The sequence below is a fragment of the Malania oleifera genome, chromosome 7 (assembly GCF_029873635.1).
Source record: "Malania oleifera isolate guangnan ecotype guangnan chromosome 7, ASM2987363v1, whole genome shotgun sequence".
NCBI lineage: Eukaryota > Viridiplantae > Streptophyta > Magnoliopsida > Santalales > Ximeniaceae > Malania > Malania oleifera.
In genome coordinates, this window is record NC_080423.1 from 18,962,693 (window position 1) to 19,034,781 (window position 72,089).

Below are 72,089 nucleotides of genomic sequence, written 5' to 3' on the forward strand. Positions count from 1 at the left end.
AAGGAGATCGACACCTCCAACCATACAAAGCCTCGAATGGTGTCATACCAATACTAACCTAGAAGCTGTTGTTATAGGCAAACTCCACTAGGGGCAGAAATTGGATCCAACTACCACCGAAGTCTAATACACAAGCCCATAACATATCCTCCAAGATTTGTATCGTCCTCTCCGACTATCCATCATTATGGGGATGGAATGCTGTACTAAACGTTAGTTTCATCTCCAATGCTTCCTGCAAGCTCTTCCATAATCGAGAAGTAAACCTTGGATCTCGATCTGAAACAGTGGACACTGGTACTCCGTGCATTCTCACTTTCCCATGCACATACAGGTCCGCTAGCCTACTCAAAGAGTAGCTAACCTTCCTCGGTACAAAGTGAGTAGATTTCGTCAACCTGTCCACGATTACCCAAATAGCATTTTTCCCATGAAGCGCTGGCGGCAATCCGGTGACAAAGTCCATGGAAATGTGCTCTCATTTCCACACCAGAATAGGCAAAGGCTGCAACGGCCCTGCCAGCCTCTTACGTTCAGCTTTCACCTGCTAACACGTCATACACTGCTCCACGGACCGGGCAATATCCTTCTTCATACCCCTCCACCATTCGAACTCGCGCAAATCCTGATACATCTTCATACGACCTGGATGTACCGTATACAAAGAATGATGTGTGCTTCCTCCAAAATCGTCCTTCTGATCTCGTCATCATTTTGAACACACAGCCTAGTCCCAAACCTCAACACATCTCAGTCAAAGATGTTAAAATCCACAGCCAATTCCTGCTGTACTTTCTCCATAATCTCAGCTAACTCCGTATCATTAGCCTGCGTGGTTTTAATATGCTCAAACAAAGTCGGTTGGATCACCAAACTAGCAATGAAAGCCTGATAATCACCAACCACCAACTCCACGCCAAGGCTACCCATATCTCGTCTAATATAATGTTGAGCTACAACTGTAGATACTGCTGCATGCTCTGACTTCCGACTCAACGCGTCAACTACCACATTAGCCTTCCCCATGTGATAACTGATCATGCAATTGTAGTCCTTCATCAACTCTAGCCACCGCTTCTACCTCATATTCAACTCCTTCTGCGTGAAAAAGTACCTGAGGCTTTTGTGGTCAGTGAAAATCTCACACTAAACACCGTATAGGTAGTGTCGCCAGATCTTCAGGGCATAAACAACCGCAGCTAACTCGAGATCGTGTGTAGGGTAATTCTTCTCATACTCCTTAAGTTGCCGAGAAGCATAGGCTACTACCTTACCCAGTTACATAAGCACACATCCCAAACCCTTCAAGGAAGCGTCGCTATATATCACAAAACCGCCATCCCCCGAAGGAATGGTCAATACAGGAGCGGTAACCAGCCGATGCTTCAACTCAAGAAAGCACTGCTTGCAACCTCTAGTCCAATCAAACTTCACCTCCTTCCTAGTCAATCGTGTCAGAGGTCCAGACAATTTAGAGAAACCCTCTACAAACCGACAATAGTAACCCGCCAGTCTTAGAAAACTTCAAACCTCTTGCACACTCTTCGGTCTTGTCCAGTCGACCACAACTTCAATCTTGCTTGGATCAACTGAGATACCACCCTTAGACACCACATGGCTTAAGAACGTGACCTGATTCAACCAGAACTCATACTTCTTCAGCTTAGCATACAACTTCCTCCCTTGTAGAATCCGAAGTACCAACCTTTGATGGTTTTCATGCTTTTCCAAACTCCTCGAGTATACCAGAATGTCATGGATAAACACCACTACAAACTGGTCTAGGTACCAATGGAAAACCCTGTTCATCATATCCATGAACACTGTCAGTGCATTGGTAAAACCAAACGGCATAACCAAGAACTCATAGCGGTTGTATCTGGTTCGAAAAGCTGTTTTCGCTACATCCTCAGATCTAACGTAACAACCCGAATAATAATATTATTTGAATAATAAAGAGGAAGAGAATTTTCAGGGGCCTCGTCAACGAACACAGGGGATTCGTCAACGAAGGCATAACAGGAGCTCGTCGACGAGGACAGAATTCATCGATGAGAAAATACCGAGAGAGGTCTTGGGGTAGTCTTGTAACGACCCAGAAAAATATTGATATTCAAATATTAAAGAGAGAGGAAAATAGATACATAAACAGAAGGAGGCCCGCGTTGGTCGACGACATTGCATTTTGGAGATAATATTAAATAAAAATAATTTCAGAAAAATTGCCAAGGTCTTCAGAATTTTGTCGACGAACATAGGCCTTCGTCGACGAGAAAATACCGAGAGGGGTTCTGAGGCAGCCTGAATTTCGTCGATGAATACAGGGCTTCTTCAACGAAATTTGTGAAGGACTCGTCGACGAATACAGGGTCTCGTCGACGAAATCCCCTATTCTATAAATAGTTGAAATCCGGGATTTTTATCATTTCCTCCGAGCTCTCTCTCTCTCCACTCTCTATCTATGACTCTCTTTCCCTTCTCTTTTCATTTGTGGCCCCACCAATCACCGGATCGACGATCTGAGGCTACCACGACGCTCCTAGTGGAATTCCCCACAAGTTTGCCAGAGTAGATCGTCGAGAAAACGAAGTTGGATTTCATCCCAAATTCTGGGTAAGGTCTTTTATTGAGTTTTTGACTTCCTGACAGTTCTAGGAAATGATTTAGACTAGGAAATACTGATGTTTTGTTCTGAGGGATTGCGTTTTCAAGATGTCGGATTAGGAATCCTGCGGGTATATAGCCAGATTTTTATAAGGGCTTTTCAAAGTTGAGGTAAGGGAAATATGTTATGCTAGGAGTTTTGTAATGATAATAGAGATTTTATAGGTGCATAACTACACCATTTTACTATACAGAATTTTTAGAATATGAGTTTGAAACAATATTTGTTTTAGAACATGAGTTTAAATGCTTGTGTGGCCTAAGTAGATTTTTATAAGATGAAGAAATTTATATAGTTATTATAATAAATCATACTATACTGAATTGAGGGACGGCGATACGTAACGCCTCAATCTCAGTGAGAGATTATACAGATTATACAGATAAGGTTATACATATATATAGAGAAATTTACATACATATACCGTTTTTATACGAGTAGTTTCATGAACAGATATTTATATATATGTACATATACATGTATGCATATTTATTCAGTTCAGTATGTGTACCACAGCTTTATACAGAATTTAGTATGCCATGTTTCCTATTATCGTAATATATAGACAGAGATACAAAGGCAGTATACAGCTTTACAGTATATATATATATATAGTACATAAAGATAGTTTTACGGTAATTTTAGAAACATGATGAAAACAGTAAAAAAGTATATATGTATATAGTAACAGATCCCTGAGGAAAGGTACACAAACAAATGCAGATTACAGAGCACGGTACCGTTGCTAGATACAAATAGAGTGCAACAACATAACTCAGATAGTATGTGGATACCGTCAGCCGTGCTCGAAGAGTATGCAGCTCCCCAGTACACTGCGTTGAGGGGGCCGGTTTGACGAGGTAGTAGCCAGTCCCGAGCTTAGGAGAGGATGCAGTTTGGCCGGGCTGAGGTAGTGTAGAGTATGATGACTTATCTAGAGGACCGACTAGATAGAGTCCCGCCTACGGGCTGCACAACCCTGTCATGAGGGGTCAAATCATAACGTACAAAGTCCTAGGGATAAAAGCACAGTTATACATATATGTTTACAATTTTACAGTATAGTATTATATTACATGTATGAAAAGTAGAAAACAGATGATACAATTTGTTTTAAATAAAGAAAGAAAGATATGCTTGAAAGATATGATTTATAGATGATTTATTGCATTACAGTTCAGCCATTATTTTAAAAGTATTCTTAACTTAGTTGCCACACACTAATAATAGCATATTTCCACTTATTGAGTGTCGAATCACCCCTTTATTCTAACGTTTTTCAGGTGAGCTAGATAGGCGAGCAAATCAGGCTCGCGAATAGAGAAAGTGTTTGGTCACCCTCGTTATAGGGTGAGTTTTTGGCAGAATTGCGTATGTTTTTGGGATAGATGATACTGGAGTGACATTTTTGTATGGTCTGTTTATTCTAGAATCTAGTATTGTACAGTTTATGTATAAATGGTTTCATGATATATGTTTCTGCTATGTAGGAATGTTTACTGTGTATATATAAATGATAAGAATTTTGAGGACGTTACAAGTCTGAAATTCATCGATGAGGGAGGAAGTTCGTCGACGAACCTAGGGCTATAAATTGTCAAAACCTGGATTTTTCAGCAATTATTTGGTGAAATTCTTCCTTCTTTCTCTCTCTACACCCCTACCTCCTTCTCTCTTCGATTCCGGATCCATTTTTTGCCGGATCAAAGATCTGAGGCTACCATGACGCTCCCAGCGAAGTTCTTTGCAAGTCTACCAGAGCTGATCGTTGGAAAAGTTGGTTTGGATTTCATCCCAATCTCAGGGTAAGACATTTTATTTAGTATTTGTCTTTCCCTCAGTTATGAGAAATGTTGTAGGTAAGAAAATACTGATATTTTGTTCTTGGAAATTTTGTTTTCAGGATGTTGATCTAGGAACCCTGCGGGTATAGAGCCAAAATTTTATAGGGGCTTTTCAGAGTTAAGGTAAGGAAAATATGTTATGTTAGGAATTGTTATAATGTTAACAGAGATTTTACACATATGTATATACTAGCTTATTGCCTAGTTTTACAGAATATGAGTTTTGAAATTAAGAATAGCTTCCCAAGAGGGGGGGTGAATTGGCTTTTAAAATTTTCTTTTAATTCCTTTTGAGATACCTTAAACTTCCTTTATTTCTTTTAACCAATTCTTGACTTATTTGTTTAATTCTTTAATCAATCAAGAACTTAGTTCTTTAATCCAATCAATAACACAATTAAACAACCAATTAATTAAATAATATCTTCAAGTCAAATAATCAATTTACTTGCCAAGTACAAGTTAAACAACAAACAACCACACCAAGATATAAGATATTCAGCACTTTGGTAATATAACAACTCAAGATGGTTGTTTGTTTATATTTTCCAAATTTGAATCAATCCCTGTAGTGAATGAGAATTTATGCTTGTTGATGTAAAGCCCTATATAGATGAATCAAATCACTCTTTCCAAATATTTAGAACTCAAATAAACTCTTGGTAAATTTATCTTTTGGATGTTAACCAAGTAACGTACTCCCGTAAGGTTTCCGCAAGATATGGTGTAACCAACATACTCCCTTTCGGTTTTCACAACCCAAACCAAAATTAAACCTTAAGTTTAATTGATTTCCAAATATATGTAGTTTATATGATTTTCAAATTTAAAACCATCCACACAATTTAAATATGCTAAAAATAAAGAGTAAGGGAAAGAGAGAATGAGACGGAGATTTTTACGAGGTTCGGCTTATACCCAGCCTACGTCCTCGCCTTTGGCAAACCACCAAAGGATCCACTAGTTCAGTTCCGTTGACGGGTGGAACAATACCGATTACAACACTCCTTGTTAAGGCTAGAGCCCACCTTCTCCAAACGATATTCCCTCGTTCGGTCACTCCTTACATAGGCTAGAGCACGCCTCTCTAAGCAATGTCCCCTTGCTTAGCCAACGATCCAAACGACCCTTGGAACGTCAAAGAACTATAAGAAACACAAGATAAGATTTGCATACAAGTATACTCTCTCAAAGAGCAAGTTAGTACAATTTTTACCACTATATACTTGTTTGTTAGCATCAAAACAAGATAACAAGGTTTTAAGCCTTGTAAGGCCAACAAGTTTTAAATGCTTGTGTGGCCTGAGTGGATATTTATGTGATGAAGAACTTATATGGTTTTTAAAGTATATCATACTATATTGAATACACAGTTATAGACAGTATATACAGTTTATATAGTTTTTCCAGTATATGGAGTTACACAGAATATACAGATATAGCCACATATTCACAGAGATTATATAGAAAGATATACATACATATATAACTTTTATTTGAATAGTTTCATAAAACAGATATATATATATATATATACATACATACATACATACATATACATGTATACAGTTTTACTCAGATCAGTATATTACAGCTTTATTCAGAACAGTATAAATAGTGTTTATAGTATGCCATATTTCCTATTACCATAATGTACAGAGTATATAGACAAATATACAAAGATAGCATCAAGATGTTATAGATACAGTATATAGAGATTACAATATTTATAGTACAGAAAGATAGCGCTATGGTAATCTTGGAAACATGATGAAAACAGTAAAAGAATATATATGTATATATATAGTATCAGATCCCTGAGGAAAGAATACGGACAGATACAGATAAAGAATACAGAGCACGGTACCGTTGCTATATACAGATAGAGTGCAACCATATATCTCAGATCGTGTGTGGGCACCGTCAACCGTGCTCGAAGAGTATGTAGCTCCCCAGTTCACTAGGTGGAGGGAGCTGGTTTGGCGAGGTAGCAGCCAGTCCCAAGCCTAGAAGTGGATGCAATTTGGCTGGGCTAAGGTAATGTAGAGAGTATTGACTTATCTGGAGGGCCGACCAGATGAAGTCTCGCCTACGGACCGCACAACCCTGTCACGAGGTGTCAAATCATGACATACAAAGTATAGTATGATATTAGCAGTATGAAAGTAGAAAACACTGATGATACAGTTATATTTTAAATTGTGAAAAAAAAGAAGATATGCTTTATAGATTTATTATTGTACTACAATTCAGTTGATATTTAAACAGTATTTTTAACTTAGTTGTCACACACTAGTAATAGCATATTTTCGCTTACGCAGCATCGAATCACCCCATTACACTACCATTTTTCAGGTGAGACAGCTGGGCGAGCATATCAGGCTCGCGAATAGAGAGTATTTTGATTACCCTGGTTCAGAGGGTAAGTTTTGTGTAGGGATTTGTATTTTTGGGTAGTTGACACTAGAGAGAGAAATATATTATATAGTTATAGCTGAAAATATTGAATTCTGGTATTGTATATACAAGTATATGTGGTTATGTGATTTATGTTTTCCGCTCCATAGGAATGCCCATGACATGCAGGTATTAGAGTAATTTATCTATATAACAAAGAAATATAAGAATTTTGAGGATGTTACATCTAACCCTCACCTGATGATACCCTAACCGTATGTCGATCTTCGAAAAGACTTATGTTCCCTGCAACTGGTCAAAGACATCATCAATACGAGGTAACGGGTAACGATTCTTCACAGTCACCTTATTAATCTCATGGTAATCAATGCATGTACGCATCAACCCATTCTTCTTCTTCACGAACAAAACTGGAGCTCCCCAGGGCGAAACACATGGTTGAATAAAACCCTGGTCTAGTAGTTCCTGCAACTGCTCCTTCAACTTTCAAAGTTCTACTGGAGCCATTTAGCACAGAGCTTTAGAGATCGGTGCCTTTCCATGCAGCAACTCTATCACAAACTCCACCCCACGATCCAGAGGTAAACCGGGTAAATCATCAAGAAACAAATTCAGAAACTCGTTGACTACCCGAATATCCTTGAGTCTCAACTCATCTCGTGGTGGTTCCGTCACACAAGCTAGGTACACCTGACACCCGTCAAAAGTAGCCTACTCGCCTGTAATGCCGATAGAACTGTGGTGTCAAATTCACACACGATCCTACGAACTCGTTCTCCTGCTCTCTAGGAGGTTTGAACACTACTACCTTCATACGACAATCAATCATCGCAAAACTGGAGAATAGCCAATCCATCCTCAGTATGACATCAAAACCAGACATGTCGTATACTACAAGATTCGCTAGTAGCAGTCTCCCCTGAATTACAGCTGGGCAATTACCTAACATCTTACTACAGATCGTTACACTCCCAGTCGGCGTAGCCACAGACAATCTCTCATCCATAGCTCGGGTTTCAACCCCACATAACTTCACAAAACTAGCAGATATAAACGAATGGGTTGCTCTCAAATCAAATAAAACAACAACTCTATTCGAAAGCAGTAACATGGTACCTATCACCACATTCTCGGCATGTTCTGCATCTGCTGGAGTAAGTGAATATACCCTCACAGGAGCCGTGGTTGCTTGGTAGTTCCCCCGAGGCATTTGATTACTTCCACGGTTGTGGCTCTGTGCAGGCATATCTCTCCTCAGTGCCTGAAAGCTCCGTGACATGTGGCCCGGCTTGCCACAGTTGTAGCAGTTACCCCAAAATGGCTGACACTCCCCATCGTGCCTTTTACGGCACTTGGCGCACAGGGCGGAGGATGGATCCCCCTGATAACTCTAAAACTCGGGAGACTGTTGATAACCTGAACTATAGTTCTTCTTCTTCTTCCACTATTCCTGCTGAGGACTAGTCTGAGAACCAGAAGAAATTGGCCTCTTCCTCTGTTCCTGCACCACCTCATCACCCAAAAGGTCGGTCTCAACTATGGTAGCTTTTTCCACTAAAATAAAGAACTCACGGATCTGCAGCATCCTCACAAGACGGCAGATATCTTTCTTTAGACCCCTCTCAAACCTCTGAGCCTTCTCGTGCTCGTTTGGAACCAAGTACGGTGGAAACTGAGATAACTCGATAAATCTGGCGGCATACCTCTGTACCGTCAGAGTTCCCTGCGTCAGGCCCGAGAACTCATCGACCTTCGCATCCCGAGTGGAGACCGGGAAGTATCTCTCGAAAAATACCTCCTTGAAGTGGCCCCACGTCATACTAGATGGACCAACTCTTTGCCTCTCAAGCAGACTCACCGTTGTTCACCAACGCCTTGCCTCCCCAGTCAGCTAGAAGGTAGCGTACAGGACCTTCTGCCTCTCAGTGCAGTGGAGGACTTCCAAAATCCTCTCGGTCTTCTCGGCCCAGTCCTCTGCCACAATCGGATCGGATCCTCCCGTAAATTTTGGAGGGTGCATGAGTGTGAACCTCTTGATGATACACCCCGCATCAGTAGGAGAGCTCTTATGTCTCCTAACACTTCGCCCGATCTCTCGCATAACCTGCCTCGTCAACCCATGAGGCATAGAAAGAGTCTCATCACTCACAGTTCCCTCAGAACTGCATTCTAAGTTATTATCCTTGGGCTCTAATCTGAAAATAGAATAGGAATCGGTTAGAATTCCTATATCATACACAGATACCATAATCAATCACCTAATCATGTTTACTACCAATCCCACAGGTCTAGGACTGTCCCGTCACATTGACACGAATCCATCAATGGTTTGCCGTGATCTTTCTGAAATCGTCATTCCAGGAAGGACACAGAAAACCACCAATTAGTCCTTGTCTAGTAACAACACAATCCTCGACCTATACTATCCATTTCCTACATCCTATACTCTGGTATGTACACATAAACACACCTAACCAAGTCTGCAAGACCTAACAACCTGGTTGGCTCTGATACCAAGCTGTCATGCCCCGAACTCGCTGATGGGTCCCAGGTGTGAATATAGTAACCTAATGTACAATATATACGCAATGGAAAACATAAACATAATCTCCATATAACATAATACCAGAGTTTACTAATTCTAACTATAATCTATAATAAATCATCCATCACCTGCATTTCCATAAATCTACATAACTCCCAAAACAATTCAGTATTTTCACAATCATTCCTTACTCAATAGCCTTAAAACATAAAGACATAAAACATAAATATTTACATTCCCAAAAATTAACATAGAAATATACCATTTTCTTTATACAATCCTCAAAAGGCTAAAAACCCTCGAGCTCTCAAAGCTCGACCTCGAGGATGTCCTGAAAAAAAATACATTTATATTTTGGTGAGACACATCTCAGTAAGGGAAGAAACAATATATTAAACTCAGCGTGTGGCTATCATGAGATTATACATATCATTTTATAATATTTGCAAATCATTAACATAATATTGAAAGTCATTTTCTGAACCTAACAATCACATGCAAATGTTTACCCACGAGATTACCCAAGGATAGGGGTGATTACCCGCCTATACAAGTAGCACCCCTCTGCTCTGATACTTAAGTGACCCGAAGGTCACTACTGAAGCATACCTGAGCACTCACCTTACTCAGTAACCCCTCAAGTGTTACTTGATCTCGTACTCACTTATTCAATAACAATTTACCGGCAAAGGCCCTAAGGATAGGGAATTCTACTCGCCCAAAAAAGTAAGTTCCCTCTACTCTAGTGTGTTATGCAGCTATTGCCACATCTGAAGCTACTAGTGCACTCGCCTTACTCAGCAAGCCCTCAAGCGAAGAGTGTGCCCCGCCCAAACATAACATGTTCTACATACATAAATACTTCTAGTGTCATAATACATCATTCTTTCCATCATTATTCAATCATTCACATTCTTTCATGTTCATAACTTAATATTTCCTTGTATTTCACTTTAAGTGACTCTTTCCCATTTGTATCATTCACATTTCATATTTCACTTTTCATTTCATTGCATTGTCATTCCTTGTCATTTCATTTCATAACATTTTCATTTCATTCCTTTGTACTACAGCCGCTCTTTAGCTGTCATTAGTTAGTCTACATAGAAATGCGCTAGAATTTGCTACAATTAGTCCACATTGAAATGCGCTAGAATTTGCTACAGTTAGTCCACATAGAAATGCGCTATAATCTGCTAACTCGACTTTCAGCTGTCGTACCTTTACATGATTGCATTTAACATACACAGGCAACATTGTCCATATCATATTTTATTCTCATTGCTTTACTTACTTAGCCTGCATCTTATACATTTAACATATAATTTGCACAGATTCTCATGCCACACATCTAACAGTAAAATCCATACATATTTCTCATAAAATAAGTCAACCCACATTTAACATATATATACTCAAAATACACTTCATTTCTTACATAATTCCTTAGAAAAATCTTTTCACTTTCGTTCGTTTACTTTCACACATACATAACTATATAAACAACCCTAGGCTCAGAAAACATGAATTTCATGGTTGGCATTTTAAACCCACATAAAAACATATATACATAACTAACACATGATTTTTTTTTTAATTCATGAAAAACCTAATTTAATATATAAATTTCCCCTTTACCTGATTTCTTGAGCTACGCCGATAAGGACTCCAAAAAAAATACCTGCGGCGCTCACCCGGATCCTGAATCAAAAACCCTAATTCCATTTAAATTATTCCTAAATAAAATACTATTTAAATATTTTCTAGGGTCATAATTTTCAAATTAATAGTTATACCCGCAAATTTAACTAATTTTCCAAATTTCTCAAATCTCACTCTCGCTTTAGAGTGAGGCCTAAAAACCCCAAATTGAAAAATTACCCACGCCAAAATGACGACGATGATGACTAAGACCCCATAGTGGTGTCCGATCGTCGATTTAACCGCATATTTACAAAGAAATTAGGAATATAGGGAAAAATTACCTTTCCCCAATAGCAGTGTCTAAGTCGTTCCCAAGACAAATCTACTCCAGTAGAAATGTTGGCAGCGAAGCCAGGAATCCAACAACACCTTCTGTTTCCCGATCCGACGCAAACCTGTCGAGAAATTGAGAGAAGGAGAGAGACGAAGACGGAGGTGGAGCGCGCTGCATGCAGGAAAGTTTCAGGGGCTTCTGTTCAGAAAAGTTAACTTCTTCTTCTTCTTCAGGTAACTTTATATATATATATATATATATATATATATCTTATTTCAATTAGTTTTTTTTTTAAATCCAATGCCAAAATATTTAATTTAATAACTAATTATTTAATTTATCTTAATTTAATTTTAATTTTTTTTCTTCTTTTTCCCACGCCATTCCTTTTATTTATTTATCTATTATTTTATTTATTATTATTTTTCCAAATTATTTTAATCTTTTTAAATTTTCGGGTCTTTACACCAAACCTGTCTCTGTATCAAATAAAACATACATGATACAATACCAAAAGAGGGTTCGACCCCGTGGGGCACACGGATGCCCTTACAATCATAACATATACATCCATACTTATCAGATACATAGCGGAATACGGTCTTTCTATACATGTATAGTACCATATCAGAGTCTATACAAAGTTAGGACATACATTCCCATAATTACAAAACATACCCCGAGTGTCTACAAAAACCATCACGACAACCCTGTTACAAAAACTCGTACCTAAACAGGCACTAACAACAGCTAATGACACCCCCGCTTCCAAATGCTAGGATGCTAATTACGCCTCCCTGAAGGACCTAAAAAACATTTGTACGTACATTCGGGGCGAGACACCTCTTAGTAAGGAAGAAAGCAGGTTATATCAGTGTATGACATACCAGTGTTATTTTACACAAAACATAACACCATACAATATGATACAGTTCGAAAACATTTCCATACAGTTCTAGTATTTTCACAAATCCATTCCAGTACATACGATACCCAAACATACGGTTAGTGTCGTCACACTAATACGCAACTACTCTATGAAACCCGAAGCTTCACAGCGATTACGTTGCCAATACGGTGTAGTTCACACTAATACGCAGCTACTCTATGAAACCCGAAACTTCACAGCGATTACGTTGCCAATACAGTGTAGCTCATACCCCTCGGTGACCAGCTAGAACACACAGGTGATATTTCACACCCTCGGATATAGAGTCGGACACTCTCACCCATGGTTTTGACATCGGTACATGGCGCAGCGTACGATAATTAGCCGCCACATAGTTGTTTTGGCGTATGGTAATTAGCCGCCCCTAGCCGATTTCACAAAACGTGTAATCATTTTGAAACTCATGTTTCTATACTCATCAGCGTACGGTAATTAGCCGCCACATAGCTGTTTGAAAAAATACCTGGAACAATTACATACAACCACACATTCCACACTTATTTGGTTTACGGAAAATCATATCGTTTTCCAATTCAAGTATACAGCTTTATACAAATATGGATAACAATCATTTCAATAATAGAGTTTAAATAAAACAAATAGTTTTCCAAACAAAGCAGAGATGATACCCGAAATCTCCAAATTTTACCGAAAGTTATAACCCAAAAATCCCGTATTTTACCCGATAGATTTTCCCAAATAAGTTATCAAAACATACATACGATCGTAACCTACAAGCTTACCGCTCCCAATTTCAAAAAGTAACTGATATAAACTGAATCCCCTTACCTTAACCCGAATTCCAACTACGAACTCTACGGTCCCCAAAACTTTGCATCGAGACTCCAAAACCTATATACCACAGTACAATATATGCTTACAACTCATACTACTACACATATTTCAAATTAGAAAGGAAAACTTAGTCTTACCTCGATTTTGGCCCGAAACTTGAAACTGCTCGAAATGAGATTCCAATCCGCTAGAGAGAGAGGGAGAGATCTACAAGTTCTAGAGAGAGAGGGAGAGGATATTTGATATTACTTAACTCCAAAGCAACCCATTTGGATATTTATAGCCTTTAACTCGGCCGACCTTGTCGACGAATTGATGTCCTCGTCGACGAGTCCGTCATTACCTTCGTCGACAAAACGGTGTCCTCGTCGACGAGCCCGAGGTTCCAGATTTTCCAAAATCTCTCGGGATCTCCTTGTCGACGAGACACTGAATTTCGTCGCCGAGAACAAAAGGGACTTCGTCAACAAACTCTGGCTTCGTCGACGAAGCTTGTCCAAATTACTTCTTACCCTTTTTTGAATACTTAATCCACATATTATGGTTCAGGTTCTTACAGAGGGGAATGTGTTGGAAGGTATTATACTGATATTTGTTTTTTTAGTGGGGAAATGTAAATTTCAGGGTGTTGAATTAGGAACACACAGGAGTAGGTTTGGTTAGATTTGTGGGCTTCTCAGTAAGCAAGGTAAAGGGATAAATTAAGTTAGCATTTTCCTAAAATTAATTATTAATATACAACATTTATTTTCAGAAATTACGTATGTTATAACATAGTGTTTTAGAATACTGCTATTGAACAGAAAAATAGATTTAATACATTTTATCAGAGCATATGATTTCAGATAATATTTTATGTTTAGAGTATGACTTACATTTGTGTGACATGAGTATAAATTTCCATGAAAATGATGTTATATCAGAACAATATGATTTTTCCAGAATAAGTGTAACGCCTCATACCCGCCGAGTGGGGCCAGGAGGTCACGTGTAAGATTCACCTGCTTCTGATACCATTCACCACAATTAAGCAGCGGAATAAAAATATCTAACATCAAACTCAAATACTAGAGTCAACCTATATACATATATGTACCCCATAAGCATTTGCCACCATTCGTTTATATTACATACCGGTATTTAAAAAAAAAAACACAAACTTACATAAACTGTTTTTATAGACTTCCCAGATTTACCAAAAATATTACCCTGCTAGAGCCCTAAGCCCGATCTCCTGATGGACTAGAAAACATAATCATCCACTAGGATAAGACACATCTCAATAAGGAAGAAAAAATCATATCAGTGTGTGGCAAAGTGATTAAATATTACAAAATATACTATCGTTTGCCAATCATCCCCAACCCCTCCTGAGAAATCACATCATTAATATCAACATAAATCTCTAAATTCATACTCACATTTAATATGCATAAGTTCTGATCTCTGATTCCATACTCACATTCATAATTATTTTTAATAATAAAACCTGAGAATAGGGAAGATTACCCGACTATACAAGTAGCTTCCCCCTGCTCTAATACCAGTATCAGGACACTCACCTTACTCGGTAAGCTCTCGGGCCATGTATATAGACAAAGTCTCCAAGAATAGGGAAGGTTACCCGCCCATACAAGTAGCTTCCCTTTTCTCTAGCGTCAAACTGAAAATAGTAGGGCACTCGCCTTTCTCAGCAAGCTCTTGGCAGAAAGTTTTACCTTGTCATATATATATATATATATATATATATATAAAATTTAATTATTATATCATTCATCTTATCAGATCACATTCCACATAAACATACTGTCCACACAGGACTCTCATCCATACAAAACAAATATCAACACATGGTCTACATAGGACTAGTCCACACAAGACAAAATCATCACATAGTCCACACAGGACAATCATCATCACATGGTCCACACAGGATTGGTCCATATAGGACAATCATCATCACATGGTCCACACAGGATTGGTCCACATAGGACAATCATCATCACATGGTCCACACATGACTATCATCATCACAGATCACATCGTGGCCCACACAGGCACCACTAACCACGAGTACAAATCCCCATGACCTATCCGTAGTATATGAGTAGAACAACCTCCTCAGGTCTACCAATGCTCCACCCCAATATATAATGAAAATATACGAACTCCTCAAACCTGCCAACGTATATCGTGATTACATCTAGGTACTATAACGAACTCCTCGGGCCTGCCAACGTTATATTGTGATATACACGAATAACCACACAAAAATCCATACACACAAATCACATTATTTATCACGCAATAATCTTAAGTAGCCAGTATTCACAACAATCAATATTCACCATAAACTGTACTCACAGCTAACTAGTAGTTCACAAATCAACAGTAAATTCATCATTTTGTACTCACATCAGCCAATTAAAATTATGAAAATTGTATTCTTGCCACACAATTTCTTTTCCATATATATATATATATATATATTTTATATTCTCAAATTAACCAGTTTAAACTTTAATAAAAATCCTACTATAATTAGTTCCCCTTACCTATTTTTCTAAATTATGCCTGCAAAACCCCAAAACGACGCTGGCGGTACTCACCCGGTGGTCCCTAATTCAAAAACCTGAATTTATCAACCCAAACTTCAACAAAAATGTTATTTTATCACTCCCTAGGCCCTATATACTCCATATTAACAATATAACTTAAAATATCCTTCTTACCCTGATTTTGGGATGATTCTCAAACTGCTCAAACTGAAATTCTGTTCCAGCTAAGTTGTAGAGAATCTTCCCAAGATCAAGATGGTAGCTTCTGATCATCGAACCAAGGAAAAATGAAACCAAAAACTTAGAGAGAAGGTGGGAGGGCCGTTTTCTAGAGAAATAAAATGAGAAAAATGAAAGAATTCTCGCTGAAATCTCGATTTTCGGCTATATATAGGTGACTTGCCACGTGGCCTAGCCGACGAGACACGTGGATTCATCGACGAGCCCAAGAAGACCGTTCGTCGACGAGGGTGAGAGGTCATTTGATGAAATTCAGAATATCTGAAACCTCTCTCGGCATCTCTTCGTCGATGGAACATGCATACCCGTCGATGAGACTATGTAGGTCGTTCATCGACAAGTAATACTACCTCATCGACGAGTTCCTGCTTAATGCCCTTTTTTTAAAATTTTTCCTTCCCCTTTATTTTTTTCTCCCTTTTCCCTTTATTCATTTTCCTTATTATTTTAATAGTTAAAATTTTTCAGGTCTTTACAATAAGCATGTTACGACATTTTTCAGAAAAACCATAAAAACAGTACAGGAACTATGGATGAGAATATTATGTTAAACAATGCAGAAATTTCATGCTTAGTATGTTATGATATAGCAGGTGCAGATGCCATGATTTGTAGTCAGTGTAGATGCCATAATTATGTATATTATGTTAGAAATTAGAAAAATATTATCATGTGTTAGATATTACTTTGAATATGAAATAGCTATACTGTAACATACTGCCAATAAAATAAAATCTTTTTCCCTGGTTTTAAATCCAATAATTAAACTAAACAGCGAAAGGTCAATCATATAAAATAAATCCACACATAATACAACACCAAAGTGACAAATCAACCCACGATATACAATCATCACTGTCCTCTCGAAACTACACTTATTGATACCAAGGGTTTACAAAAACATGCCACTCAAAAATACTCACTCTCAAAAAATGCAGTACAACAGCCCCTCTACTTGTGAGCCTGCTCCGCTTGCCTAGCTGGTTCACCTTAAAAACAATTCAACACTAGGATGAACCAATGCCCAGTAAGACGAAACATGCTATTACTAGTGTGTAGCTACTAAGTTATATTTCTGTATTAATAATCTAATTTAGAAATAATATCATGGATAACTGAAATTGTAAATGCTGGTATAAACAACATATATTAAAACTATATAAATTTACTTTTCATAATACTACTACTATTTCTGGAAATCTACTTATTCTTATAATATCTGGAAAACTTTCCTTAAATGGTTGTATGTCATGATTCAACCCCTCATGAGAGGGTTGTGCAGCCCGAAGGTGGGACCAATCCTAGTTGGCCTACCAGGGTAAGTCAATTGAACTCTGACAGTCTGATCGGCCCCCTCAATCCATATCTAATGGAGAGCCTGTCCCGACGTGGGCACGATCGACCTCATACCACTTACTATCTGAGTAAAGTGGTTGCACTCTGAATTGAATATCTGTAGCTTCGGTACCGTGCTCTGCTGTCTGATCCATCAGGGTCTGATAGTATATAGGTAACTGATATCTATAATATATTATTTTTATTGTGGTTTCTAAAATAACCATAACCCCATAGAATTTATCTGAAATTCTCTAACTGAAAATCTGATTTCCGTATAACTGAACTGCTATCTAAATATCTGTATATCGGAGTGTTATGGTGCTGATAAACATGTTATTCTGAAATTACTGAAAATACATATTTCTGAGTATACTGTACACTGAAAAATTCGCCATTCTATAGATATGCAAATATCATGGTATTTCTGTTAATTACTATAAACATGGTATTCACAAATTCTATAAATATAGTACTGTTCTATTATCAACTCAAGCCACACAAATAAATATTAATATTATCAGGTTCTGGAAACTGTAAATATATACATAATCTGAATAATAATTTGATAAAAACATATAGTTTGTACTGAAATCGTAAAAGGGTTTCCAAGCATAGCATATTACCCTTACCTGACTACTGGAAAGCCCCTATGGTATACTAGTCCAATACACGCAGGGCTTCCTACTCAACACCTTGAAACAACATTCGCCATAACAGAATTTCATTATTTCTTCATCTCCATCATTTCCTACAACTGCCAAAAGGCCAAAAACTGCATAAAAGGCCATACCCTGATTCTAGAAAGAAATTCAACTCGATCCCACCAATGATTAGCCCCAACAAACTTGAAGAGAACTCCGCCAGTAGCATCGTGGCGGCCTCAGATTGTCGATCCGGCGAACAACGGGGCCGAAATCGAAGATAAATGGAGGAGAGACCGTAGGAGAGAGAGAGAGAGGGGAAGATTTGCGTTGATTTTTCTGTGATTAAACCAAGTTTAGGGCTATTTATATTGCGTCCTTCGTCGACGAGCCACGTCATCTCGTCGACGAGTCTAATAGGCAATTCGTCGACGAACTCTCCCCTTCGTTAATGAAATTCAGAATCGCCCAAAATATTCTCTTGGTATCTTCTCGTCGACGAAACATGCCCTCGTCGACGAGACCCTCTTGTACCTTCGTTGACAAATGCCATGTGTTCATCAACGAGGCCATGAGAAAATTCCTTGGGTTAATATATCCAAAATGCAATGTCGCGTTCGTCGATGAAGTCTGCTACCTCCTTCTGTTTCTATTCCCATTTCCCTCCCTCTTTATTATTTAAAGAACATTATTCTTTGGGTCGTTACATATGTATCAGTAATACGAAATGTACTATATGTTATCAGAATCCGGATGACTTAGTTTAGATTTTAGAGCATAGTACCATAGCTATTAGATCAAGTACAAGTTCATGTTAGTGTTACCACACATCTCCGATAGAGTGTGGGAGATGGCAGTCGATGTGGCTTATGTGTAGTTTAGATGTCCCCCTAGCAGTTCGGACCAGGTGGGGCAAGTCCATCATACTTATAGACTCATGTTTTGACTTAGCGTGGTCGGCCAGCCATTGTTAGGTCGCGCCTACGGGCGCACAACCTAGTCATGTGGGGGTATTACATGACATCAACTAACTATCCATCATGGGTATTATTTCAGTCTTGTATAGTTATTGAAGATGTTTACATGATTACATAATTTAGTACGTTATTTATTATGATATGATGAATCATGTTTTACTCATAATTTATACAACCGGTTTTATCATATATATATATATATTATGTACAGTTCATGTTTAAGCACGATAATACTCATGTTTCCACACACTGATATTAGTTTATCTCCCTTACTGAGAGGTGTCTCACCCCAGCATTACAAACATTTCAGGAAATCTAGATAGAAGGGCGGATAGAACTCCGCAGCAGTAGAGGTTTGGGTATTTGGGTTATGACCCTAGGGTACTTTTTGGTCATTTTATGGATGTTTGTATATCTATATAATAGATTCAGTAGAACTCTCGTATTGTGCCCAATGTTGTATGGCATGTATGTAATTTATATTTTCCATTGCTTAGGTATTAGAGATGACAGGTATATCCCTAGTGCCCATCGGTCCGGGTTGATCATGACTATATCAGTTTAGCAAGATATCTGAGTTATTATAAATGTTGTTATGTAGAAATTAAATTAATAAACATGAATTTATGTATAGAGTAAAAATAGGTAGGTTGTTACAGTTTGGTATCAGAGTTTAGGTTGCTAAGTTTCCTAGACTTTAGAGTGCAGCAAAAACAATACTAGAGTATAGGAAAAAGGGATTCGAGGTTTTGTTCTGCAGCATGAAAGCAGGACTTCCGTGGTGGTTTATGTGTCTTTCCTGGGGCGACGATTTCAGGAAAGTCATAGTAAACTATTGTCGAGTTGTGTTTATAAAATGTAGGACCGAATCTTGATTCAAGATAAGGATGTCAAGATAGTGGTTAGACACGAAAATTTTAAGGGTAGGGTCGTTAAGCCATGTTTATTGTCTTTTCAAGATGGACCTTGGGGGTGGTAGTGCTTATACGAGCGGTAGTGAGGGTGCAGGGCCCTCGGGTGCAGGCGGTGGTGATTCAGACGCAGTATTAGGCAATGTAGCTCAATAAGTCATGGCTGAGATTGCACGAAGCTCCAGGGAACATGGAGGTTCGTCTGCAGGCCACGGATGTACTATAATACCCCAAACCCAAAGGGTTTAGGATATTTACTTTTTTACTATTGATTTACAGCGGAAGTAAATAAATTCAAATATTATTAAATCAGAGCGCTAATCATCCATATTACAATCATTTATTTCAAAAGAAGAAAAATTACACAAGCATAAATATCTAGCATCATACTGATATTTCTAATCAATCTTTATTTTTTCTGTCCCCACCCCGCATGCTTGCTAAGCCTGATTTCCGACATGCCCTTCAGAGTTATCTGAAATAAAAATATGATTGGAGTGAGACAACGCTCAGTAAGTAAATAAGATTATTATTAGTGTGTGGCCAAAATGAGCTTTTTAAAAATTTCATAAAATAATATTTAATACTATAACTTCAAAACTGCTTCTAGAATAAAAAAAAATTTAAAACTTTCTGCATAAAACTTTTGTCATCAATTACAACAGTAGAATTTTATAATCATATACTATAACTGTTAAATTAAACTTTTAACTTTAAAACTGTAAAAATATTTAATGATAAACATACATATACTTTTTCTTATACATTTTCTTTAAATCGTCATTTAAGCACAAAAATAATCCTTTTCATGTAAACTTACACTTTTCCTTCAAATCATCAATAACTTTGTACACGTAATTAAATATGTATAAACATTATTGTAAAAACCACCCTTAGGCCTATTTGCCGTAAGTCATGTTTACCCCCATGATTGGATTGTGCGGTCCGAAGACTGGAGTTAACTGGTTGGCCGACCAAACTAAATCAACGTACGTAAACATTAAGTGAGATTTTCCTTATTAAATCCTAGTCCAGAACCAGGTGTGCACTCAGGAGAAATCCACTAACATAAATAACCACTCTGTAAACAGTGTGGGTGCACTCTGATTCGTTTAAACTTTAAGTTGTGATACCGAGCATCTGTAACTCTGAACTTTCGTTATCTAAGGGGTTTTAAAATCATCTTATTATAATTTATGCAATTTAAAATATCGTGAAAATCTCATCTTTACTCATATTTTCATAAAAAAATGCAACGTAGAAATAAACTCATGCCACACAATTTTTGTGTTAAAAATATATATAATTTTTTTTTGAATAGAAAGAAATGCTGAAAATGTACCCGAGGGGATTAGAACATTTTTTAACCCAAAAATAAATGCAAGTATATTAAAGATAAAACTAGTATAATTAAATCTACGTAAAAATAAATTCATGAAAATTTTATGGAACTAACTAATATAATTGAAATTTACTTACAAAATAAACTCGGGTATGAATTTTGAATAAAAAAAACTAACATAATCAAATTTACTTACCTCTTCTTTTATCTTGTACTACGAACACAGTAACTATCTCTAAGAAATGAGATCGAAAATAGTGGGTGAGTGTGAACTTACTCGAAAATTCTCTCTCCACCACAAATTCTTTCACTCACTAATCATTCTCTTCCTTTGAAATTTTTTGTAAAAAATGAAGGTTGAGAGCTTCCTATTTATAGGAAAATTTTGGGGAAGAAGTAGAATTTGTAAAAGTGTGGGGAGAAGGGTGAAATTATAATTTTTTAAAAATTAAAGAATGGGTAAGGGATGGACAAGGTATGGGTTGAGTATGGAATGAGGATGGAGGCCATGTGGGAGTGTTTGCCACAATTCCCATTAAATAAAATTTTAATTAATTACTTACTTAATTAATTATTTTATTATTTTTAATCATTATTATCATTGTTATTACTTTTAAACTATTTTTAGTATTTATTTATTTTTGAAAAATAATTAAATTTGAATTTCGAAAACTCATGTGGGCTCCACATAACTTCGAGACGCAAGTGGGTCCTACGTAACTCCAATAGTTCTTATACGATTTTATGAGCCCTACATAACTTTGGGACTCATGTAAATCCCACACGACTTCGGGACTCATGTGGGCCCCACATAGTTTTGTGGGCCCCATATATGATACCTATATTATTATTATCTTATTATGTATTTCTATAAATTATGCCTGTCAAAATACTATTTTATGTATATGTACTTATTTAAGTGTACAAACAATGTCTATCTTATTTATCCTATGAAATTCCATTTTAACCAAGCCGACCTCCAGGGAGCGATTGAGTCGCAATGGTCTCTGAGCACTCGCTAAGACAAGGTATTTCTTAAGCATCAAACATGGAATCATGGATCTTATAGAAAAACACTTCTGTATTGATATTAACTTAATGACCATTTTTATTATTTTATTATTATTGTGTTTTAATCGTATATGTGTTTTTGGATCATCACATGTACGATAGAGAAATCACTAAGATGAATCCTTCAGTATTTTCAAAAGGGACTGATCGTACAATTGCCGAAAACTAAATGCAGGAAATTGATAATGTATTAGTGGTGTTGTAGTGCACGGAGGAGCAGAGGGTTTTATTTGCCACTTATAAGCTGACGGGAGAGGCCGAGAGATGGTGGACTGCTGTAAAACTATTAGAGGATTAGAGGTCAGTACCTATAGTTATGACTTGGTGTCAATTTAGAGATTTTCTTTTCGATAGATATTTCCTGGCCACTACTAGAGAGGCCAAAGTAGATGAATTCTTGAATTTGAAGTAGGGACAGCAAACAGTCCAATACTACGTGGCGAGGTTCATAGAGTTGTCTCGCTTTTCCCCGTATATCATTCCCGATGAGGCAAAGAAAGCAAGATAGTTTGAAAGAGGTTTGAAGTGAGAAATAAATAAATAGGTAGCAGTGTTGAAAGTGTAGGACTTTGCTGAGTTGGTAGACAGAGCAGCAGTGGCAGAGGCCAGTGAACGGATGGGTGCAGAGGAGCATGGATAGAAGAAGAGGTCCACAACTTCAGGCTTTCAGAAGGGATCTAGTCGGGGCATGTGGAGAAGAGGTAATTATGGCAGGGGTCAGAAGCAGGAGACGAGGGGCCGTGAGGTTTAGGGTATGTATACCTACCCTATTTGTCAAACATGTGGGAGGAGACGCTTAGGGGATTATCAAGCGAAGAGAGGCGTTTGCTATTGCTGCAAAGGACCGAGACATTCAGTACGAGATTGCCTTACACCACCTGGTATCGCTCCTACTCCCAAACCTTACCGGGAAGGTTATCAGGCGTCCCATTGAGGCCAATAAAGGAATTTAGCCCCAACGAGGGTTTATGCATTGACGCCAGGAGACGCTGAGACCGCAAGCGACGTCGTGATAGGTACTCTTACTACTTTATCATATCAAGCTATTGTTTTGTTTGATTCAGGTGTCACCCATTCTTTTGTGTCTGCGAGATACGTTAAATTTTTTGGAGATGAGACACAGTTATCAGATGTTGAATTGTTAGTAGCTACACCAACAAGGTTAGTGGTGAGGTGTTGTAGGATGCTTAGAGGCTATCTAGTAGATATTTAGGGGAGAGTATTACCAACTAACGTAATTGTGCTAGGCATGCATGGATTCGATGTAATACTAGGTACGGATTGGCAAACAGCTAATTATGCTAGTATCGACTTTCATCTGAAAGAGGTGATATTCAGACCACCAGGAAAGCAAGAATTCAGATTTGTGGGGTCGCGGGTGCATTCCCTGCCTCAGTTAGTGTCAGCCATTCAGGCGAGAAGACTACTCTTGGATGGATGTTAGGGGTTTATGACCTATGTAAAGGAGGTGACAGAAAATGAATTGAAACTTGTCAGTATACCAGTGGTAAAGGAGTTTCCAGACGTTTTTCCATAGGAGCTACCTGGGTTGCCTCCCAATCGCAAGGTAGATTTTGCTATCGATTTGCTTCTAGGGATGTCATCGATCTCTAAAGTTCCTTATCGAATGGCTCCAACAGAATTAGGAGAATTAAAGGATCAGCTACAAGATTTATTGAATAAAGGGTTTATCAAACCTAGCGTATTGCTGTGGGGAGCTCCAGTTTTATTTGTGAAAAAGAAAAACTAGACTATGAGGATGTGCATAAATTACAGGGAAATAAATAAAGTAATAGTTAAGAACAGGCATCCTCTATCCCGTATGGATGATTTATTTGATCAACTTCAGGGTACACGGGTTTATTCTAAAATTGATCAACGATTTGGGTACCATCAGGTAAAAGTCAAGGTAGAGGACATCTCGGATGTGTGTTGATGCAACAGGGCAGAGTTGTAGCATCTGCCTCTAGACAATTGTTGGAATATGAAAAGAGTTATTCTATCCATAATCTAGAATTGGTTGCAGTGGTTCATGAATTGAAAATTTGGAGGCATTATCTGTACAGAGAGAGATATGAAATATTTTTAGACCATAAAAGTCTAAAGTACTTCCTCACACAGAAGGAGAGAGGTAAGTAAGTAACGTTTCTTATACAGGTTAATTAGTACCATGTATTGGTTTCTGTTTTGGTTGGTTATGGGAGAATTTTGTTCAGTTATTGTAATCTCCTAGAACCGTATATGTAACCACGGTATTCTTTTGCCATAAGTGAGGGTAAGTAATAGGATAAGTAGTGAATTTTTTCTCGGATGATGGTGTATAGTATGGATAGCAAATTTCGAGGACAAAATTTTTATAAAGAGTGGAGAATGTAGAGATCCAGAGAATTATAACAATTAAATAATAAAGGAAAATAGAGGAAAAAGATTTTACCAATGGGGGCTTAGCAGGATCTCGTCGATGAACGCAGAACATTCGTCGACGAATGGCCTTCTTGGCAATGTTGACGAGGACACGTGTCACGCCGACAAAGAGATACTGACGGTAGATTTCAAAACTTTCAGGCTCGCCGACGAATCTGTGACTTCATCGACAAACTAACTTCTTGGACTTGTCGACGAGGTGAGATGGCTCGTCGACTAGGCCACATGAACAACACTCTATAAATACGCTTAAATCACATTTCCAACAAGCAACTGCATGCAAATCCTCTTTCTCTCTAAAACTCATCTCTCTCACTTTCTCTCTTTAATTCCGGCTTTGATTCTCGTCGGTTTAACGATCGGAAGCCACCAGGTTACTCCTGGGAAAGTTCTCTACAATATTGCCGGATTAGAATTTTGATTTGGAACATTTGGGCACCATCTTAAAATCTGGGTAAGTTGGTTATTTTAATTTGTATAAATTATTGGATATTTTTGGATTGAGGGGAATGTGTTGGAAGATATTATAATGGTGTTTGGTGTTTTGTTGGGAAAATGTAAATTTCAGGGTGTTGAACTGGGACACGCAAGACTAGGTTTGGTTAGAATTGTGGCTTTCTCAGTAAGCCAAGTAAGGGGATAAATTAAGTTAGCATTTTCCTAAAAATAATTATTAATATACAACATTTATTTTTAGAAATTACGTATGTTATAGTATAGTGTTTGATAATACTGCTGTTGAACAGAAAAAATATATTTAATAGATTTTACCAGAAAATATGATTTCAGATAAGACTTTATGTTTAGAGTATTACTCACATTTGTGTGGCATGAGTATAAATTTTCATGAAAATTATGTTATATTAGAACAATATGATTTTTTTAGAATAAGCATGTTACGACAATTTAAAAAAAAAACCATAAAAACAGTACATGAACTATGGTTGAGAATATTATGTTAAACAATGCAAAAATTTCATGCTCTGTATGTTATGATATAGCCGGCGCAGATGCTGTAATTATGCATGTTATGTCATAAATCAAGAAAATATTATCATGTCAGATATTACTTTCAATATGAAACAACTATGTATCAGTAATACGAAATAAACTATATGTTATCAGAACCCGAATAACTTAGTTTAGATTTCAGAGCGCGGTGCCGTAGCTATCAAATCAAGTTGATGTTGAAGTTTATGTTAGTGCTACCACACATCTCAGATAGAGTGTGGGAGATAGCAGTCGATGTGACTTCATTGTAGTGCAGGTGTCCTGACCCTAAGCAATTCGGACCAGGTGGGGCAAGCCCATCGTACTTATTGACTTATGTTTGACTTAGCGTGGTCGGCCAACCATTGCTAGGTCCCGCCTACGGATTACACAACCCAGTTATGTGGGAGTAATACACGACATCAGCTAACTATCCACCCTAGGTATTATTTCAGTATTATATAGAAGATGTTTACAAGATTATAGAATTTAGTACATTATTTATTATGATATGATGAATCACGTTTTACTCATAATTTATATAGCCAAATTTATCTTTTATATATATATATATATATATATATTATGTACAGTTCATGTTTAAGCACGATAATACTCATGTTGCCACACACTGATATTAGTTTATCTCCCTTACTGAGAGGTGTCTCGCCCTAGCATTACAAACATTTAAGGAAATCTAGATAGAAGGGCAGATAGAGCTCTGCAGTAGTAGAGGTTGACCAAATTACCCTGTCAGAAGGGTAAGTAGTTGAGTTAGGGTCAGATTGGTATAATTGTTTGCTGAAATTAGTTTTGTGGCATTTAGAGTGTTTAGAACACTTGAGAAAAATAAACTGATTAAACTTTCACACATAAAATTTAAAATACCCAATTCACCCTCCTTCTTAAAATTACACCTTAACTTTTATTAAATATACCCTCGTATGTATCCCTTATTGACTTAATAAATTTTTTTTTTTGTCTATCAATGGCTTTATGGGACCAACAGTTACCCAAAGGGGTAATCTTAGAAATCAAAATTGACTTAATAAAAAAACTCAACGAAACAAGACTCGAAGGAAATAGTACTTAACAGAAACGACTCAATTTCAAATAACCGGGACTCAATAATAATAGGGATTTAATAACACGAACTCAATTTTATAGGGACTCGATTTCAAACACAAAAGGACTTAAGAAAAATGACTCAATTAATAGGGACTCAACTTTTAAAAATAAGGACATAATAAAAGGACTTAATTAATAGGGACTCGAACTTTTTTAAAAATAAGGACTTAATAAAAAAGACTCAATAGCAGAGACTTAATTTTACAGTAACAAGGACTTGATTTTAAACACATAAGGGCTTAATAAGATACTTCAAAGAGGTCCTTTAAATTTATAGAGTACAGAATCGACCCTTCCTTATGTAAATTACATGTTGTTATGAAGGGTCCCCTCACTGGGAGGAAAAGAGAGACTCGGTTAAAATTGGGGTTTCTACAATAAACACTGCTCATCTTTTGTTAGGATGATCTTGATTGTATGATTTGGATGTCTCACATAATGGGCGTGCCAACACTTATTCCTTTATGAGTAATGACAAGAGAATTGTTTTAAGCCACTAAAACTGAAAGGTGAGAAAAAAGAAGAAGGAAAAGACAAAAACTAGTGGAAAATCATTGAATATCATGAGTAAAAAATAGTTTGAGCGGGAGAATCGAGATACACAGGTAGTGTATGTGGTTGTTATTAGGGAGATTGAGGCGTCCCTTCTTGAGCATGAAACACCACTAAAGGTATCACCCATACTTTCTGAGTTTAAGGATGTAAAGTAAAAAAAATAAATATTGGCTTTTCAATTTTCAAACACTAAGTTGGATAAACACAAAAGTTATACTACATATTATTAATTTTTCACGTTGTGCAAAGCAACAACACTTGGTAGTACATGACATGAGAGATTTTATTTTCTATTTTTATTTTTAAATTATAAAAAAAAAAATCAAATAGTTTAAGAACATTTGGATAATTGTAGATAGTTATAAGAATATTTTGAAATAATTTTAAGTAGTTATAGTGATAAATTTAGCATAATTAGAGGGCATTTTGGGATAATTATGGGTAGTTAAAAGAGTATTTTGGAATAATTATTGATGGTTATATAGATAATTTTGATATTTTTGAAAGACGATAACAAATAAGGGAATCCTTTTTATAATAGTATATAGACTATAATTTTTCTGATACTATAAAAGAGATTCTCCCTTTGATGTCATAGTTTTAAAATGTGAAATTTATTTCTATGTCTACCTATAATTATTTTAAATATTCGTTAACTACCTACAACTATCCGAAAATACCTTTATTAATAATATCAAATTTATCCCTGTAACTACACATAATTATCTAAAAGTATCCCTATAAATTTCTACAAATATTCTAAAATGTCTTTATACTATTAAAATTTTTATTATTTCTTTTATAATTTTATAATTTTTTTCAAAAAGGTTAAGTAATTAATTAATTAAGTATTACAATTCTATTGAGAATTTGAATTTTGAATTTGTAGGCGTACCCGAGAAGCCAAGGATATCAGAGGCTCACAGGCAATCTAAATCACCGTCCACCAATCTAACGGTCCATATCAATCGATGTAAATGCCAAACCGCGCCCAAATGCGGGGGCGCCTGGTTACAACTGTCACGCTGCTATTATCTTTCTCTGCCAAAAGGAAGGGGCATAGTGGGCCCCGCACCATCACAAACCTCCGCGGCCCACAATCAGACGGTCACGATCACATCTCACATTTGGCGGGAATTATTCAATTCCGCCAAAACCCCATAGAGGGAAATTCCCCAAACCCTAATTTCCAAATTTCAAAACACTCTCCCACCCTCTCCCCATTTATCTCTTCCTGTGCATCTATATAATCTCTCGGTTGCGCCCAACCTGTTCGACGAAACTCCTAGCCGAGAAGGAGGCAAAATCGATCATTTGTTCGAAGATGTATGTGGTGAAGAGAGATGGGCGTCAGGAGTCCGTGCACTTCGACAAGATCACGGCGCGCCTCAAGAAGCTGAGCTACGGGCTGAGCATCGAGCACTGCGACCCTGTGCTTGTGGCTCAGAAGGTGTGCGCTGGAGTTTACAAGGGCGTCACCACTAGCCAACTTGATGAATTGGCCGCTGAAACTGCTGCTGCCTTGACTGCAAATCACCCCGATTACGCCTCCGTGAGTTTTGCCGCCCCTTAATGTCTAGCTCTCTCTCTATGTGTGTGTCCGGGTGCGTGAATTTTCGGTAATGGGGGGTTTTTCCTTTTGTTATGTAGTTATACAATCTTGGTTCTTTTTTACTTTTTTCGTTTTTAATATGTTTCAATTGTTCTTGTTAGCTTTTAGTTTTGGGTTTTGGAGTTTGTTTATTGGGGGTTTGGTGAATTTTTACTTTATTAGTTAAATTTCAGTATGTCTGGATCTGGGTCTGGTTTGATGAAGTGAAATGGTTATGGCAACTCTTATGACTTTTGATTTGATTTCCACTTCTCTTCCCTTGGTCCCGAGATCTGCATTTTGGTGGGGTTCAAAGTGGGAGGTAAAACAGTTTACCTCGATTTGCTCACATCTGTAAATATTTGATTGATACAGTTGGCTGCAAGAATTGTTGTCTCGAATCTGCACAAGAACACTAAGAAGTCATTTTCAGAAACGTAAGTGTTGCATTTCTGTTATTCGGTGGATACGACTGTAATTTGAAGAGAACATTTGTTTCTCACATGGATTGTTACTGCAGGATAAAAGAAATGTATAACCATTATAATGAGAGATCTAAGATGAAGGCTCCCCTGGTTGCTGATGATGTATATGAAATAATTATGAAGGTAATCTCGCTCATTGTATTTTAAAATATTGGGTTTAATGTTTGTCAATTTGAGTCAAACTCAAAATATAAAAGAAACTTCTCCATTGGATCCTTTCCTAACATCACCTCTAAGGGAAATAATAGGTAAAATTGCATGGTATATATTCATAATGGCATTTGACTTATGAACACTTCTTGTCTCGTGGCTTTGCTAGAAAAAAAAAAGTTACATTGCACTAGAATTTCAGGTTTGAGGGGGATCTGGCTGTGATTTCATAATGGTGGTTTTGAAGTGTGAATTCTGGTTTTTGTTTCAGTAACCAGAAGCTGGTAGCTAAAAGTGTGTGCTTTTTATCAATTTTCTTTTGTGCTTTTCTGTTGCTGTATTGGCATTGAGTTTTTTGTTCAATTTGTTTTGTATTTCAATAGTATTTTCTGAAAATAGAAAAAATGTTAAAGGCCCTGACAGTTTTTGTTTTATTTTTATGTGTTCTAGAATGCTGCTAGATTGGACAGTGAGATTATATATGACCGGGACTTTGACTATGATTACTTTGGTTTCAAAACCCTTGAGAGGTCCTATCTTTTGAAGATGCAAGGGAAGGTTGTAGAGAGACCACAGCACATGCTGATGAGGGTTGCTGTTGGAATTCACAAGAATGATATTGATTCTGCTTTGAAGACCTATCATTTGATGTCTCAGCGATGGTTCACTCATGCTTCTCCCACACTTTTTAATGCAGGAACACCAAGGCCCCAAGTATGTCTTGTTCTTATGAAAATTTGGATTTTGTCTCTTAATTCTGTTTCACCTTTTTATTGTTCAATTCAAAGGCTGGTTGACATTGTAAAATTAGGATTTGATTGTATGTTTGCTCAAGCATTCATGCAAGCATGATGAAAATAATATTTAATTGTATAATTCACATGCGATTATATGTTTATGTGGTTTTCTTGGTGGCTGTTGGCAGTTGAGTAGTTGCTTTCTCTTGTGCATGAAAGATGATAGCATTGAAGGGATATTTGAAACTTTGATGGAGTGTGCTGTTATCAGCAAATCAGCAGGTGGAATTGGTTTTTCTGCTCATAACATCCGTGCCACAGGCAGTTATATACGGGGAACAAATGGGACATCTAATGGCATAGTCCCAATGCTGCGGGTGTTCAATGATGCTGCACGTTATGTTGATCAAGGTGGAGGCAAGAGGAAGGGTATGTCTATCATGCCATGTTTGTTTGTTATATTACATAATGTTTGGTGGTGCTTTTTCTAAATAGACTAATTTTTCCTCTAGGTGCTTTTGCTGTGTACTTGGAGCCATGGCATGCTGATATATTCGAGTTCCTAGACCTTAAAAAAAACCATGGAAAGGTATGGCTTGATGGTTTGATGGATTTGTTTGTCATTTTCTTTACACTGTTATTCTTTTAATGTGTCCCTTTGGCTTTAATTGTTTCTATTTAGACAATGTTAACTAGTTGTTCATGGTTCCATCAAGTTCTGGCATTGTACCTGTTAGTGTTGTTGATGCATAATTTATTATTCCTGTAGGAAGAAAATCGGGCTAGAGATCTATTTTATGCCCTTTGGGTACCTGATCTCTTTATGGAGAGAGTCCAAAGTAATGGGCAGTGGTCCTTGTTTTGTCCTAATGAGGCACAGGGATTAGCTGACTGTTGGGGTGAAGAATTTGAGAATTTGTACATGCAATATGAAAGAGAGGTATGTTCCAATTCAAATTTTTCATTTTTGATTTTCTGTTTGATTGTTATATATACGTGCATGTGTTTGTGTGTGTATACAGACATTATTGGAACTTGATTATAATATAGTTTGCTTTGTGTAGGGTAAGGCAACGAAGGTTGTCCAGGCACAAAACCTCTGGTTTGAAATTTTGAAATCCCAAATAGAAACTGGGACCCCTTACATGCTGTTTAAGGTGATCAACAGAAATATGTGACTTCTTAATATGATTGTATAACCTTGTTGTTTGTCATAATTTTATGCTAAATTCCTTTTTGTTTTTGTCCAGGATACTTGCAATAGAAAAAGTAACCAGCAGAATTTGGGTACCATTAAATCTTCTAACTTGTGTACTGAAATAATTGAATATACCAGCCCAACAGAAACTGCTGTGTGCAACCTGGCATCCATTGCTCTACCTCGATTTGTTAGAGAAAAGGTCAGTTGTGCATGGGTTGAATGTATAGCAAAAAATTATGATCTTTGATTTTTTTTTATTCTTGATTTGACATTGCATTAAGTTGGTTGCTGCAGGGGGTTCCAATGGAGTCACATCCATCCAAGCTTGTTGGAAGCCGGGGTTCTAAGAATAGATACTTTGATTTTGACAAACTTGCTGAGGTTTGGTTTCTTTTAGCTTTGTAATATCCTTGCATGTGCATTTGCTATTGTTCATGCTTTTTTCTATTGCTTACATATTAATTGCACTTTTCCTGTATTTGTCTTGTTGATTAGGTTACTGCAATAGTTACCTCAAATCTTAACAAAATAATTGATGTCAATTACTACCCTGTTGAAACTGCAAGAAGGTCAAATTTAAGACATAGACCAATTGGCATAGGAGTCCAGGGTCTTGCAGATACCTTCATTTTGCTTGGCATGGCATTTGATTCAGCAGAGGTATAAGTTTTTTTCTGCCTGGCTATTTTATTGTTACAATTGGATCACTCTGTTTTGATGATAGATTTTTACAAACCTCAGGCTCAACAGCTAAACAAAGACATATTTGAGACTATATATTATCATGCTCTGAAAGCTTCTTCTGAGTTAGCTGTAAAAGAAGGACTCTATGAGACATATAGTGGAAGTCCTGTCAGCAAGGTATGCAATTCTAAGGGGGAGAAATTTTTCTGTGCCAGTTGTTGGGAGTTAGTACTCCAAACTGGCAAATATAATTTGTATCAATCAGATACAAATTACAAGTGTACATTTGTTCAAATGTTGATCATTTTCTATTAGCTGGTTGGATATTATTGTTCTGTCTGCCATAGGTTTTTTTGTTTTTGGTTTTTTTGTTTGTTTTGTTTTTTTGCCATTCTTCTGATGAACTTGCAGATAATATTAGCAAGCTGTTTAGATGACTTTTGTTTTGTGCAGGGAGTTCTTCAACCTGACATGTGGGGAGTAACACCTTCAAATCGGTGGGATTGGGATGCTCTAAGGGAAATGATAGGCAGGAATGGAGTAAGAAATTCGCTTCTTGTAGCACCAATGCCCACTGCTTCAACCAGCCAGATTCTTGGAAATAATGAGTGCTTTGAACCATATACTTCCAATATTTACAGTCGCAGGGTTCTAAGGTTGATTTTAATCCTATTCTCTTCAGCATATTACAAGACTGAATGCCCTTTATAGCCATCTAAGTTTTGACTTTTTTTTTCCCAGTGGTGAATTTGTTGTAGTGAACAAACATCTTCTCCATGACTTAACTGAGATGGGTCTTTGGTCTCCTGTAATTAAGAACAAGATAATCTATGAGAATGGTTCAGTGCAGAAGATCCCTGAGATTCCTGATGAACTGAAAGGCATTTATAAGTATGAATATGCTCTTTATTTTAGTGCTTTATTTTGCTGCTCTTTTTTTTTTTTTGCTAAAACAATTTGTCATGACCAGGACTGTTTGGGAGATTAAGCAAAAGACTATTGTTGACATGGCTGCTGATCGTGGATGTTTCATAGACCAAAGTCAGAGCCTGAACATACACATGGACCAACCCAATTTTGGAAAGCTTACTTCCTTGCATTTCTATGCATGGTCCAAGGTATTAACTTGTACTGCTCTACCTCAAATTGTTCATCTGATATTAGATAGGTGGAGTTCATACCTCATTCTGGCTTCACTGAAATATCTGCTCTGTTGGAGGATTGCTCCATAATGTTGTTTGATATTATTGTTGATTTTTGTGCACATAATTCCAACTTTTATGTCATTTGGAGTTCTATATAATCCATGAAGAGAATGGCTTTGGAATAGGTTACTTTTTGAGTTACCAGAGTTTTTGTTTTCATTATTATTGGCATGGTTTGCTTAATCTGATTCTTTGTTCTTTCTGTTGCTGGATGTCAAAGGGTCTGAAAACGGGGATGTACTATCTGCGGTCACGTGCTGCAGCTGATGCAATCAAATTCACAGTTGATACTTCCTTGATCAAAGTAACTTTTAGTGCTCTTGCTATCATAGTTCAATCAGTTATTTTTATGCTTTAGCTGATTCTTATGGACGTGAGCTTTGTCATTTCTTGGCTGTATAGGAAGAAATCAATGTGGAGGATGACAATACCAAAATGGCACAAATGGTATGTTCTTTAACAAACCGTGAAGAATGTATGGCATGTGGCAGTTAAAGAAGGCTGTATGTCACCCAAAGGTGATTGGCATTCCTTCTGCATGTGCAGATGGCAAAAGAAAGTCGGGTTTGAAAAGGATATCTTTGGAAGGGTGATGGTGGCTTTCGAAAGGTCTTATAAAATGTCTATTGTAAAGGTTAATCAACTTTTTGAGGTTTTGTATAGCTTTAAATTTGTGCTATCCTACAAACTACTACATATTTATATTCCATCAAATGGTTTCACTAATAGTAATTTATATTTGCCAGTTTGGCTAATTCTGGGTTTTTGGATCTGATTGATGTCCATTGGGTTTATTATTGTAATGTAATGACAAGCTGTTGACTTTTATGTGCATCTCTTTGTATGTGTGTATTAGAAAGTAGTTACATATTTAGCATATTCTCAATATTGTAATATTGGAGATATTTATATATTTCTTGCAATAAATAATTCAGTGATGTTGTAAGCGAGAGTTTCTCGAGGTTAGGGTAGGATACATGTCCATATATTGTATAATCCATCCGTTTAGTACTCAAACTTGTGACTTTGCCTATTTTAATATTTTTTTAAAATTATGTATATGTATATTTAGAACATTGTTTAGCTTAAAAACTTCATAATTAATGTCAACACTATCTCGTGGCGCAAGTCGTGCGATGATAAAGCATTGCTCAAGCCTTACCTTGTGTAGGCACTTGTCAATATTCATCGTTATTATAGTTCGACTGAACCTCTTCTACCTAGTCCATTAATTCATTAGTGACCCTTCTTACCTAGTTGACTATCTTGATACTTATATTGAAAAATAGATGTGTGGTTGCATTGTACCTAAATATAGCAATGGAGCCTTGTTTAAGCTTTTTTAAGGCTTTATATAACATTGAGCTTTTTAAGGCTCTCATAGTAATAAGCAGTGGTTCCAATATCATATATGCAATTTATAACAAAATGAATTAATTTGTTTCAAATTCACAAATCACTTGTATAGTTTTAGTATTTTTATAAACTCATTTATTCGTATGGTGGTATAAATCGACGCACACACTCGATTTAATCCTTTTTACATATAAAGCTTGGTATATAATCGACACCTATTTTCCATATTTTTAAATAGCAAAATGGAACTTCAATTCCCATAGTTTATATATGCATATAACAGTTTAATATATTCCATTTCATATCATTTGCCACACTTATTTGATAAAAAATATGCTATATATAGTATATAACTCAAAAAATAACATTTAAACGGAAAACTAGAGGATCAAGCATCTCCTATGTTAAGTTTAATGCAAATAAAGAAGTTTTGAAAAGTTTGGAAATCATATGTCAAAACCCTTTCTTTACCAAAACAATAAAATCGTAAAATCGACACTTTTACTCGGTGAAACTTTGCAATTAAGCAGTCAATATGTGTATATAAATATAAACTAACTTTTTAGCAGTTTAGTTTTATAAAAAGACTGATGTAAATAAATCCCTTTACCTTTTCTCGAACTTCGAAACACGAACTATGCGGCTCCCAAAACAACGAACCGAGTTCTCATAACCTATAAACCACAGAACAATACTTCAATACAATCCTATTTATTACAGATCTATCGAACCAAAAATGAACTTAGACCCTTATCTTGATTTCGGGATGAAACTTGGAAATCCTCAAAATGAAGATTTGATCCGCTATAATCGTAGAGATTTTCCCCCTGATCCATATAGTAACGTCAGATCATGGATTTGGGTGATGAACAATGAAGGATCGAAGAGAGAGAGAAAGAGATAGAGTTCGCCGGTTCTAGAGAGAGAGAGAGAGAGAGAGAGAGAGAGAGAGAGAGAGAGAGCTTTTGTGTTTCTTAACCATGAAGCCATTAAATAGATATTTATAATTTAGTTGACCCAGTCAGACTCGTCAACGAAGTGGAGTGCTCGTCGACGAGCAGAAGAAGGGCGTTCGTCGACGAAGGAGTTGGCCTCGTCGACGAGCCTGAGATTCCAAAATTCCAGAAATCTCTCGATATCCACTCATCGACGATCCTTTGAACATTGTCGACGAGCCACAGAAGAGACTTCGTCGACGAGAGAAGGAGCCTCGTTGACGAACCCTGCTGCCTTCACCTTTTTAAATTCCTTCCCCCTTTTCTTATTTGTTTAATCACATTTCTCGGGTCAAGTCCTTACATGCTTATTCTTACAAGGGTGCATTTTGATATGATTATATTAAAAAAAATGCATATTCGAAATTGAACAACTTTTGACTAGAGGTATAGTCTGCAAGGTATAATGTCCTCTAGCAAGCTTGATTGAGATCTTTGACATCCATGCTCATAATTGAAGATAGAGTTTGCAAGTTGATCGATTCAAGATAGAGGTAAAATGTCATTTAGACAAATTCCTAGTGGTTTTTAAGTCTGTTAGCCTTGGTTGCTACACTATTTTGGTTTATATGTTTTGATGATATTAACCTATTTGTGGTTCCTTGTGTTTTCGTATCTTTGAAGATTATGTTTAGTATAGGTTCAAGGGATGAATACATGAAGTATTGGTCATAAGGCAAATATCAGACCGAGATGATGTTCAAATAGGAAGATCAAATGAACACGTACTCAGAAGAATCCAAGCATGACCAAAGGAAGCTTAAATGTAGTCTTATATGTATTTGGGGAGTGTTTGAGGTAGTCTATATTGTAACTCTTGCGGTTTTGTTTCTTGCATGATTTCTGAGTAAGATGTTGACCTAATAGGTCACTCCCAGTTTTGATCATGACAAATACTCTTGGTACTAATGGTTGCACTAAGACTTGCATTCAAGTTCGCATTGCGTGCGTACTTGAATTGAAAGACATATCATGACGACGTGCAGTGTTCGTGCCAATGAATGAAGAAGTTTGTATTGTATTTGTAATTCTTTTTTACTTTCTTCATTCTAGGATTTAATATTATTATGGATTGTCCACTCCTATGGCTTGTAATAATTTGCATCATGCATGATAGGTAGGTATGCTCGACAAGACCGTAGTTTGACCATAGGGAGCCAAAGGACCTTAAGGCACGATCGACCGACGCTGGAGTTTTTGAGACTATCTCAAAATAGCCTTAGAAAAGACCTTAGGTCCCTACACATATGCACAACACAGCTCCCAACATCACTCATTATTTCAGGGGAATTAAATAAGGCAAAGTTGGACTTTAATTGAAAATCTTGAGAGAGCTCGGGTGACCGAACCTGTGGCGTTTAAAACGCCTTGGGCGACCGAACCCGGACAAAGTCAAATTATTGACTTCTTGTTCGGTAGATCGAACCAATTTGAACGTATCTTACTCGGTCACCCGAATCCATATTAGAACACTTTTCACAAACCCGAGCGCCCGAACCTTCGCGTTCAAAAAGACCTCAGGCGATCGAACTTGCTAGTTTGGTTAACCAAACTTAACTTTGGGAACCCGAACCGCAGACAGAATGCTTTTGACTTTTGTTCAGCCAACTGACCTTGGTTTCAAGCACCCAAACCTTTAAAAATTGATTTTCTGACTAAGTCTATTTGGGCACTTGAACCTCAGACCGAGCACTCGAATCTCTCGGGTTAAATTAATTTTTATCGAAAAGTAAAAGGGGTAAACTGGGTTAATTTTTCTAAACTTGTTTTAAACTTTTCTACTTATCCCCATTGAGTCCCTAACGGTAAAAAATTTCCCCTTGCCTATATATACATGTTCATTTGCTTAGATTAGTAAGGATTAGCAAATTGATTAGGGCCAAAATTCTCTTGAAATCAAAAATCCTTTTTTAGCCTATACTACTCCTAAACACTTATACACTTCATTATTCTTGATCTTTCAAGTATTGTGAGTGTTTTTAAAGTGCTTGTGCTTAATCTCACTAGCTCATACTCTCATTTGCTATATTGTTTGATTGATTTTATTTGAGAGTATAGCATTAAGTTCTTCCACATATTTCATTTGATAAATCTAGTATGGGAAAACTTTGAGGGTTGTGGTTCTTGTATTGTCATTACAAGTTTTGTAAGCCTATATTTTTGTGTGCAAAAATCATTTTCAAAGCTTGCATTCAAACACTCCTTGTGCTTAGTATGTTGAGAACATCTTATTGAGTTTGTTTAAATCAACTTGCTAGCATATTTGAAACCTTAATCTTATATTGTGATATTCAAATATTGTGTTTCAAATCTTACTTAAATATACACTATTGATCTAGATCGATTATCTATACTTATTTGAGTGTTTAGCACACATTAGAGCACTGAACATATTTATATATCATCCGTGCTTACATTATTGCTTGAACTATATTGGTGTACATATCTGCTTGAAAAGAAGCGTATTTTCGTGTACAAAAATTTCATATCATTTATTGTATTCTAGGCATGGGCCTGAAGAGGGAGACTAGCCCTGTGGAATAGTCTCAAACTGGCTTAGACTCGGTTAGGAAAGTTAGGTGCACCACCCTAGTAAGGCGTGTTGTATTAGGTGCCGACCCACCCATTTAAGTGAGCTGTAGTGGAATCCTTGTGCTGGTGTAGTCAAGGCGGGGACGTAGGCAATTTGGCCGAACCTCGATAACATATCGCATGTACTATTTACCTTTTCGCACTTTACTATTACTGCACGTGTATGTTTATTTATTGATTGCATAGACCGACCCTACATTGTGTAATACTTTTATTAAACCGATTGACCTAGGTCATAATTTTTAAATACCCAATTTACCCCCCTCTTGCGGTTGCACCAAAGCTAACATAAGAGTTGAGCAAATGCATACATACTAGGACACATGAGTTTATAGGATTGCACTAAAGCCACAAACTCAACTTTCATGGTTTTTAAAGTTAAACTTAAGAGTTTGTCAAATGAATCCTAAAACTCAAATATGTTTTTATAAGGGAGATGTTTTCAACATCTTGGTAATTTAAACATCCTCATACTTAGTCCCGGTTATGTCAAAAATGAGTCTTATGTCGTAAAGGCCCAAAGAAAGTCAAGTATATTTTAATAAAGGACATACAAGCATATAAGATATCAAATTTGTTTTTCAAATGTGTTTTTATTAACAAGATATCTTATACTCAAAGGGAAACTCATTAGGACAAGTATTAATCTTTATTAGACTTAATATATTTCATATACTTTTGTCCAAAAATATCTTAAGTGATTAAAACACTTTTTGGTTGGGTTTAAAACCTTAGTTAAGCATCGATCATCTTTCCTGAACACCCTTCGGTATTTGGGGCATAACTTTGCTAGAAGAGTCCAAAAAGCACGATCTTGGTGTCCTTGAAAATCTAAGAAAAAATCTAACAACTTTTGTAACACCTCGGCCCTTAATACGGCCCCAGAGAGCTACTATACATACATATCCTGTACAAATCCTCGGAAACCATAACTACCCACCCTAAACAGGGACATACACGTATTTCATAATGATCTGTACTCACATATATTGCGGAAAACATAAACATTCATATGGATTCTAATAGACATACCATAGTATCTAACTGTTCCTTATCTACATTCATTCGTACGTAAACACATAAATTGTATTACATTCTTGAAATTAGGAATAACTTCCCAAGAGAGGGGGTGAATTGGCTTTTAAAACTTTCTTTTAACTTCTTTTAAGAATCCTTAACTTCTTTAAACACTTAACCAATTCTTTAAGTTGTTTATTTAATTTCACCAATTACACAACAACTTAATTTCTTTAATCAACCACACAGCTTAATAAAACATTCAAACAATTAATCACAATCTCCAAACCAACACAACCACAATTTATTTATCAAATATAAGTTCACTGCGGCATTATTAGATTGATGAAATCATTCAAGATTTAGCACTCTTGGAATACAAACACTATCCAATCAATCTCAAGCTTTATACCATTCAATCACAATATATCTTTTGTTGTCAGCCCTGGATATAAAATTATAATTTATACTTTGCTGATATAGATTTGCTTCTTCAATATGTTTTAACACATTCACACTCTTCCCAAATACTTAGAATTCAAATAAACTTTCTGTTAATCTATCTTTGGGTGTTTAACCAAGTAACGTTCTCCTGTATGGTTTCCGTAAAGAATGGTTCAACCAACGTACTCCCTTTCGGTTTCCGCAACCCAAATCAAAATCAAACTTAAAGTTTACTTGATTTCCAAATATATGTTGTTTATATGATTTTCAAATTTAAACCATCCACGCAATTTAAATATGCACTGAAAATAAAGAATAGGGAAAGAGAGAGTGAGACGGGGATTTTTACGAGGTTCGGCTTATACCCAGCCTACGTCCTCGCCTTTGGCAAACTACCAAAAGATTCACTAAACCTGTTCCATTGACGGGTGGAACAAAACTTTACAACACTCTTTGGTTAAGGCTAGAGCCCGCCTTCTCCAAACGATATCCCCTCGTCTGGTCACTCCTTACATAGGCTAGAGCCCGCCTTTCTAAGTAATATCCCTTTACTTAGCCAATGATCTAAACAACCCTTGGAATCGTCAATCTACAAGAAATAAATCAAATATTTGTGTACAAGAACTTGCTTCTAAAAGAGCTGATTAGTACAACAATTCAGAACTATATACTTCAAAGTAAATAACAATATGAATATTCAAATTGAAGCTCAAGGAAGTATATCACCAATTTAATTCTTTTAATGAAGGAAGATTGAGAATTTGTAGCACAAGATTGGTGAGTAAAATCAACAAGAACTCAGTAGGCTTCGTGCAAGTTGAGAGTAAAAGAGAGCCTTGAGAATTTGAGAGCAATTTGAGAGAGTTGCTGCATTTTAATTCTTGGTTGTATTGATTCAATGATATTTGAGGCTTATTTATAGACTTTAAAAGGTAAGTAACTTGGTCCCAAAGTGTGTTAAAATATCCCTCAAGTTTCCATTAATTTCGAGCCACAAACAACCCCATTTAAAAAATTTGACCGTTATGAGAAAAATCAAAACAGCCGTGTGGTAGTCACCTGCCATGAAATTATTTAAAGGAACAGTAGGGGTAGTAGCCTGGCAGTCACCTGTCATGTCTACTCAGGCGCCTGGCATGTTCAAGCAGTCGCCTGACATGCACACATGCTGTTGTCAGCTTTGAGCACCCTTCTGTTTTTCGATAATAACTTTTTTTTTATAAATCCGAATTTCATGATCTTGGTATCAAATGAAATCTAAGAGAAAATCCTACAACTTTCATGTTGAACACATTTTAAAATAAAGAGCTTTTGATAGAGAAAAATACACCTCAATGCAGATGTAGAAAAATTAACAGCATTTAGAAAAACCTCTTTTTGGTGCTTTTCATTCCAAAAATGATTCTAACCTTTTTGAAATAATTTTTGACCTTATAAAAATATTTTACAAGTATATTGAAAGGTATCTAGGTCCAATAAATTAACCTAAGAGATTCATGTGTCCATATTGAAATTATTTGAAGTACTTACATGAAATATCCTATAAACTCTTTCAAATTTTCAATTCTTGAATTCCTTGAGCTCTTTATGCTTGCTTCATCTTTCTTTGAGCTTTCTTTATTGAAGCCTTTTCTTTAATATCAATGCTCTCATGATCTTCAAGTTTTAAACTTTAAATCCATTTTTGAATCCATGCTTTAAGTTTCATATTGAATTCATTCTTTGAAGTTCAAGCTTTCATCAATTCTTTAACGCTCTATCCTTGAGTCTTGAAAATATATCACTTAAAACAAAACATGTTAAGTTCTACTTGTTTTTTAGCATCAAAATAGGATATTAAGCCTTGTAAGGCTAACAATTCCCAAAAAGAAAACCAATTCTGGCTAAATAAACCAGAACTCATACAAAACTTATGTCAGCTAACCGGACGCTACTCTCCAAAGTCTTTCTAGAAGACTAGGATGGATTTCTTGTAACCCCTGAAACAAAGGTTGTAAGATTGAGGTAAGGCACTTCTCAATAAGGAGGAAGATATTACATCAAAGTGTGACTATATAGTTATATCCTTGTTTGAAAACAGCTACGTAGATTGCACATTCTCAATACTATAATGTATATATAGTACATATATATATTCCTGATAATGGATAACTCAGCATCATTACAAGTGAGAGTTCTCAAGGTTAGGGTAGGGTACAGGCCTATACACTATACAATCCCTCTGCCCGGTACTCAGACCTGTGACTCTGCTCAATGAATTTTTTAAATCATGTGTATGCATATTTAGAACACCGTCCAGCTCAAAACTAACATAACTACGCCAGTAACTCCCCGTGGCAAGGGTTGTGCGATAAGAAAATACTGATCGAGCCCTATACGTACAAGCATCATCAGGCATCATAACATATTGCAGTCCAACTTGGCCATCACCACCCTAATCCCTTTTGACCAGTGACCCTTCTTACCAAGCCTACTACTAGGTACCCACACTGAACAATAACTACATGTGGTTGCACAGTACCTCTGTTTTGGTAACGATACCGAGCCTACATAATATAAGCTTTTTAAGGCTTCATATACTATTGAGACAAGCTATAGTCCCAATATTATATATACAATTTACATTAAAACATAATAACTTATGCAATTCCAATATTCTCACAATCTCATTTATGCGTACTTTCATTCATACTGTGGTAAAAACTGGCTCGTAACCTCTCGATTTTACCCTTTTCTCATACTTGGCATGGTATCTAACTGGCACCTATTTTCTGCAATTTCTTATAACCCCTTGGAACCTTAGTCCCCATAGTTCATACACATGCACCTTAAATTAGTATAGAATCAATTCATATCATACGTCATACTTATTTGATCATATATATATATATATATATATATATATTTCATATAAACTGGTTTGTAAAATATCATTTCTGCTGCTATTAAGAGTTTCAAACATCTCCTACTTTAGTTTTAGTGCAAATAAAGTAGTTTAAGAAATTTGGAGATCATATGCCAAAAACCTCATTTTTATAAAAATCGTGAAAACTGTAAGCATCGACATTTATACCTAGTAAAATGTTGCAAATAAGTAGTCAATAAGCACATATAAATATAAGCTACATATCCTGTGGTTTTTTTTTCTTCTAAAAATACCGATGTAAACAAAACTCTTTACCTTTTTCCCGAAAACTAAAACACGAGCTTATTGATCCAAAACTACAACACGGGATCTTCAAAACCTAAAAGCTGAAGAACAATACTTCAATATTATTCAATCTATTACAGATCTACTGAAATGAAAACGAATTTAGATCCTTACCTCAATTTTAGGGACAATCCCGAAAATCTTCAAAACGACGATTTGATTCACTATAACTATAGAGTTTCCTCCCCTGATCCACACAGAAACTTCCAATTGTAGAAACAAATAACGAATGGTGATGGATTGTAGAGAGATAGGGAGAACTCGTTGGTTCTAGAGAGAGAAAAAAATGTGTGTTTTCTTACCCCTTAAGCAACCAAATATGATATTTATAGAGCTTTTGACCAAGTTCATTGACGAAGTGGTGCCTTTGTCGATGAACCAGCCACTCAATTCATGGACGAAGCTCTACCTTCATCGATGAACCCCATCCAGATATTTTTCTTAGTTCGCTCGGTATTTCTTCATCGACTATGCTCTGAATTTTGACGACGAAGAACTGAAGGGATTTCGTTGACGAATATACTGATTTCGTCGACGAACCCTACTGAAATTCCCTTTTACCCTTTTCTTATTTATTTTCCTTATTTATGGGTTTGGGTCTCTACAATCTCCTCTCCTTATAAGAATTTCGTCCTCAAAATTTGCTAATTGATACTACGCATATTCTACACTTATGGCTCAGTCCTACAGAAGAGTCGGCAGCCACCCGTATAGTAGCTCCGGCCCAAGTTTATTACATACCCTCATATATGGTAAAGGAATACCATGGTTATAACATGATGTTTCGGGAGATTACATGAACATACAAAACTCTCTCGAAGACCATACTATTTAATCTAGACCACCTATACTATTATACATACCTACGTACCATCAGATAATAACTGCGGGTACTTCTGGCGTATCTCTAACTCTAACTCCCATGAAGCTTCCTCCACTGCATGGTTATGCCATAATACTTTCACTAACGATATTTCCCTAGTTCGTAACTGCTGAAATTTCTAACCTAATATCTGTACTGGTACCTTCTCATATGATAAAGCATCACTGATCTCTAGAGGTTCGTAACTCAACACGTGTGATGGATCTGACACGTACTTCCTCAGCACTGACACGTGGAACACGTCATGGACTCTCGATAGTGCTGGGAGTAAAGCTACTTGATAAGCAATCGAACCTATCCTTTCTAGGATCTCGAAAGTCCCAATATACTGAGGACTTAGCTTCCCCTTATTTCTGAACCTCATCACCCCTTTCATTAGAGTGATCCTCAGGAATACCATGCTTCCTACCTCGAACTCTAGCTCTTGTCGGCGAATATCAGCATAACTCTTCTGCTGACTCTGAGCTGCCTTAATTCTCTCCCTGATCAACTCGACCTTTGCAGAGGTCTACTGAATCAATTCTGGACACAGTATCTGCCGCTTGCGTACCTGATCCCAGTACAACGAAGATCAACACCGACGACCATACAATGCCTCGTAAGGTGCCATCTCTATGCGAGCATGGTAACTGTTGTTATACGAAAACTCAACAAGTGGTAGATACCATATCCAACTATCACCAAAGTCCAGTATATAAGCCTGCAACATATCCTCTGGCGTCTGAATAGTCCTCTTAGACTGCCCATCCGTCTGCGGGTGGAAAAACGTACTGAATGTCAATTGTGATCCCAAGTCATCCTGTAGACTCATCCGGAAACGAGACGTAAAATGTGGATCTCGATTTGAAACAAGAGAAACAGGGACACCATGAAGTCGTATAATCTCCTGCACATATAACTCTACCAGCCGATTTAGAGAATAGTTGACTACTGGTTCTATCTTACTCGGATCGATAGATACTCTCTATTTGGACACTACATGCCCTAGAAACGAAATCTGTTCTAGCCAAAACTCCTACTTCTTCAGTTTAGCATATAACATCTTATCCTTGAGAACTTGCAATACCAGTCTCAGATGAACTTCATGTTTTGCAGCACTCCTAGAGTACACTAGGATGTCATCAATGAATACTACGACGAACTGATTTAAGTATTCGTGGAAAAACCTGTTCATTGGATCCATAAATGATGTAAGTGCATTTGTCAGACCGAATGGAATAACCATGAATTCATAATGGCCGTACCAAGTTTGAAAAGCTATTTTCAGAACATCCTCTATTTTCACCTTCAGCTGGTGATTCCCAGACCGAAAATCGATCTTAGAGAAGATCTGCGTGCCTTGAAGCTGTTTAAACAGATCATCAATCCTGGGTAACGGATATTTGTTCTTTATTGTCACCTTATTAAGTTCTCTGTAGTCGATGCACATCCTCATCAACTCGCCCTTCTTATTTACAAATAGCACAGGTGCTCCCAGGAAGAAACACTCGGTCGAATGTACCCCTTATCTAGCAGCTCCTGAAGCTGTTCTTTCAACTCTCTCAGTTCAGCTAGAGCCATACAATATGGAGCTTTCAATATCGGTGCCGTACTTGGAGCTAATTTTATTCAAAACTCCACTTCACAATCTGAAGGTAATCCCGGAAAGTCCTCTGGGAACACATCTGAGAACTCGCACACAATAGGAATCTCTTGCAGTTCACGTTCCCCTGTCGGTGTGTCTTTCACAAATGCCAGATACCCTTGGCATCCCTCCAAAAGTAATCTCCTAACCTGCAAAGCTAAGAGGATCCATGGTGTGGAGTGCACACACGACCCAAATAATCTGAAGTCCTGCTTCCCAGAGGTCTAAACACCACTTCTCTCTTGTTTCAATCGATACTAGCATAACTGGCAGACAACCAGTCCATACCCAAAATAATATCGAAGCCATGCATATCAAACACAATGAGACTAATTGGTAGTACTCTCTCCTGAATTTCTACTAGAAAGTCACGGATTACCCTACTACATACGACTACCGACCCTAAAGGTGTAGCCACCACCAGTTCATAATCTAATTGTTGAGTCATAATCCCACACAATTTAATAAATTCTCGGGAGATAAAGGAATGTGTTTCCCCCGAGTCAAATAGTATAAAAAATTTATTGGAAAGCATGCAAATGGTACATGTGACAACATCTCCTGCACTCTCTACGTCACTAGGAGTCAGGGAGTACACCCTAGCCTGGGCTGTCCCCCCTTGTTGACCACCCTGATGTGCCCGAACACCTCCTCCATATGACTGTTGTGGAGCTCCATTGTTCATCAACATGCGACAATATTTATTCTGATGTCCCATCCTTCCACAACGAAATCAAGCTCCAAAACCCGACAAACACTTCCTTGAGTGAGGTCTTCCACACTTGGAACAAGCCGGAGTAGTTACGGTACTCTGAGAAATACCACCACTATTCTTCTTCCAATTGCCCTGCTTTTCCCCTCCATAAGAATTGGAAGGCGTAAGTCTCTTCTTCGGAACCTGAACCTGACGGTCCTCTTACAAACTCTCCTATACTATGGTGGCTTTGTCAACTAGAGTAACAAAGTCCTGCATCTGCCAAATCGCAATCTGCTTCCTAATCTCCTTCTTCAGACCCCTCTAAAACTTCAAAGCCTTCTTTGCCTTGTCCAGAATCATGAATGGAGCAAATCGAGATAGCTCCTGAAATCTGGAAGCATACTGCTGAACTGACAGCTGCCTCTACTTCAGACTTATGAATTCCTCCATCTTGGCATTTTTGACCGTGGCTAGAAAATTCTGTTCAAAGAATAAATCTTTGAACCGAGCCCACGTCAGAACCATAGGAGTAATTCGATGCTCTTCAAGCATCTTAACTGACTTTCACCACCTCTCTGCTTCGCCCGTCAGCTTGAATGTCGCAAAGGCTACCTTCTGCTTCTTAATGCACTTCAGGACGTCTAGAATCTTCTCAATCTCCCCGATCCAATTCTCAGCCCGAATCGAATCCGCACTCCCCAAGGAGGTTTTAGTTGTGTGAACTGGTCAATGGAGCATCCCAACTCAACAAGGGGACGATCCTGACCCTTATTCGTCCGGACAATCTCAGCCATAAGCTGCTGAGCAAAGTCCAGTAGCACACTAGTAGAGTCATTGTCAGCCTCATGGCTAGCACCCTCACTACTACTACCTCCAACGTTGGCAGTAATATCCCTGGATTCCATCCTGAAAAGCAATTGAGGAAATCAATTATAAGCTTAACCAACTAATACTGCAATACTATAAACTCACTTCCCATAATAACATTCCTAGTACCGACGTACTCTAATGACTCATATTCTTATTCTAACTCGAGTTTCGCCCTTCCACTTAGAAACAAAACTTCCAATAGATTGCCTTGATTTTCTAAACCATTCAAATGATCCAAAAAAGCACAGAAGAATGTCATTGGATTTCTGTCCCCAGGTATACTAAGCTAAACTCGAAAATCATACTCATATCCTAAACTCTGGTATAGTCTAATATACAGAACCTAACAACCTACGCTCTGAGCATATCCATAACCAGGCAGTGCAATTCACATCACACTTTCGGCGGGCTATAGGCTTTGATACCAAATTGTAACACCCCAGCCCTTAATACGACCCTAGAGTGCTATTATACATACATATCCTGTACAAATCTTTAGAAACCATAACTACCCGTCCTAAACAGGGACATACGGGTATTTCATAATGATTTGTGTTAGACCAAGTAGTTAAGGGTCTTTCATTCCTACTATGTTTTGATGACAACAACCCATTAGCAGTTCTTTAAGGCTACTAACCTTTTTCTCTCAGTCATGTTCAGCTGCACAGAATGGTACCAAAACCAATAAGTTTCAAATCAATCAGAAGCAACTCATGACATGACCAAAAGTACAGCCACTCAAAGCATTCATGGACTTTACACAATATGCAAGTGGTCTAAAGGATGAGTGTGAAAGTGAGAGAGACTATTTTGTAAATCCGTTGTATATGGAGTGACTCAAAACTAAGAGCAAGAAATGGGCATATCACACACACACACAACATAAACAAGTAAAGCTATTAAAAATGTCTAGAAACCCTCAAACGGACAAGAACCTTCTTAGAACTTAAAAGAAAATTTTCTAAAGAAGTAAGAGGGGACTCGTCGATGAACACAGGGCTTCGTAACACAGACCTCGTCGATGAACACAGGGTTCTCGTTGACGAAAAGAAACCGAGAGGCACCTGAATTCAGAACTAGCATCTCGTCGACAAACACAGGGCTTCGTCGACGAATATATTGAAGAGCTCATTGACGAACATAGGATTCTCGTCGACGAAAATAAACCAAGACCTATCTGAATTCAGAACCAGCAACTCGTCGACGAACACAGGGTTTTGTCAACGAATTGACTGAAGATCTCGTTGACGAAGTACGGACCTCGTCGATGAATGTCGGGCTGCAGCGATCATTAAATGCAGCAGAATGACTAGTTTGACCCTTGTCTTACATCAATAAATGCCCAACGGCTCTCCAGCACCCTTCTCGCCCATTTGGTGTTTAAATAAGAGCTATTGCATTTACTTCTCACCAAGAAAGTTCATTTTGTGTCAAGATCATTTATTTGTGCTTTCGTTTTAGGGTTTGCTCATACACTCACTTGCCCTCCTCTTGCTGCTCTTACTCTTGTTTATACTCCATTGAAAAGAGGATATAGTGTGAGGATATTGTTGTGATACTCAGCTCAAAGGGAGCATTCAAATTCGTATTCACTTCTCATTAACTTCTTGTAAAGAAAGGCCCTTTGTGAGCCATTGTAGGGTATCTCTAAGTGAGTACCTTGTTGAAGCTCTTTGTGAGCATTTGTGTGTATTGGCTTCTCCGCCTAAAGGAGGATCATATAGTGGATTTTGGGAATCCCTGAGTTGGTCGCAAGGCGTGGATGTAGGCGGGGTGCCGAACCATGTAAACATCTCCGTGCTATATTTCTCTCCTCTTATATCTCTTTTATACTGTTATTGCGATTTGTTGCATCTTTACGCTGTGATTTTATGCACTTGTTCTTGGTAAGATTTTTGCATTTGTAGAAAATTTGCATATCCGCAAGAAACGTCTATTCACCCCCTTCTAAACGCTCAACCGGGCCAATAATCTGTATCATATATATTGCGGAAAGCATAAACATTCATATGAATTCTAATAGACATACTAGAGTATCTAATTGTTCCTTATCTACATTCATTGGTGTGTAAAACATAAATTGTATTACATTCCAAAAAAGAAAACCCATCCTGGCTAAACAACCCAGAACTCATACAAAACTTACGTCGGCTAACCAGACGCTACTCTCTAAAGTCTTTCTAAAAGACTAGGACCAATTTCTTGTAACCCCTGAAATAAAGGTTGTAAGATTAGGGTGAGAAATTTCTCAGTAAGGAGGAAGATATTACATCAGTGTGTGACTCTACGGTTATATCCTTGTTTGAAAACAATTACGTAGATTGTACATTCTCAATACCGTAATGTATATATAGTACATATATATATATATATATATATATATATATATATATATTCCTGATAATAGATAACTCAGCATCATTACAAGTGAAAGTTCCCGAGGTTAGGGTAGGGTACAGGCCCATACTCTATACAATCCCTCCACCTAGTACTCAGACCCGTGACTCTGCTCAGTAAAGCTTTTAAATCATGTATATGCATATTCAGAATACCGTCCAGTTCAAAATTATCATAACTATGCCAGTAACTCCCCGTGGAAAGGGTTGTGTGATAAGAAAACACTGATCGAGCCCTGTATATACAGGCATCGTCAAACATCATAACATATTGCAGTCTAACTTGGACATCACTACCCTGATCCCTTTTGACTAGTGACCCTTCTTACCAAGCATACTACTAGGTACCCACACTAAACAATAACTACGCGTGGTTGCACTGTACCTCTGTTTTGGCAACGGTACTGAGCCTACATAATATAAGCTTTTTAAGGCTTCATATACTATTGAGACAAGTTGTGGTCCCAATATCATATATACAATTTACCTTAAAACATAATAACCTGTGCAATTCTAGTATTTTTACAATCTCATTCATGCATACTTTCATTCATACGGTGGTAAAAACCGGCTCATAACCTCTCGGTTTTACCCTTTTCTCATACTTGGCATAGTATCTAACCAGCACCTATTTTCTACAATTTCTTATAACCACTTGGAACCTTAGTCCCCATAGTTCATATACATACACCTCAAATTAGTATAAAATCAATTCATATCATACGTCACACTAATTTGATCATATATATATATATATATATATATACACATTTTATATAAACTGGTTCGTAAAATATCATTTCTGCTGCTATTAAGAGTTTCAAGCATCTCCTAATTTAATTTTAGTGCAAATAAAGTAGTTTAAAAAATTTGGAGATCATGTGCCAAAAACCTCATTTTTGCCAAAACCGTAAAATCGTGAAAATCGTAAGAATCAGCATTTATACAGGGTAAAACTTTGCAAATAAGCAGTCTATAAGTACATATAAATATAAGCTACATATTCTGTAGTTTCTTTTTCTAAAAATACCAATGTAAACAAAGCCCCTTACCTTTTTCCCAAAAATTGAAACACGAGCTTATTGATCCAAAACTATGACACCGGATCTTCAAAACCTAAAAACTGAAGAACAATACTTCAATATTATTCAATCTACTATAGATCTACCGAAACGGAAACGAATTTAGATCCTTACCTCGATTTTAGGGACAATCCTGAAAATCTTCAAAATGACGATTTGATTTGCTATAACTGTAGAGTTTCCTCCCTTGATCCACGCAGAAACTTCCAATCGTAGAAACAGACGACGAACGGAGAATGATCGTAGAGAGAGAGAGGGAGAACTCGTTGGTTCTAGAAAGAGAGAGAGCCTTTGGGTTTTCTTACCCCTTAAGCAATCAAAGATGATATTTATAGAGCCTTTAACTGAATCAAATTCGTCAACGAAACGACACTTCGTCGATGAACTAGCCACTCAATTCATGGACGAAGCTCTACCTTTGTCGACGAACCCCATCCAGATATTTTCTTAGTTCGCTCGGTATTTCTTCGTCGACGACGCTCTGAATTTCGGCGATGAAGAATTGAAGGGACTTCGTCGACGAATATACTAGCTTCATCGATGAACCCTACTGAAATCCCCTTTTTACCCTTTTCTTATTTATTTTCCTTATTTACGGGTTTGGGTCTCTATGAATTTTATGTTGATAACTTTTTCTAATTCATGGCACTAGTCAACTAGAGTAGGGGAATGGTCGACTAGCAATTCGAGTAGCTAATTTTTCCTCACAGACCAGGTGACTAGTCGACTAGTGCAGGGAAATGGTCAACCAGTGGGTGAATGGTCGACCAAAGAAAGTGAATAGTCAACTAGTGGCCTCGTGCCTAGTGTTGTAACAGCTAGAGAATGACTAGTTTTGTTTGGGAGTTGCTCCCAACGGCTAGTTAACGACTATAAGGGCTTTTCAGCTATAAAAACAAGTCCATAGACTTGTTTAGTATGGTTTTTGATTATTGTTGATCATATTTGTGAAAAATATCTTTGAATCAAAACCTAGCACTTTGCACTTGCATTTTAGTTATTCATTCACAAAGTGCTTAATCCTTTCTTGCTCATTGATCTTGTGTGAATCATTCCTTAAGAGATAAAAGTGAGGATTTGATTGTATTTCATATGAACTCATTTGAGGAGTGTTTCTTTGTATATCATTTTCATTGTAATAGGTTCTTTGTGAACCTCTTGGTGAAGGTTCTATGTGAACCGAAGTGAAGGCTCTTTGTGAGCGTGTAGGGATTTGTTCCCTAGTACTGTAGGATTGTGTACCCAAGTTGTAAGGTTTGTTCAGTTGGGGAAGGAGCGTTTATAGTGGATTATGGAATCCTTGGCTTGGTGCTAATGCATGGACGTAGGCTTGCTGCCGAACCACGTTAAAACCCAGTGTTAGGATTTTCTCTCCCTACTTTTTATTTACTTCTCTTGTGCACGTTTTATATTTTATCTATTGTGATATAATTGCTTGCTTCTTGCTAAGACATTTATTTTTTAAAGAAATTTTAAATACGCGAAAAGAGCTATTCACCCCCCCTCTGACTCTATATTATATATCCGCTGCGGGACTCATGTATATACTCCACGGGCTACGACCGTTTAACAATGTCTGTACATGTTCCTTTCAAGTCCATCTTCTCACAAGGCAATTAAATATTTTCTTAATAGGGGCTCTTTTGAACTATTAGATCATCTCTTTTATATAAAAATATTCCATTGTTAAGGTGTAAGAACCCGAATTGTGTGAGGTGGGTTTATATGTAAAAGAGGAATGGAAATGGAATTTCACAGACTTCGTCGACGAGGCCATAATTCATCGACGAAGGTAGAAGGCTTTTCGTCGACGAAATTCAGAGGTTCGTTGACGAGGAAAAGCTGAGAGGTTCAGGAAAATTTAAATATCATAGTTCGTTGACGAAATCTCTGCCTCATCGACGAAATCTCTGAAGACTTCGTCGACGAGGACACCAATTCGTCGATGTAGCCCCTCGGGTCAAAGGTTTATAAAAGATCTTTTGGGGGGGTTGCTTAGTTGCTAAGTTTGGAAAAACTCTCCCTCTCTCTCTCTCTAAAACTCTCCTTACACTCTCTCTCTCTCTCTCTCTCTCTCTCTCTCTCTCTATTTTTGTTTGTCGATCGTCACCTGATTCACAAATCCAAAGATACTGCGAGGATCAGTGAAGGATTTTCTACGTTTCTAGCGGATCAGAAGTCCATTTCGAGCGTTTTCAGGTTTTGAGTTAAAATCGAGGTAAGGCTCGATTTTCATTTCTGATTCGGTATATGTGTAGTAGTATGGATTGTAAGTATGTATTGTACTGTGGTTTGTAGGTTTTGAAGTCTCGGTTCGTAGTTTTGAGAGCCGTAGAGTTTGTAGTTGGAATTTGGGTTAAGGTAAGGAGATTCCGTTTATATCAGTCCAGTTTTGAGAGCGTATGTATGGATGTATGTATTTGTTCTAGGTATTTGTAAAACAGCTATGTGGCGGTTAATTACCGTACGCTAAAATGTATAGGGACGTGAGTTCCAAAATGATTCTAGGTTTTGTGAAATCGGCTAGTGGCGGCTAATTATTGTACGCCTAAATAGCTATGTGGCGGCTAATTATTGTACGCTGTGCCATGGATCGGTTAACTACGGTAAGAGTGTCCGGCTCTATATCCGAGGGTGTGAAATATCACCAGTCTAATTCCGGTTGGTCACCGAAGTGGTGTGAGCTATATGCTACATCGTATGAAGCAATGGATTCACTGTGGGCCTAGGTCGTCGCAGCGTAGTTTTGCATGTGGCAATGTAATCGGGGTGAGAATAGGTGACCTTGTGTAGTTGCGTATGTAGCAATGTAATCACTATTGGGCCTGAGTTGTAGATCTTCGTAGTTGCATGTGTAGTAATGTAATCGCTGTGAGACTAGGTGACCTTGTGTAGTTGCGTATGAGGCAATGGATTCACCATTGGGTCTTGATCGTCGCAGCGTAGTTGCGTATGTAGCAATGTAATCATTGTGAGACGAGGTGACCTGGTGTAGTTGCGAACTAGTGTGACGACACTGACCGTATATATGTATGTATGTATGTATGTTGGGTATCATATGAACTGGAATGGTTTTGTGAAAATACTGGAACTGTATGAAACTGTATGAATTGTTTCAAATTGTATCTTATGTATAGTGTTATGAAGTATGTAAAATGACACTAGTATGCCATACACTAATATAAACTGTTTTCTTCCTTACTAAGAGGTGTCTCACCCCGAATGTACGTACAATATTTTTAGGGCCTTCAGGTAGCGGTAAGTAGCCTTCTAGCGTCCGAAAGCAAGGGGTGTCGTAGCTACTGCTAGTACCTTTTAGGTACGAGTTTTGGTATCCAAGTTGTCAGTATAGTTTTGTGGACACTTGGAGTATGTGTTGTAATTTTGGGAATGTATATCCTAGTTGTATAGACTCTGGTATGATACTGTTATTGTATAAAGACCGTATTCCGCTGCGTATTATGGATGAATATGGATGATTGTGTGTATGTATGTGGGCATCCGTTTAACCCACGGGGTCGGACCCCCTTTATGTATTTATCATGTATGTTTAAATTGATACAGAGACAGGTTAGGTTACTTAAACTCACACATGGGACCCACCTACGGGTTCTGGGCGTGACAACTTGGTATCAGAGCTAACCAGGTTGATAGGTCTTGTAGACTTAGTTAGGAGTATTGTTATGTACATACCAGAGTATAGGATGTAGGAAATGGGTAGTGTTGGTTGAGGGTTGTTCTGTTGCTAAATCAAGATGTGTTGGCGATATTTCGTGTTTTTTCATGGAATGAAGATTCCAGTAAAGGCAGGGCAGACCATTGATGGGTTCGTATCGGTGTGACGGGACAAGCTTAGACCTGTGAGAGTAATGGTTGACATGATTAGGTTTATGATTGTGTTAACTGTGTACGATATAAGAATTCTAACCGATTCCTATTCTGTTTTCAGAATGGAGCCCAAGGATAATAACTTGGAAAGTGGTTCCGAGGAGACAGCAAGCGATGAGTCTCCTTCTGTGTCTCGTGGTTTGGCGAGACAGGTGATCCGAGAGATTGGGCGGAGTGTTAGGAGACGCGAGAGCTCTCCTACTGATGCGGGGTGTACCATCGAGAGGTTCACACGCATGCACCCTCTGACATTTACAGGAGGACCTGATCCGATAGTGGCGGAGGACTGGATTGAGAAGATCGAGAGGATTTGGGGAGTCCTCCATTGCACTGAGAAGCAGAAGGTCTTGTACGCTACCTTCTAGTTGACTGGGGAGGTAGGGCGATGGTGGACGGCAGTGAACCTGCTTGAGAGGCAGAGAGTTGGTCCATATGATATGACATGGAGCCGCTTTAAGGATGTATTTTTTGAGAGATACTTTCCAGTCTCCATTCGGGATGCGAAGGCCGATGAGTTTTCGGGCCTGATGCGGGGAATTATGACAGTGCAGAAGGATGCTGCCATATTTATCGAGTTGTCTCGATTTGCACCGTACTTGGTTCTGAATGAGCACGAGAAGGCTCGGAGGTTCAAGAGGGGTTTGAGGAAAGACATCCGTCGTCTTGTAGGGATGCTGCAAATCCGTGAGTTCTCTGTCCTGGTGAATAAAGCCACCATAGTTGAGACTGACCTTCGGGGAGATAAGATAGTGCAAGTTCAGGGGAAGAGGACAGTATCTTCTGGTCTTCAAAGTGGTCTTCAGCAGAGTAAGTGGAAGAAGAAGAAGAATTACAGCTCTAATTTTTGACAAAACACCGAGCGGCCGAGTTATCAGGGGGATCCATCCTCCGCACCGTGCACCAAGTGCCATAAATGGCATGATGGCGAGTGTTGGCCATTTTGGGATGTTTGCTACAACTGTGGCAAGTCGGGCTACTTGGCAAAGAACTGCCAGGAATTGGGGAAGGATATGCCTGCACAGAGCTAGAACCGTGGGAGTAATCAAATGCCTTGAGGGAACTACTAGGCAACCACGGCTCTGACGAGAGTATACTTACTTACTCCAGTAGATGCAAAACACGCTGGGAACGTGGTGACAAGTACCATGTTATTGCTTTCCAATAGAGCTGTTGTTTTATTTGATTCGGGGGTAACCCATTCGTTCATATCTGCTAGATATGCGAAATTGTGTGGGGTTGAAACCCAACTTTTGGGTGAATAACGATGTGTAGTAAGATGTTAGGAAACTGCCCAATGGTGATTCAGGAGAGACTACTACCGGCGAATCTTATAGTATACAACATGTCGGGTTTCAACGTCATACTGGGAATGGATTAGTTGTTCTCCAGCTATGCAGTGATTGATTGTCGTAAGAAGTTAGTGGTGTTCAGACCTCCTGGGAAGCAGGAGAATGAGTTTGTAGGATCGTGTGTGCATTCAGTGCCATAGATTCTTTCAGCACTATAGGCGAGAAGGTTACTCTTGGATGGTTGTCAAGGGTACCTAACCTGCGTGAAGGAACCGCCGCGGGATGAGTTGAGACTCGAGGACGTTCGGGTGGTCAACGAGTTTTCGGATGTGTTTCCAGATGATTTACCCGGTTTACCTCCAGATCGTGAGGTGGAGTTTGAGATAGAATTGCTGCCTGGTAAGGCACCGATCTCTAAAGCTCCATACCGAATGGCTCCAGCAGAACTTTGAGAGTTGAAGGAGCAGTTGCAGGAATTACTAGACCAGGGTTTTATTCGACCTAGTGTTTCGCCCTAGGGAGCTCCAGTATTGTTTGTGAAGAAGAAGGATGAGTCGATGCGTATGTGTATTGACTACCATGAGATCAACAAAATGACGGTGAAGAACCGTTACCCTTTGCCTCGTATAGATGATCTTTTTGACCAGTTGGAAGGGACGTAACATAAGGTCTCATCTGTTCACCTAACAAGGTTTAATCTCGTTTTGATGATAACAAATTAAAAGTACTTAACTTGGTTGTTTATGTAAAGTTTCAGGGCTCAAATACTTTCATGTGATCAAGATCAAGTATTGGAAGAACTTGAATAAAGCTTGTGTTTAAAGTCATAAAAAAAAATGAATTTTTTACTCAAGGCAATGAGTTATGATGAATGATTAAAGCATATTGAAGGAAGAAGCTCAAGATAGACAAATAATGGAAGCAAATGCATGAAGACTTAGTGCTTAGAAAGTTATAGTTTATTAGAAGTCTCATGTAAGTACTTCATACGATTTCAATATAAATGTTTGAAGCTCTTAGGAAAGTTCAAGTGACTTAGAGACCTTATTTCAAAATCATGGAAAATGTTTTAAAGTCGTACTTATGTTTTTCCGAGATCAAAGTAAAGTTTTGAAATCAGAATTTGAAAAACACACAAACTGAAAGTAGGACTGGCAACTGATGAAACTTCATCAGGTGACTGCCATTTTATTTTGATGAATAATAAGCAAAAAAAATTGAGACAGCCGACTGACCCTCAAATCTCAAGCGACTGACCTAATACTGTATTTCAAAAATACACTGAACTTACAAATCTTAGGTGACTGACCTCAAGCATAGTCGACTGAAGTTCGTATTTTTAACATTTAAACAACGTTTGAAAAGTTTCCAAATTTGATTTCTTGGGCTCCAAACTTTGAAAATACTTGGGAAATGCTGCAAGTAACTTGGGGAAAACGTCAAGTAACTTTATTACTCTATAAATACTTATTATTTTCACAAATTAAATACCAATCAAGCATACACGAATTACAAGTTAAAAGCTTTCTTGCTAAATTTTCTCTGAAGTTTTGCTATGCTCATGCTAATGCAAACCACGGTTCTCTAATATTTTCTACTGAGATTTTCAAATCTAATCAGAACCCTAGTGATAGTCTACTAAGCTTTAATCTTCTATATTGATTATTGTTGAAATATATCGTTTTTCAATTGTACAAATATGCCTTAACAGAGAGTCCTACTTGTATGAACCAAGTTTGTTCTTGTTTCTTGTTTTCTTGACAATTCAGGATTGTTGGATCATTGCCTAACGAGAGGGGATTCTCGTTAGAGAGGCGAACTTCACCTTTGAGGAAGAGAGGTTGTAACTTTACTTGGTAATGAAGTTAGAAAGGAAAATCCTCACAGTGTGTTGCTTGGGGCAAGGATTGTTGAGAATTCCACTTATGAGCTTGTCCCACATTGGAAAATTTGAGTGGATGATGGGTGCTTGTATACATGGTTGGACCCAAGACCCAATAGGCTTAAGCTTTTGGGTCAAATTGGTGTTCCCCTTGTGTATCAAAGCCCACCCATGGGCTCCTCTGGTCCTAAAAGTGGTATCAGAGTCGACGGTTCGTGAGTTTGGGTGAGTGACCTCGTAAAAAGTCGAGACGTGAAGCTAATTCTCCTGATGTGCTAACAGTTGGAGGACCAAGTGTGTAGCTAAGGCCAATAAGAATCATCTAGGTTGCATATGGATCCGAATAGGGTCAAGACATGAGAGGTAGGATTGGTTCGGAGGCACGTGGAATGCAATTCAACGCACGTAAGGCGCTATTGGTAAGGCCCACTTGAACAACTGTTGGAGAAGTGGGTTTACTCCCATAAAGGAGACGATTTCCTTTCAAGGGGGAGTAGTTGGAACTCACAAGTGAGGGGGAGATTGTTGAGAATTCCACTTGTGAGCTTATCCCATATTGAAAAATTTGAGTGGATGATGAGTGCTTATGTGCATGGTTGGACCCAAGACCCAATAAGCTTAAGCTTTTTTGGTCAAGTTGGTGTTCCCCATGTGTATCAAAGCCCACCCATGGGCTCCTCCGATCCTAACAAGGACGTAGGCTTTCAGTCGAACCTTATAAAAAATTTGGTCTTCAGGTCTTCTCCCCTAATCTCCTTTCTTTATTGCAAGTTTATTATCTGCGTGTATGTTTATTGAGAACTTATTGCATATTGGAAGTTGCTGAAATACTGATTTTGTTTCATACTTTAAATCAAGGAACATATTAGTTATCATTGATTGGTTTAAAAAGTTCAAGGCTGAATACTGATTTTTATATCATAGTTGAGATTAATCTTGCTTAATTAATTAAAGGAAAGTTTCAGGCTTTATAAAATTAATCTTTTGAAATTATTTTAACACTGTCACTATTTGTTGTTGAAGAAAATTCTAATTCTAAATATTGAAGTTATGAGATTTTTATCAAGCTGGTATTTGATATCATTCATTTATAAAAGATTGATTTTAGATTGAACAAAAGATTGTTGACTTCAATATTATTGCTAATTGTGTGATTGTTAGACATTAAATTTAAAAGGGTAATACTTAACTAAGGTATTTACAAACCTAAGTTGCAAAAAAATTTTGAAAACCCAATTCACCCCCCTCTTGGAAGTATACCTAAATTCTTATCATCGACTTATGCGTTCTTATCTAAGTAGGCCACATAGTATTGACAATTAATCTCCTTTAACCTCCTTGATCTTGGGTTAATGGAAACATTTCTAGAAGTAGTTAATTTTTTAAACATATTTTTATTATATTTTTTAAGTGGTTGGTTGGTTTATTCTACTAATTAATTATTTTTACCAACTTGATGAAATTTCAAGGAATGCAACACATGTTTTCCTTTCTATAGTTTTTTATTTACTTCAAATAAAATTTTATTCTATTGAAAAATAACTTTACAATAAATAAAAAAGTAAAAAAATAAAATTTATTAACCATAAATTATAAATATATATTTATAATGATTAATATTTTAATTAATAATTTATTTTTTACACCCAAAGGGTTTAAATGAAAAGTTAAAAAATTTTAATTTGTGAGTTACTTCGGGAGGGATGCCAGGGGTACTTGACGTGTGTGAAAGAGACGCCGAAAGAAGAACTTAAGTTGGAGGAGATTTCTATAGTAAGTGAGTTCCCAGATGTGTTTCCAAAGGACTTACCGAGATTGCCTCCTGATTGTGAGGTGGAGTTCGCTATAGAGTTGACTCTAGGCACGACACAAATATCAAAGGCTCCGTATCGTATAACTCCAACAGAATTGAGGGAATTGAAAGAGCAGCTGCAAGAGCTACTAAATAAGGGTTACATCCAACTGAGTGTTTCACCCTAGGGAGCATCAGTACTGTTCGTAAAGAAAAAGGAAGGGTTGATGAGGATGTGCATCGACTACAGAGAAATCAACAAGGTGACAGTAAATAATAAATACTGTTACCTAGAATTGATGATCTGTTTGACCAATTACAGGGCACACAGGTCTTCTCTAAGATTGATCTACGATCCGGGTATCACCAGCTGAAGGTGAAATTAGAGGACATATCGAAGATAGCTTTCCAAACCCGGTATGGCCAATATGAATTTTTGGTTATGCCATTTGGTTTGACGAATGCTCATGTCGCATTTATGGATATGATGAACAGGGTATTCCACGAGTACTTAGATAGGTTGGTAGTGGTGTTCATCGATGACATTCTTGTCTATTCGAGGAACCCATTAGAGCATGAGACTCATATGAGATTGGTTCTTTAGGTACTCAGGGAGAAGAAGCTATTTACTAAATTGAAGAAATGTGAGTTCTAGCTAGAATAGGTTGCATTTCTAGGACATGTAGTGTCCAAGGAAGGAGTATCAGTCTACCCGAGCAAGGTAAAGGCGGTATTTAACTGGGCAAGACTGAGGAACGTACATGAGGTTCAGAGTTTCTTGGGTCTGGCCGGGTATTATTGTCGGTTCGTCGAGGACTTTTCTGAACTGTCAGGTATCTAACGCAGCTTACGAGGAAGAATAGTATGTTTGAGTGTACTAGGGAGTCTGAACAGAGGTTTCAAAAGCTGTAGCAACGTTTAGTCACTGCTCCAGTACTGACAATTCCGTTAGAGGATGATGGCTATGGGATTTACAGTGATGCATCCCAAAAGGGACTTGGGTGTGTCTTGATGCAATAGGGAAAAGTTATTGCTTATGCTTCTCGTCAACTCAAGGATTACGAGAAGAACTACCTTACGCATAACTTGGAGCTAGTAGCGGTTGTTTTTTGCATTAAAGATCTAGCGGCACTACCTATACAATGAAAGGTGCAAGATCTTTACGGATCATAAGAGCCTCAAATTCTTCTTCACCCAGAAGGAGTTGAATATGAGGTAACGTAGATGGCTATAACTGATTAAAGACTATGACTGCACCATTAGTTACCACCCAGGAAAAGCTAATGTGGCAGCTGATGCATTAAGTCAGAAGTCAGTAGACGCGGCGATTTCAGTAGTTGTTGTTCAGCATCAGATCATGATGGATCTGGAGAGGTTGGGAGTGAAGTTGGTGGACAAAGATCCACAGACTTTCATTTCCTATTTAGTTATTCATCCAACTTTGAAGGAGAGAATTAAAGTTGCTCAAAAGGAAGACTCAGAGCTGATAAAGGATATGGAAGGAGTTCAGAATGACTTAATGTCAAATTTCAATATCTCAAACGATGGGATATTGAGATTCCACACTAGGATCTACATATTTAATGACGCCGATATTAAGCGGGTCATTCTATAGGAGGCACATCGGTCGCTCTACACAGCACATCCAAGGAGTACGAAGATGTACAGGGATCTGCGAGAATCTTTTTGGTGGTCTAACATGAAAAGAGAGATCGCTTGTTTCATAAAGTAGTGCCTAACATGTCGGCAGGTCAAAGCAGAGCACCAGAGGCCAGCAAGACCACTTCAGCCACTTGACATTCCCAAGTGGAAGTAGGAGCACATCTTGATGGATTTTGTATCAGGGTTACCTACAGTGGTGCATAGATAGAATGTCATATGAGTTGTAGTGAATCGGCTAACGAAGACTGCACACTTTATTTCTATCACAGTCAGCTATTCCATGAATAAGCTGGCAGAGTTATATGTGCAGGAGATTGTACGACTCCACGACATCCCTGTTTCTATCGTTTCAAATCGAGACCCATGATTTACTTCTCGTTTCTAGAAGAGTTTTCAGGATGCCTTGGGATCGCAACTCACATTTAGTACATCATTTCACCCGCAGACGGATGGACAATTCGAGAGGACTATTCAAACTTTAGAGGATATGCTATGGGTATGTGTGCTGGATTTTGGGGACAGTTGGATTCGATATCTACCACTCATAGAGTTCGCATATAATGACAGTTACCAGGCCAGTATAGAGATGACACCGTATGAGCATTTGTATGGTCGCCGGTGTTGATCTTTAGTATACTAGAATGAGGTAGGCGAGCGGTAGATTTTGGGACCGAATTGATTCAGTAGACCTCTGCAAAGGTTGAGCTTATTAAGGTGAGGATCAGAGCGGCATAGAGTCGGCAGAAGAGTTATGCAGATACTCGCCGACAGGAGTTAGAGTTCTAGGTAGGGGATATGATATTCCTGAAGATCGCCCGATGAAATGGGTGATGAGGTTTAGGAAGAAGGGGATGTTAAGTCCTCTGTACATTGGGCCATTTGAGATCCTGGAAATGATAGGTCCAGTTGCTTATCGAGTGGCGTTACCCCCAACACTATCCAAAGTTCATGACGTGTTTTACGTGTTAGTGCTGAGGAAGTATGTGTCAGACCCTTCGCACGTGCTAAGTTATGAACCTCTAGAGATTAGTGATGCGTTAGCGTACGAGGACGTACCGGTTCAGATTTTGGATTAGAAGGTACATAAATTGCATACTAAGGAGATACCATTAGTGAAAGTATTGTGGTGTAATAACGCAGTTGAGAAAGCATCATGGGAGTTAGAGTCAGAGATACGTCAAAAGTATTCTCAATTATTTAGAGATGCTTAGAGTTAGGCAGGTAAGTAGAATGGTAAGTGCGAGGTTTGTATGTATGTTGGGTGGAGTAGGTTGTTTATGGTTTATAGTATGTATGGTCTCTGGGAGGGTTTTGTATGGATATTGTAATCTCCTGAGACATTACGTTGTAACCATGGTATTCTTCCGCTATAAGTGAAGATATGTAATAAACTTGGACCGAAACCGCTATGTGGGTGCCCCGACTCTTTTGTAGAGCTGAGTCATGAGTGTAGAGCATGCTTAGTAATTGTTGGCAAATTTTGAGAACGAAATTCTTATAAGGAGGGGAGATTGTAAGAACCCGAACCGAAAAAAATAAAAGAAAATAAATATAAAAGAGAGAAATAAAGGAAAATAAAAGAAAAAGAAGGAGTTAGGAAAGTGGGGACCTAAATCGGCGATAATTTTCTGAGCCGGAAGAAAATTGGCCACGATTTTGGGTCAATCGGGCTAGTCAAACACAAAATCAGCAATGATTTTTTGGATACAGGGGAAATCAACACCGGTTTTCCTCTGGGTTTGTTCACCTATAAATAGGTTCGAGCTCATTTTTTTTAGAGAATTTCAATTCTCTCTTTTCTATCTCCTAGGGTTTCAAAGCTTTTTCACGAAAAAAACCTTTTGGAGCTCTTCTTTGCTTCTCAGTTGCCTCTCTCACCCTTAGTTGAGCAAGTGCACATGTTTTCACCGGTTAGAAGTTCTAGGCTTTTTCCGTTTCGAGCTGTTCGGGTTCGGTTTTACTAAAAAGGCAAGGGGATTTTTTTACATCAATTGATTTTGAAATCTAATCCACTAGAACTATAGGTTATGATATTACGTATGATATGACTGCTTATTTGGAAAATTTCACCAGGTGAAATTGTCGGTTTTTCGATTTTACGGTTTTGGTAAAAACTAGGGTTTTGGAGTATGATCTCCAATCTTTTTAAAACTCCTTTATTTGTATTAAATTTAAAGTAGAAGATGCTTGAAACCCTTGTTTTCAATTTAAACTATATTTTACAAACCATATGCTATAATGATGCTTTTTATACCAAATGAGTGTGGCATGAGATGTTAAATGGAAATATACTGAACTAAGAAATATGATTATGAGATATGGGAACTGGAGTTCCAAAATGCTTATCAGGAAATGTAGAAAGAGATGCCAGTTAAATACCAAGCTATGTATGTACCAAGGATAGACCGAGAGCTGTGTGTGCTGGTTTATACCAATGAATGAATGAATGAAAGAATGAATGAATGAAATGTGAAAAATACTAGAATTGCTTAAATGTTTTATGAATGAAAACAGGTTGCTGTGCTTTCGAGTATAGATTGTATATATGATATATGAATCGCTTGAGAAAGCTTGTTACCAGGAAAGCACGATACCATTGATAGCATGAAAGGTATAGTGCAATTACACATTATTCTTGAGTGTGGGTATCGTACTAGTCGACTTGGTAAGAAGGGCCACTAGTTGATCACGGACCAGGGTGGTGTGGGCCAAGTCAGACTGGAGAATGTAGCGTGACTAGCCTGGTGACCCTAGGACTAGATCAGAGCATTATGAACACATAACCCGTGTCATGGGGGAAGGGGAAGTTTAGTATAAAACACCCGATTTCCCTTATTTGGGCGGGTAGTATATGTATGATATCAGAGATATGCTTGTTATGTATGTATAATAGCACTCCGGGCCCACCTAAAGGGTCGGGGGTGTTACATAAGCTCTTCTTCCCTAATCTCTTTTCTTGATTGCAAGTTTATTATCTGCGTGTATGTTTATTGAGAACTTACTACATATTGGAAGTTGTTGAAATACTAATTTTGTTTCATACTTCAAATCAAGGAACATATTGGTTATCATTGATTGGTTTAACAAGTTCAAAGCTAAATACTGATTTTTATATCATAATTGAGATTAATTTTGCTTAATTAATTAAAGGAAAGTTTCAGGCTTTATAAAATTAATCTTTTGCAATTATTTTAACATTGTCACTATTTGTTGTTGAAGAAAATTCTAATTTTGAATATTGAAGTTATGAGAATTTTATCAAGTTGGTCTTTAATATCATTCATTTATAAAAGATTGATTTTGGATTGAACAAAAGATTGTTGACTTCAATATTATTGCTGATTGTGTGATTGTTAGACATTAAATTTAAAAGGGTAATACTTAACTACCGTATTTACAAACTTAAGTTGCAAAAAAAATTTGAAAACTCAATTCACCCCCCTCTTGGAAGTATACCTAAATTCTCATCATCGACTTATGCGTTGTTATCTAAGTAGGCTACATAGTATTGACAATTAATCTCCTCTCACCTCCTTGATTTTGGGTTAATGGAAACATTTCTAGAAGTTGTTAATTTTTTAAACATATTTTTATTATAATTTTTAAGTGGTTGGTTAGTTTATCCTACTAATTAATTATTTTTACTAACTTGATGAAATTTCAAGGGATGCAACACATGTTTTCCTTTTTTAAGGTTTTTATTTACTTCAAATAAAATTTTATTCTATTGAAAAATAACTTTACAATAAATAAATAAATAAATAAATAAAATTTATTAACCATAAACTATAAATATATATTTATAATGGTTTATATGAAAAGTTAAAAAATTTTAATTTGTATATGTTATAAAATTTTAAAGTTCAAGTAATATTTTTTGCAAAATATAACAAATTAGTTTTAATTTTCAAATAGTTTTTGTATATCATTTTCATGCGATACAAAAATTATTAAAATTCTTAAATTATGAATTTTACATAAAAAAATATTATCCGTCCACGCACCGTGCCCGTATAAAAAAAGCCAGCCCTAAACGCTAATCGCAGACCCAGTGATTCTGCGCGGCTGCGAGTCTGCAACTGACCATCTCTGCCCTCTTTGTCGTTGACGGCCGTCCCCTCGGCGGCGAGATATTGCCGGCGACAAGCAGCTATAGCCGTATCTAACTCTCTGTTATCTGCTTATTTCTGTCTGAAGCTCTGGTTGAATCTCGTTCTCTCGCGATCCCTAGCCCTTGGGCGTTGGCTTTCTGACTCACTCTTATCCCATTTCCGGCTCCGGCAAAAGCTCACTCTTTCCCTCTTGTTTTGGTACGTATTAGAGTTTTTTTTTTTTTGAAAATAAATTCCCGATTTAGGCCTTCAGGGTTCCTATATTTCAATCTGTTGTGTTACTCTATGCTCTTTAGACACGCGCTCTTTCCGAGTTTTGATCTTGCTGCTAGGATGAGGGATATGATAGGTGGTGATTGAGGAAAACATAATTCGGGTATTTATGGATTCCGCTTTGTTGATCATAGTACTGTCAAAGTGTCAATTCATGTTCTGTGTTGTGTGTAATTTATTTTAAATTAACGTTTGATTTCTCGCCTTTGGTGTTCTGAGAGGGAGATTTTTGCTCCGTGTGGAACTTGGAAAACATCGAAAAATAAAAGGAAAATTGGAAGGATTTCATTTTTTCTTGTTTGTTTGTTTGTCAAGATAAAAAAGAAATAAAATAAAATATATAGCAAACTAATAAGCAAATTTTTGATTTTACACGGACTTAAAATGTGATTTTTCTTAATTCCGATCATAGTGATAGCAGAACAAAGTTTCTTTTTTAATAGTTTCTGATATACGGATAAAATATAATAAAAATATATTTCCTTCCTATTTTTCTTTTCTCAAGCAAAAGCAAAATCCTTGATCCGGATGGAGCCTTAAGGTTCCGTTCTTGTGCTATTTAATTATGTTTTATGAACTGGAAATTCATGAATTGCTCTTTTCTGTGAAGGAGATTGTTGCGAGTAGGGTGGGGGTGGTTTATTTTTCGTTTGTTTCCAGTTGATATTGTGTGTGCGTGTGGGGTGGTGGTGGTTAAGTTTCATTGTTTATGAAAAAAAGAAAGAAAATAAGATATATAGAAAATTAATGAACAAAATTTGATTTTACATAGAATTATAATATGATTTTTCGTATTTTTTTTTTAAGGAAACATTCGGTTCCGTTTCATTAATATTGGGAAGCAGGACCAAATCCTTACAAGAACTTCTTAAAACAACACAATATAGGAATTACTTCCAACAACTTTTTGTTTCTTGAGTAGCTTGTTTGATATTATATACCATATTCTCAATATCTCCTTTGATCACAACCAAATTCCTCACTTTCCAAATATTATAGACAGCAGCAGCAGCCCACATAAATTTTGCTTTCCTGTTATCTTCTATACTCCTTGAACCAGTTAACTTGTCTAAAATTGCACTCCACTTCAAGTCTTGAAACTGAAAATTCAGTTCTTCCATTGCTCACTTCAAAATCTGACCACTTACTTGACATTCAAAAAATAAATGCTCCTTGGTTTCCATTCTTATTTTACACATTTTATAAGTATGTACTAGGTTCTGCCAGCTTTCCCCAAGAGAACAAACGATCTAAGATTAGTAGCCTATTTTTCACAACCAACTAACATGTAAAAGCATGTCTAGGCACCATTCTCCTGAACCAGATCAACTTAGACCATGAAACCACTGCATTATTTTCTCTGATTATCTCTTGAGATGAAGAGGTATCAAAAATCTCATTCTTTGTCTTTTGACCAGATCAGATCTTCAACACCAGCATTCGGGCAAAAATGAAATATAATTAACCATATTAACAATATTTCCAGTATATCTTCTTGGTCATCTCCATCAATTACCTTTAATAAAAATCTGTTATGTAGAGTATGTCTGAACTCCCAGCTCCAATCAGATTTTATTGCCAACATGCTCAATAACCGAGCTATAAGGATGCCAATTATCAAACAATAGTTGAATAGATTAACCATTCCCCACTTTCCAAGTGATTTTTGAATAAATCCTTGCTTTGTTTCTCAATATTTCTTGTCAGATGCCTGTATCTGTTGCAGTCTCCTTTAACTCCTGGAAACTTCTATTTATAATCTTGTATTTACCCAGATAACTCAAAGAAGTTGCTTGGATGCACATATATTCCATAACAATTTCAAAATTGTCACTTTTATCCACTCAGAAAGTATTTTTAAATTCAAACCACTCTCTTTGGCTGGTTTGCAAACATCTTTCCACCTTACCTTGCATGAAGAGGTGTTCCAATCGTTACCCTCCTATAGAAAGGATTTAAACTTCCTTTTCAAGTTTCTTATAACAGAAATTGGCAAGAAAACAGATGCAGACCAAAATGATTGAATGCATTGCAGACAGAGCTGATTAATTAGAGCCTACCAGCCTAGGGCAACATCTTATATGTCCACAAATTGATTCTACCAGCTGTTTTCTCAAGCAGAATTTCACAATCTCTTTGGCTGAGCCTCTTGGAGTTAAGAGACAAACCAAGATATTTAACTGGTAATTTTCCCACTTTAAAGCCTAAAATACCTGCCAACTCATCTACTTCATCACATGATAGGCTAGAGAAAAATAGTTCCAACTTTGATGTATTTCGTAAGGAAGCAATAAAGATTTTATGGGTCGAGGAATCTTGTTTCTCCAATATTCTTGGATTTGAATCTTGAATATAGATTGAAGAATTCTTGCAATCCCTCATTGCTTAAAAGTTCTTCAATTGATTTTTGTTGACAACATCAAATTTCCTGTGTCAAAGGGTATTTATTGTAGTATTTTTCAAGCAGTTGTCATTTTCTTTTTAGTTTTAGTCACCATCGATATCTTCTCAGTTGGTTAGTTGTGGAGATTTTGTGTTTATGATTTACAAGTTTTGGAATATACAAAATTTTCAAAAAGTACCATTGCATGGTTTTATTTTATTTTAGTCTAGCTTGGATTCACACCCAAAGTTGTATGCTTAAATTTTTCTTTTTAATGCATTGTATTGTGTGTGGTTTCTACTAGTTGTCAGGTGTGATATAGAAAATTGTCTATGGAAAAAAAAAACACAAATGTGTACTTCGTTTGTATAACACAAATTCTTTGTACACACAGCCGGTCCCAAACCCGGATAAAAGAGTAAGGTTGTGTTAGGTAGCTGATAGTGGAAATAATGGGTTGAAGGAAAATTAACTTAATCTATCTTTAAGAGACGAAATGAGTAGGAGAGAGTTAGAGAAATTGAAAAATCTGTATTTAAACGTGAAATTTAAGGTTGGTTAGGTAGCTGATAGTGGAAATAATGTTTGGAAGGAAAATTAACTTATTCTATCTTTAAGAGACGAAATGAGTAGGAGAGAAAGTTAGAGAAATTGAAAAATCAGTATTTAAACGTTGGTACATTGGTAAAGAGAAACGTGAAATTAGGGCGTGGAAATAATGTTTGGAAGGAAAATTAACTTAATCTATCTTTAAGAGACGAAATGAGTAGGAGAGAAAGTTAGAGAAATTGAAAAATCAGTATTTAAACGTTGGTACATTGGTAAAGAGAAATGTGAAATTAGGGTGAGTATTATTGTAAACAAAGACCTAAAAGAGAATGTAGTATATGTTAAAAGAATAGGGGATAAGGATCATTAATATCATAATAGCCTTAGGATGGGATATAGTGAACATCATTAGTGTGTATGCTTCCGAAATAGCCTTAGCAGAAAATCTTAGAAGACAATTTTGGGAAGATATGGATAGTATTTTACAAGGGATATCAATGTTTGAAAAGACATTCATTAGGAGCTGATTTGAATGGTCACATTGGAAATGATAATATAGGATATGAGAGGATACATGGAGCCCATGGATATGGAAATAAAAATGAGGCCGGTGATACAATCTTAGATTTTTGTCATGTCTTATGATTTGTTTATATTGAATGCTTTATAAAAAGAGTACACTTAATAACTTTCAAGAGTGGGTACAATAAAAGTCAAATAAATGTCTTCTTAACTAAGAACGGGGATCGTCTATGTTGTAAGGATTGTAAAGTTATTTTAGGTGAAACTTTGGCTACACAACATAGAGTTTTAGTATTAGATGTACCTATTAAAAATTGGAAAAGGAGGAGTAGCATAAATTAACACGAGGACTACGTGGTGGAACTTGAAGGGAGATAATATCGTAAAATTCAAAGATAAAATGAACAAAGACTGTGATTTGACAGTAGGGGATAAGGTTGATGCAAACATTGTTTGGAATAAAATGGTAAATTCTATTGTAAGGATAGTAAAATAGGTTTTAGGTGACTCCAAAGGAAGATATTTAGGTAGTAAAGAAAGTTGATAGTTAGATCAAGAAGTTCAAAAAACTGTTATGACAAAAAGAAATTGGTATAAAATATGGAAAAATTGTAGAAGTGTGGAAAATCTCGAAAAACATAAAATGGCGAGAAAAAAATATAAAAAAAAGACTATTAGTGAAGCTAAACATAGAGCTTATGATACTTTATATACTAAACTAGATACAAAAGTAGGAGAAAAAAAGACATTTATAAACTTGCTAGAGTTAGAGAAAGAAAATGCAAAGATTTAGGTGATGTAAAATATATAAAGGAGGAGAATTAATGTCTAAATTAGAGAAGAGGACATAAACGAGAGGAGAAGACTAAAAATAGGAGATTTATTGGCAAAATTAGAATCATTGAAGTTAAGATGACATTAAAAAGATGAAAAGTGGGGAATCTATGGTACCATAAAAAAATACCAATTGAAGTCTGGAAATGTTTAGGGGATAAAGGAATTATTTGGTTAACTAATTTATTCGACACTATTATAAAAACCAAGAAAAATGTCAAAATAATGGAATTAAAATTGTGAGTCCTACAATGAAATTATGGGAAAGGGTAATTAAACATAGAATAAGATTAGAGATGAAGATTTCAGAAAATCAATTTGGTTTTATGCTTGGGAGATCAACAATAGAAGATATTTATCTTTTAAAAAGTTTAATAGAAGAGTTTAAGAAAAAGAAGAGGGACTTACATATGGTTTTTATTGACCTAGAGAAAGCTTACAATAGAGTATCTAGGTAAGTTCTTCGGTGGGTCTTAGTAAATAAGTTAGTTTCCAATAGATATACAGAGGTCATTAAGGATATTTATGATAGAGTAATGACTAGTGCTAGGATTGTAGGAGGAGAATCTAGAAATTTTTCAATTACAATAGATGTACATCAAGGTTCTACTTTGTGTCATTGTCTTTTTATTTTAGTCATTGATGAATTAACTAGGAATATCTAAAATGAGATCCCTTGGTGTTTGTTGTTTGCAGATGATATTGTGTTGATTGATGATAGTAGGAGCGGAGTGGAATCTAAACTAGAACTTTGGAGAGCCACATTAGAGTCTAAAGGGTTCAGGATAAGTAGGAACACAACAGAATATGTGAAATGTAATTTCAGTAATGTAAGGAGTAACAACAGAGAGAAGATTAAACTTGGTAATCAAGAGATTACTAGCATTGATAGATTTGAATAGGATTTATTATGTAAGTTGAAGGAGAAATTGAAGAAGATGTAGTACATAGAATTAAAACAGGTTGGATAAAATGGAGGAGTGCGTCAGGTGTGTTGTGTGATTGTAAAATACCCTTAAAAGTAAAAGTAAAGTTTTCTAGGATAGCTATAAGGCCAGCTATGCTTTAAGGTTTAGAAAGTTGGACAACTAAGAAATAACATGTACAAACAATAAAAGTGTTGAAATGCGAATGTTAAGGTGGATGAATTGTTTAACATTAGAAGATAAAATAAGAAATGAGCATATATGCAATAATTTAGGCATAGCACTGGTTGAAAACAAGATAAGGAAGGGACGACTTAGCTGATTTGGGCATTTGAAATGCAAGTTTTGTAGAGCACCTGTGAGGAGGAGCAAGTTATTGTTTTCGACATGAAAAGGGGCAAGTGTAGGCCTAAAATAACTTGAAATAAAGTAGTGAGGCAGGATTTTAACAGCTCTTAATCTAATAGAGGAAAATGCTCTTGATTGGGTGAATGCAGAAAAGGATTCATGTAGCCGACCCCACCTAGTGAGACTTAAAGCTTGTTGTTGTTGTTGTACTTTAATGGACTTTAGTCCAGTCATCAAATACAAGGTATACAAAACAATCTTAATGCTTCTAGCTAAATTTACATCTCCTTTAGCCATATGAGTAGATCATCAGCATAACAGAGATTTAACACATTAATCTTTTTTGCTTTTAGCATGAAAAGACAACAGCCCTTGTTTAGAGGCAACCTTCAACATTCTAGTCAAGACTTCCACCACCATTACAAATAATGAGGGGAAATAGGATGACCTGCCTTAAACCTTTAGTCCCTTTAAAAAACCCTTTAAGGTGCCATTTATTAGCAAAGGAAAACAAGTAGTAATACACTCCTTCAACTAACCAATATAATACTCTTTTGGTGTCTCAATACAGTCCAACATTTTGAGGACAAAAGTCCCAGTGAATAGAATCATAGGCTTTCATCGAATCTACCATCAGGGCCATCCTAGACTGTCTTCAATTCCACTGATTTTGACAGGTCTTTATTCCTATCTGTAAAAGTAACAGGGTTCTCCTATTTTGAGTTACCAATAGAAGTAGAGTCCTCATGTTCCTTATTCACAGCAAACTTAGGATCAATAGCTTTTACTTTCCCTTTAGCCTCCTATCACTGGTTTCCACAATACCTACTCCAACATCATCCTCATTATCTCGTAAAGAGAATCAGAAGTATTGAAAACCTTGATATCATTTCTTAACTCCTCTGTCTTTTTACTACATTCAGGATTCTGCACAATCTTAGGCTTCCAGATAGCAGTTTTCCTACAATACTTTTCGTTATGGCCAACCATCCAACACCTATAACACTTCACAGGCTTCCTAAAATATTCAACATTAATGG

At 37.1% G+C, this 72,089-nt stretch overlaps 2 protein-coding genes across 5 annotated transcripts in view; both read left to right on the forward strand.

The window, feature by feature from the left end:
* Positions 1-28,388: 28,388 nt before the first annotated feature.
* LOC131160456 (ribonucleoside-diphosphate reductase large subunit) lies at positions 28,389-34,256 on the forward strand. Its single transcript, XM_058116157.1, has 17 exons — positions 28,389-28,921; positions 29,336-29,397; positions 29,481-29,568; positions 30,046-30,309; positions 30,521-30,761; positions 30,845-30,921; positions 31,102-31,272; positions 31,397-31,489; positions 31,583-31,732; positions 31,828-31,914; positions 32,029-32,193; positions 32,275-32,394; positions 32,671-32,873; positions 32,959-33,108; positions 33,188-33,335; positions 33,643-33,726; positions 33,825-34,256. Exons 1-17 carry the CDS (start codon positions 28,694-28,696, stop codon positions 33,915-33,917), a joined length of 2,424 nt encoding a protein of 807 aa, XP_057972140.1. The 5' UTR covers positions 28,389-28,693; the 3' UTR covers positions 33,918-34,256.
* Positions 34,257-65,089: 30,833 nt separating this feature from the next.
* Positions 65,090-72,089, forward strand: part of LOC131159691 (uncharacterized) — an 11,329-nt gene continuing 4,329 nt past the window's right edge. The window contains exon 1 of one of the 4 annotated variants that reach the window (XM_058114786.1): positions 65,090-65,412. The gene's annotated coding sequence lies outside the window, so the exon portion shown is untranslated. Of the gene's footprint in view, positions 65,413-65,510; positions 65,591-72,089 lie in introns of those variants that run through there. The other 3 variants (XM_058114784.1, XM_058114787.1, XM_058114788.1) reach the window with 3 other exon arrangements.

Bases quoted from the DNA above. Each gene is read 5' to 3' on its own strand.
- LOC131160456 (XM_058116157.1), top strand. From the start codon at position 28,694: ATGTATGTGGTGAAGAGAGATGGGCGTCAGGAGTCCGTGCACTTCGAC. The intron at 30,762-30,844 runs GTATGTCTATCA...TTTTTCCTCTAG, and splicing joins AGGTGGAGGCAAGAGGAAGG to GTGCTTTTGCTGTGTACTTG. The intron at 32,874-32,958 runs GTTGATTTTAAT...TTTTTTTCCCAG, and splicing joins TACAGTCGCAGGGTTCTAAG to TGGTGAATTTGTTGTAGTGA.